The sequence below is a fragment of the Narcine bancroftii genome (assembly GCF_036971445.1).
Source record: "Narcine bancroftii isolate sNarBan1 chromosome 12 unlocalized genomic scaffold, sNarBan1.hap1 SUPER_12_unloc_2, whole genome shotgun sequence".
Lineage (NCBI taxonomy): Eukaryota > Metazoa > Chordata > Chondrichthyes > Torpediniformes > Narcinidae > Narcine > Narcine bancroftii.
In genome coordinates, this window is record NW_027211808.1 from 9,390,879 (window position 1) to 9,462,967 (window position 72,089).

Below are 72,089 nucleotides of genomic sequence, written 5' to 3' on the forward strand. Positions count from 1 at the left end.
GAATTTCAAAAATAGCCAAATTTGGATAAGACAGTAAAAATCTGAGTTGTTATAATTAAGAGAACAAGCTTAACCTTTCCAAACAATTCAGTCAGTTGTATTTTGTAGGGATATACACGTTAGATTACTGATAAATGAGTAAAATCTTAATTTATCATGGCAGGAATGAATTGAAAAAGAAAACATCAAAATGAACGTGAATTTCCTGAACAGACAAATTTTGTTAAAACGGGGATAATATCTATTTTTTTTTGGTTACAAAGTGGACTAACCGATGACTGATAATCCAGACAGTTTAATTGGGTAACAATACACAACTTAGACAAAGATATTTAGAATGCAAATTTATGTTATTGTTTTGCAATAAATGCAAAAATGAAACAGCAAAATAATGGCTCATAATCAAAATATAGAAATTAGGATGGTGATTATCTTTGCTGTCTTAAGCAATAGAGCAGGTTAATAATTTCATAACGATGCTACATGAAGTTTCCTAAAGTAAAACAATATTTAGATTAAGATATTCAGAACATAATTAGATTTTATAATTGTTGAAACTAATGCAAACAGGAAACAGCAGAGAAAAGGCAAATTTCCAAACTAGACTCATCTGGATTCTGGGGTCTATATTATCAGAATGTGTTAAATATTTACATGAATTGCACTCACCTGTAATTTGTAGGAGAAATCACATTAGGTTAAGATAAATTGTGTAAAACATGTATTTAACATTTATAACAGATGGATTGAAGAAACAGCAAAATATATACGAATTTCAGGATCAGAAACATTTGGTTAAGACTGTGATTAAATCTACATATTTGGTAATAAAATGTGTTAAATGGTTCCACATGATAAAAATAGCTATCTTCTATAATAGATGTACGCAAAATTATTGTGGACTGAGTAAAACCTAAAATCTTTATCGATATATTAGAGGAATGAGGAAACAGTAAAATAAAGGTGAATTTCAACAACAATAAAATCTGATGGGACAATTAAAATCTGTGGTGTCATAATGATTAGAACATGCTAATGTTTCCAAAGATGCAGAGAGATATATTTTGTAACGATAAACACATTAGATTAAGATACAGTAAATTCAACATGAATTCATCACATTTCATATAGATGGAATAAATGTGTATTCTATGAGAATACACACATTAGTCAAAGATATTCAGAATATAAATTAATTTTAATTACCTTTGGAAATTAATGCAAAAATAAAAAAAATAAAATAAATGTTAACTTTCAGACTAGCCACAAGTGGAAAAAAGAGTTCAACTCTGGTGTTTTAAGTTTCAGAATGGCTAAATTATTCCAATGTTCGAAATAGCGGGACTCTCTAGGAAAAGATAAATTAGATTAAGATAACCTATGTAAATCCTGAAATCATTATGTTTCTGATAGATGGAATAATGAAAGAACAAACTATATGTTAAATTCCGGATCATACATATTTGGTTAAGATATTGATTATATATACTTTATTGGTACGAGAAAAAAACATGCTAAAGAGATCTAAACGATTAATAGAGCTATCTTGTTAAAGAATACGCACATTGGATTATTTAACACTGAATAAAAATCGAAATCATCGGGGTTTAATAGAGGAATCAGGAAAATGCAAAAAAAAAGGCGAATTTCAAAAATAGCCAAATTTGGATAAGACAGTAATAATCTCTGGTGTTATATTTAAGAGAACATGCTTAACATTTCTAAACAATTCAGACAGTTGTATTTGTAGGGATATACACGTTAGATTACAAATAAATGACTAAAATCTTAATTTATCATGGCAGGAATGAATTGACAAAGAAAATCTTCAAAATGAACTTGAAGTTTCAGAACAGACAAATTTTGTAAAGATGGGGATAATATCTATTTTTTTTGGTTACAAAATAGACTAACCGATCACTGATAATCCAGAGAGTTTAATTGGGGAACAAAACACAACTTAGACAAAGATATTTAGAATGCAAATTTATGTTATTGTTTTGCAATATGCAAAAATGAAACAGCAAAATAATGGCTCATAATCAAAATATAGAAATTAGGATGGTGATTATCTTTGCTGTCTTAAGCAATAGAGCAGGTTAATAATTTCCTAACGATGCTACATGAAGTTTCCTAAAGTAAAACAATATTTAGATTAAGATATTCAGAACATAATTAGATTTTATCATTGTTGAAACTAATGCAAACAGGAAACAGCAGAGAAAATGCAAATTTCCAAACTAGACTCATATGGATCCTGGGGTCTAAAGTATCAGAATGAGCTAAACATTTACATGAATTGCACTCACCTGTTATTTGTAGGAGTATTCACATTAGATTAAGATACATTGTGTAAAACATGAATTTATCATTTATAACAGATGGATTGACGAAACAGCAAAATATATGCGAATTTCCGGAACAGAAACATTTAGTTAAGACTGTGATTAAATCTACATATTTGGTAATGAAATGTGCTAAATGGTTCCACATGATAAAAATAGCTATCTTCTATAATAGATGCACGCAAAATTATTGTGGACTGAGTAAAACCTAAAATCTTTATCGATATATTAGAGGAATGAGCAAACAGTAAAATAAAGGTGAATTTCAACAACAATAAAATTTGATGGGACAGTTATAATCTGTGGTGTCATAATTAATAGAACATGCTAATGTTTCCAATGATGCAGAGAGATATATTTTGTAACGATAAACACATTAGATTAAGATACAGTGAATACAACATGAATTCTTCACATTTCATATAGATGGAATAAATGTGTATTCTATGAGAATACAAACATTAGTCAAAGATATTAAGAATATAAATTAATTTTAATTACTTTTGGAAATTAATGCAAAAATAAAAATTTAAAATAAATGTTAATTTTCAGGCTAGCCACAAGTGGAAAATAGAGTTTAACTCTGGTGTTTTAAGTTTCAGAATGTGTTAAATTATTCCAATGTTCGAAATAAGCTGAACTCTCTAGGAAAATACAAATTAGATTAAGATAACCTATGTAAATCCTGAAATCATTATGTTTCCGATAAATGGAATAATGAAAGGACAAACTAAATGTGAAATTCCGGAACATACATATTTGGTTAAGATATTGATTATATCTACTTTATTTGTACGAGAAAATAGATGCTAAAGAGATCTAAACGATTAATAGAGCTATCTTGTTAAAGAATACGCACATTGGATTATTTAACACTGAATAAAAATCGAAATCATCGGGGTTTAATAGAGGAATCAGGAAAAAGCAAAAAAAAAAAAGGCGAATTTCAAAAATAGCCAAATTTGGATAAGACAGTAATAATCTGTTGTGTTATAATTAAGAGAACAAGCTTAACATTTCCAAACAATTCAGGCAGTTGTATTTTGTAGGGATATACACGTTAGATTACTAATAAATTAGTAAAATCTTAATTTATCATGGCAGGAATGAATTGAAAAAGAAAACATCAAAATGAACGTGAATTTCCTGAACAGACAAATTTTGTTAAGACAGCGAAATTATCTATTTTTTTTGTTTACAAAATGGACTAACCGATCACAGATAATCCAGACAGATTAATTGGGCAACAATACACATATTAGACAAAGATATTTAGAATGCAAATTTATGTTATTTTTTTGCAAAAAATGCCAAAATGAAACAGCAATATAATCGCTGATCACCAAAATATAGAAATTAGGATGGTGATTATCTCTGCTGTCTTAAGCAATAGAGCAGGTTAATCATTTCCTAACGACACTACATGAAGTTTCCTAAAGGAAAACAATATTTAGATTAAGATATTCAGAACATAATAACATTTTATTATTGTTGACACTAATGCAAACATGGAACAGCAGCGAAAATGCAAATTTCCAAACTAGACTCATCTGGATCCTGTGGTCCAAAGTATCAGAATGAGCTAAACATTTACATGAATTGCACTCACCTGTAATTTGTAGGAGAATTCACATTAGATTAAGATACATTGTGTAAAACATAAATTTATCATTTATAACAGATGGATTGACGAAACAGCAAAATATATGCGAATTTCCGGAACAGAAACATTTAGTTAAGACTGTGATTAAATCTACATATTTGGTAATAAAATGTGCTAAATGGTTCCACATGATAAAAATAGCTATCTTCTATAATAGATGCACGCAAAATTATTGTGGACTGAGTAAAACCAAAAATCATTATCGATGTATTAGAGGAATGAGGAAACAGTAAAATAAATGTGAATTTCAACAACAATAAAATTTGATGGGACAGTTATAATCTGTGGTGTCCTAATTAATAGAACATGCTAATGTTTCCAAAGATGCAGAGAGATATATTTTGTAACGATAAACACATTAGATTAACATAAAGTGAATACAACATGAATTCATCACATTTCATATAGATGGAATAAATGTGTATTCTATGAGAATACACACTTTAGTCAAAGATATTCAGAATATAAATTAATTTTAATTACTTTTGGAAATTAATGCAAAAAGAATAAAATAAAATACATGTTAATGTTCAGGCTAGCCACAAGAGGAAAAAAGTGTTTAACTCTGGTGTTTTAAGTTTAAGAACGGGCTAAATTATTCCACAGTTTGAAATAGCGGAACTCTCTATTAAAACACAACTTAGATTAAGATAACCTATGTAAATCCTGAAATCGTTATGTTTCCGTTAGCTGGAACAATGAAAGGACAAACTAAATGTGAAATTCCGGAACATACATATTTGGATAAGATATTGATTATATCTACTTTATTTGTACGAGAAAATACATGCTAAAGAGATATAAACGATTAATAGAGAAATCATGTTAATCAAAATGAACGTGAATTTCCTGAACAGACAAATTTTGTTAAGACAGCGAAATTATCTATTTTTTTTGTTTACAAAATGGACTAACCGATCACAGATAATCCAGACAGATTAATTGGGCAACAATACACATATTAGACAAAGATATTTAGAATGCAAATTTATGTTATTTTTTTGCAATAAATGCCAAAATGAAACAGCAATATAATCGCTGTTCACCAAAATATAGAAATTAGGATGATGATTATCTCTGCTGTCTTAAGCAATAGAGCAGGTTAATCATTTCCTAACGACACTACATGAAGTTTCCTAAAGGAAAACAATATTTAGATTAAGATATTCAGAACATAATTACATTTTATTATTGTTGACACTAATGCAAACAGGGAACAGCAGAGAAAATGCAAATTTCCAAACTAGACTCTTCTGGATCCTGTGGTCCAAAGTATCAGAATGAGCTAAATATTTTCATGAATTGCACTCACCTGTAATTTGTAGGAGAATTCACATTAGATTAAAATACATGGTGTAAAACATAAATTTACCATTTCTTATATATGGATTGAAGAAACAGCAAAATATATGCGAATTTCTGGAACAGAAACATTTGGTTAAGACTGTGATTAAATCTACATATTTGGTAATAAAATGTGCTAAATGGTTCCACATGATAAAAATAGCTATCTTCTATAATAGATGCACGAAAAATTATTGTGGACTGAGTAAAACCTAAAATCTTTATCGATATATTAGAGGAATGAGGAAACAGTAAAATAAAGGCGAATTTCAACAACAATAAAATTTGATGGGACAGTTATAATCTGTGGTGTCATAATTAATAGAACATGCTAATGTTTCCAAAGATGCAGAGAGATATATTTTGTAACGATAAACACATTAGATTAAGATACAGTGAATACAACATGAATTCATCACATTTCATATAGATGGAATAAATGTGTATTCTATGAGAATACACACATTAGTCAAAGATATTCAGAATATAAATTAATTTTAATTACTTTTGGAAATTAATGCAAAAATAAAAATTTAAAATAAATGTTAACTTTCAGAATAGCCACAAGTGGAAAAAAGAGTTTAACTCTGGTCTTTTAAGTTTCAGAACGGCTAAATTATTCCAATGTTCGAAATAGCGGAACTTTCTAGGAAAACACAAATTAGATTAGGATAAACTATGTAAATCCTGAAATCATTATGTTTCTGATAGATGGAATAATGAAAGAAAAAACTAAATGTGAAATTTCGGAACATACATATTTGGTTAAGATATTGATTATATCTACTTTATTTGTACGAGAAAATACATGCTATAGAGATATAAACGATTAATAGAGCTATCTTGTTAAAAATACGCACATTGGATTATTTAACACTGAATAAAAATCGAAATCATCGGGGTTTATTTTAGGAATCATGAAAAAGTAGAAAAAAAGGCGAATTTCAAAAATAGCCAAATTTGGATAAGACAGTAAAAATCTGAGTTGTTATAATTAAGAGAACAAGCTTAACATTTCCAAACAATTCAGTCAGTTGTATTTTGTAGGGATATACACGTTAGATTACTGATAAATGAGTAAAATCTTAATTTATCATGGCAGGAATGAATTGAAAAAGAAAACATCAAAATGAACGTGAATTTCCTGAACAGACAAATTTTGTTAAAACGGGGATAATATCTATTTTTTTTTGGTTACAAAGTGGACTAACTGATGACTGATAATCCAGACAGTTTAATTGGGTAACAATACACAACTTAGACAAAGATATTTAGAATGCAAATTTATGTTATTGTTTTGCAATAAATGCAAAAATGAAACAGCAAAATAATGGCTCATAATCAAAATATAGAAATTAGGATGGTGATTCTCTTTGCTGTCTTAAGCAATAGAGCAGGTTAATAATTTCATAACGATGCTACATGAAGTTTCCTAAAGTAAAACAATATTTAGATTAAGATATTCAGAACATAATTAGATTTTATCATTGTTGAAACTAATGCAAACAGGAAAGAGCAGAGAAAAGGCAAATTTCCAAACTAGACTCATCTGGATTCTGGGGTCTATATTATCAGAATGTGTTAAATATTTACATGAATTGCACTCACCTGTAATTTGTAGGAGAATTCACATTAGGTTAAGATACATTGTGTAAAACATGTATTTAACATTTATAACAGATGGATTGAAGAAACAGCAAAATATATGCGAATTTCCGGATCAGAAACATTTGGTTAAGACTGTGATTAAATCTACATATTTGGTAATAAAATGTGTTAAATGGTTCCACATGATAAAAATAGCTATCTTCTATAATAGATGCACGCAAAATTATTGTGGACTGAGTAAAACCTAAAATCTTTATCGATATATTAGAGGAATGAGGAAACAGTAAAATAAAGGTGAATTTCAACAACAATAAAATCTGATGGGACAATTAAAATCTGTGGTGTCATAATGAATAGAACATGCTAATGTTTCCAAAGATGCAGAGAGATATATTTTGTAACGATAAACACATTAGATTAAGATACAGTAAATTCAACATGAATTCATCACATTTCATATAGATGGAATAAATGTGTATTCTATGAGAATACACACATTAGTCAAAGATATTCAAAATATAAATTAATTTTAATTACCTTTGGAAATTAATGCAAAAATAAAAAATTAAAATAAATGTTAACTTTCAGACTAGCCACAAGTGGAAAAAAGAGTTTAACTCTGGTGTTTTAAGTTTCAGAATGGCTAAATTTTTCCAATGTTCGAAATAGCGGGACTCTCTAGGAAAAGATAAATTAGATTAAGATAACCTATGTAAATCCTGAAATCATTATGTTTCTGATAGATGGAATAATGAAAGAACAAACTATATGTGAAATTCCGGAACATACATATTTGGTTAAGATATTGATTATATATACTTTATTGGTACGAGAAAAAACATGCTAAAGAGATCTAAACGATTAATAGAGCTATCTTGTTAAAGAATACGCACATTGGATTATTTAACACTGAATAAAAATCGAAATCATCGGGGTTTAATAGAGGAATCAGGAAAATGCAAAAAAAAAAGGCGAATTTCAAAAATAGCCAAATTTGGATAAGACAGTAATAATCTCTGGTGTTATATTTAAGAGAACATGCTTAACATTTCTAAACAATTCAGACAGTTGTATTTGTAGGGATATACACGTTAGATTACAAATAAATGACTAAAATCTTAATTTATCATGGCAGGAATGAATTGACAAAGAAAATCTTCAAAATGAACGTGAAGTTTCAGAACAGACAAATTTTGTAAAGATGGGGATAATATCTATTTTTTTTGGTTACAAAATAGACTAACCGATCACTGATAATCCAGAGAGTTTAATTGGGGAACAAAACACAACTTAGACAAAGATATTTAGAATGAAAATTTATGTTATTGTTTTGCAATATGCAAAAATGAAACAGCAAAATAATGGCTCATAATCAAAATATAGAAATTAGGATGGTGATTATCTTTGCTGTCTTAAGCAATAGAGCAGGTTAATAATTTCCTAACGATGCTACATGAAGTTTCCTAAAGTAAAACAATATTTAGATTAAGATATTCAGAACATAATTAGATTTTATCATTGTTGAAACTAATGCAAACAGGAAACAGCAGAGAAAATGCAAATTTCCAAACTAGACTCATCTGGATCCTGGGGTCTAAAGTATCAGAATGAGCTAAACATTTACATGAATTGCACTCACCTGTAATTTGTAGGAGTATTCACATTAGATTAAGATACATTGTGTAAAACATGAATTTATCATTTATAACAGATGGATTGACGAAACAGCAAAATATATGCGAATTTCCGGAACAGAAACATTTAGTTAAGACTGTGATTAAATCTACATATTTGGTAATAAAATGTGCTAAATGGTTCCACATGATAAAAATAGCTATCTTCTATAATAGATGCACGCAAAATTATGGTGGACTGAGTAAAACCTAAAATCTTTATCGATATATTAGAGGAATGAGGAAACAGTAAAATAAAGGTGAATTTCAACAACAATAAAATTTGATGGGACAGTTATAATCTGTGGTGTCATAATTAATAGAACATGCTAATGTTTCCAAAGATGCAGAGAGATATATTTTGTAACGATAAACACATTAGATTAAGATACAGTGAATACAACATGAATTCTTCACATTTCATATAGATGGAATAAATGTGTATTCTATGAGAATACAAACATTAGTCAAAGATATTAAGAATATAAATTAATTTTAATTACTTTTGGAAATTAATGCAAAAATAAAAATTTAAAATAAATGTTAATTTTCAGGCTAGCCACAAGTGGAAAATAGAGTTTAACTCTGGTGTTTTAAGTTTCAGAATGTGTTAAATTATTCCAATGTTCGAAATAAGCTGAACTCTCTAGGAAAATACAAATTAGATTAAGATAACCTATGTAAATCCTGAAATCATTATGTTTCCGATAGATGGAATAATGAAAGGACAAACTAAATGTGAAATTCCGGAACATACATATTTGGTTAAGATATTGATTATATCTACTTTATTTGTACGAGAAAATAGATGCTAAAGAGATCTAAACGATTAATAGAGCTATCTTGTTAAAGAATACGCACATTGGATTATTTAACACTGAATAAAAATCGAAATCATCGGGGTTTAATAGAGGAATCAGGAAAAAGCAAAAAAAAAAAGGCGAATTTCAAAAATAGCCAAATTTGGATAAGACAGTAATAATCTGTTGTGTTATAATTAAGAGAACAAGCTTAACATTTCCAAACAATTCAGGCAGTTGTATTTTGTAGGGATATACACGTTAGATTACTAATAAATTAGTAAAATCTTAATTTATCATGGCAGGAATGAATTGAAAAAGAAAACATCAAAATGAACGTGAATTTCCTGAACAGACAAATTTTGTTAAGACAGCGAAATTATCTATTTTTTTTGTTTACAAAATGGACTAACCGATCACAGATAATCCAGACAGATTAATTGGGCAACAATACACATATTAGACAAAGATATTTAGAATGCAAATTTATGTTATTTTTTTGCAATAAATGCCAAAATGAAACAGCAATATAATCGCTGTTCACCAAAATATAGAAATTAGGATGATGATTATCTCTGCTGTCTTAAGCAATAGAGCAGGTTAATCATTTCCTAACGACACTACATGAAGTTTCCTAAAGGAAAACAATATTTAGATTAAGATATTCAGAACATAATTACATTTTATTATTGTTGACACTAATGCAAACAGGGAACAGCAGAGAAAATGCAAATTTCCAAACTAGACTCTTCTGGATCCTGTGGTCCAAAGTATCAGAATGAGCTAAATATTTTCATGAATTGCACTCACCTGTAATTTGTAGGAGAATTCACATTAGATTAAAATACATGGTGTAAAACATAAATTTACCATTTCTTATATATGGATTGAAGAAACAGCAAAATATATGCGAATTTCTGGAACAGAAACATTTGGTTAAGACTGTGATTAAATCTACATATTTGGTAATAAAATGTGCTAAATGGTTCCAGATGATAAAAATAGCTATCTTCTATAATAGATGCACGCAAAATTATTGTGGACAGAGTAAAACCTAAAATCTTTATCGATATATTAGAGGAATGAGGAAACAGTAAAATAAAGGCGAATTTCAACAACAATAAAATTTGATGGGACAGTTATAATCTGTGGTGTCATAATTAATAGAACATGCTAATGTTTCCAAAGATGCAGAGAGATATATTTTGTAACGATAAACACATTAGATTAAGATACAGTGAATACAACATGAATTCATCACATTTCATATAGATGGAATAAATGTGTATTCTATGAGAATACACACATTAGTCAAAGATATTCAGAATATAAATTAATTTTAATTACTTTTGGAAATTAATGCAAAAATAAAAATTTAAAATAAATGTTAACTTTCAGAATAGCCACAAGTGGAAAAAAGAGTTTAACTCTGGTCTTTTAAGTTTCAGAACGGCTAAATTATTCCAATGTTCGAAATAGCGGAACTTTCTAGGAAAACACAAATTAGATTAGGATAAACTATGTAAATCCTGAAATCATTATGTTTCTGATAGATGGAATAATGAAAGAAAAAACTAAATGTGAAATTTCGGAACATACATATTTGGTTAAGATATTGATTATATCTACTTTATTTGTACGAGAAAATACATGCTATAGAGATATAAACGATTAATAGAGCTATCTTGTTAAAAATACGCACATTGGATTATTTAACACTGAATAAAAATCGAAATCATCGGGGTTTATTTTAGGAATCATGAAAAAGTAGAAAAAAAGGCGAATTTCAAAAATAGCCAAATTTGGATAAGACAGTAAAAATCTGAGTTGTTATAATTAAGAGAACAAGCTTAACATTTCCAAACAATTCAGTCAGTTGTATTTTGTAGGGATATACACGTTAGATTACTGATAAATGAGTAAAATCTTAATTTATCATGGCAGGAATGAATTGAAAAAGAAAACATCAAAATGAACGTGAATTTCCTGAACAGACAAATTTTGTTAAAACGGGGATAATATCTATTTTTTTTTGGTTACAAAGTGGACTAACCGATGACTGATAATCCAGACAGTTTAATTGGGTAACAATACACAACTTAGACAAAGATATTTAGAATGCAAATTTATGTTATTGTTTTGCAATAAATGCAAAAATGAAACAGCAAAATAATGGCTCATAATCAAAATATAGAAATTAGGATGGTGATTCTCTTTGCTGTCTTAAGCAATAGAGCAGGTTAATAATTTCATAACGATGCTACATGAAGTTTCCTAAAGTAAAACAATATTTAGATTAAGATATTCAGAACATAATTAGATTTTATCATTGTTGAAACTAATGCAAACAGGAAAGAGCAGAGAAAAGGCAAATTTCCAAACTAGACTCATCTGGATTCTGGGGTCTATATTATCAGAATGTGTTAAATATTTACATGAATTGCACTCACCTGTAATTTGTAGGAGAATTCACATTAGGTTAAGATACATTGTGTAAAACATGTATTTAACATTTATAACAGATGGATTGAAGAAACAGCAAAATATATGCGAATTTCCGGATCAGAAACATTTGGTTAAGACTGTGATTAAATCTACATATTTGGTAATAAAATGTGTTAAATGGTTCCACATGATAAAAATAGCTATCTTCTATAATAGATGCACGCAAAATTATTGTGGACTGAGTAAAACCTAAAATCTTTATCGATATATTAGAGGAATGAGGAAACAGTAAAATAAAGGTGAATTTCAACAACAATAAAATCTGATGGGACAATTAAAATCTGTGGTGTCATAATGAATAGAACATGCTAATGTTTCCAAAGATGCAGAGAGATATATTTTGTAACGATAAACACATTAGATTAAGATACAGTAAATTCAACATGAATTCATCACATTTCATATAGATGGAATAAATGTGTATTCTATGAGAATACACACATTAGTCAAAGATATTCAAAATATAAATTAATTTTAATTACCTTTGGAAATTAATGCAAAAATAAAAAATTAAAATAAATGTTAACTTTCAGACTAGCCACAAGTGGAAAAAAGAGTTTAACTCTGGTGTTTTAAGTTTCAGAATGGCTAAATTTTTCCAATGTTCGAAATAGCGGGACTCTCTAGGAAAAGATAAATTAGATTAAGATAACCTATGTAAATCCTGAAATCATTATGTTTCTGATAGATGGAATAATGAAAGAACAAACTATATGTGAAATTCCGGAACATACATATTTGGTTAAGATATTGATTATATATACTTTATTGGTACGAGAAAAAACATGCTAAAGAGATCTAAACGATTAATAGAGCTATCTTGTTAAAGAATACGCACATTGGATTATTTAACACTGAATAAAAATCGAAATCATCGGGGTTTAATAGAGGAATCAGGAAAATGCAAAAAAAAAAGGCGAATTTCAAAAATAGCCAAATTTGGATAAGACAGTAATAATCTCTGGTGTTATATTTAAGAGAACATGCTTAACATTTCTAAACAATTCAGACAGTTGTATTTGTAGGGATATACACGTTAGATTACAAATAAATGACTAAAATCTTAATTTATCATGGCAGGAATGAATTGACAAAGAAAATCTTCAAAATGAACGTGAAGTTTCAGAACAGACAAATTTTGTAAAGATGGGGATAATATCTATTTTTTTTGGTTACAAAATAGACTAACCGATCACTGATAATCCAGAGAGTTTAATTGGGGAACAAAACACAACTTAGACAAAGATATTTAGAATGCAAATTTATGTTATTGTTTTGCAATATGCAAAAATGAAACAGCAAAATAATGGCTCATAATCAAAATATAGAAATTAGGATGGTGATTATCTTTGCTGTCTTAAGCAATAGAGCAGGTTAATAATTTCCTAACGATGCTACATGAAGTTTCCTAAAGTAAAACAATATTTAGATTAAGATATTCAGAACATAATTAGATTTTATCATTGTTGAAACTAATGCAAACAGGAAACAGCAGAGAAAATGCAAATTTCCAAACTAGACTCATCTGGATCCTGGGGTCTAAAGTATCAGAATGAGCTAAACATTTACATGAATTGCACTCACCTGTAATTTGTAGGAGTATTCACATTAGATTAAGATACATTGTGTAAAACATGAATTTATCATTTATAACAGATGGATTGACGAAACAGCAAAATATATGCGAATTTCCGGAACAGAAACATTTAGTTAAGACTGTGATTAAATCTACATATTTGGTAATAAAATGTGCTAAATGGTTCCACATGATAAAAATAGCTATCTTCTATAATAGATGCACGCAAAATTATTGTGGACTGAGTAAAACCTAAAATCTTTATCGATATATTAGAGGAATGAGGAAACAGTAAAATAAAGGTGAATTTCAACAACAATAAAATTTGATGGGACAGTTATAATCTGTGGTGTCATAATTAATAGAACATGCTAATGTTTCCAAAGATGCAGAGAGATATATTTTGTAACGATAAACACATTAGATTAAGATACAGTGAATACAACATGAATTCTTCACATTTCATATAGATGGAATAAATGTGTATTCTATGAGAATACAAACATTAGTCAAAGATATTAAGAATATAAATAAATTTTAATTACTTTTGGAAATTAATGCAAAAATAAAAATTTAAAATAAATGTTAATTTTCAGGCTAGCCACAAGTGGAAAATAGAGTTTAACTCTGGTGTTTTAAGTTTCAGAATGTGTTAAATTATTCCAATGTTCGAAATAAGCTGAACTCTCTAGGAAAATACAAATTAGATTAAGATAACCTATGTAAATCCTGAAATCATTATGTTTCCGATAGATGGAATAATGAAAGGACAAACTAAATGTGAAATTCCGGAACATACATATTTGGTTAAGATATTGATTATATCTACTTTATTTGTACGAGAAAATAGATGCTAAAGAGATCTAAACGATTAATAGAGCTATCTTGTTAAAGAATACGCACATTGGATTATTTAACACTGAATAAAAATCGAAATCATCGGGGTTTAATAGAGGAATCAGGAAAAAGCAAAAAAAAAAAGGCGAATTTCAAAAATAGCCAAATTTGGATAAGACAGTAATAATCTGTTGTGTTATAATTAAGAGAACAAGCTTAACATTTCCAAACAATTCAGGCAGTTGTATTTTGTAGGGATATACACGTTAGATTACTAATAAATTAGTAAAATCTTAATTTATCATGGCAGGAATGAATTGAAAAAGAAAACATCAAAATGAACGTGAATTTCCTGAACAGACAAATTTTGTTAAGACAGCGAAATTATCTATTTTTTTTGTTTACAAAATGGACTAACCGATCACAGATAATCCAGACAGATTAATTGGGCAACAATACACATATTAGACAAAGATATTTAGAATGCAAATTTATGTTATTTTTTTGCAATATATGCCAAAATGAAACAGCAATATAATCGCTGTTCACCAAAATATAGAAATTAGGATGATGATTATCTCTGCTGTCTTAAGCAATAGAGCAGGTTAATCATTTCCTAACGACACTACATGAAGTTTCCTAAAGGAAAACAATATTTAGATTAAGATATTCAGAACATAATTACATTTTATTATTGTTGACACTAATGCAAACAGGGAACAGCAGAGAAAATGCAAATTTCCAAACTAGACTCATCTGGATCCTGTGGTCCAAAGTATCAGAATGAGCTAAATATTTTCATGAATTGCACTCACCTGTAATTTGTAGGAGAATTCACATTAGATTAAAATACATGGTGTAAAACATAAATTTACCATTTCTTATATATGGATTGAAGAAACAGCAAAATATATGCGAATTTCTGGAACAGAAACATTTGGTTAAGACTGTGATTAAATCTACATATTTGGTAATAAAATGTGCTAAATGGTTCCAGATGATAAAAATAGCTATCTTCTATAATAGATGCACGCAAAATTATTGTGGACAGAGTAAAACCTAAAATCTTTATCGATATATTAGAGGAATGAGGAAACAGTAAAATAAAGGCGAATTTCAACAACAATAAAATTTGATGGGACAGTTATAATCTGTGGTGTCATAATTAATAGAACATGCTAATGTTTCCAAAGATGCAGAGAGATATATTTTGTAACGATAAACACATTAGATTAAGATAGAGTGAATACAACATGTATTCATCACATTTCATATAGATGGAATAAATGTGTATTCTATGAGAATACACACATTAGTCAAAGATATTCAGAATATAAATTAATTTTAATTACTTTTGGAAATTAATGCAAAAATAAAAATTTAAAATAAATGTTAACTTTCAGAATAGCCACAAGTGGAAAAAAGAGTTTAACTCTGGTCTTTTAAGTTTCAGAACGGCTAAATTATTCCAATGTTCGAAATAGCGGAACTTTCTAGGAAAACACAAATTAGATTAGGATAAACTATGTAAATCCTGAAATCATTATGTTTCTGATAGATGGAATAATGAAAGAAAAAACTAAATGTGAAATTTCGGAACATACATATTTGGTTAAGATATTGATTATATCTACTTTATTTGTACGAGAAAATACATGCTATAGAGATATAAACGATTAATAGAGCTATCTTGTTAAAAATACGCACATTGGATTATTTAACACTGAATAAAAATCGAAATCATCGGGGTTTATTTTAGGAATCATGAAAAAGTAGAAAAAAAGGCGAATTTCAAAAATAGCCAAATTTGGATAAGACAGTAAAAATCTGAGTTGTTATAATTAAGAGAACAAGCTTAACATTTCCAAACAATTCAGTCAGTTGTATTTTGTAGGGATATACACGTTAGATTACTGATAAATGAGTAAAATCTTAATTTATCATGGCAGGAATGAATTGAAAAAGAAAACATCAAAATGAACGTGAATTTCCTGAACAGACAAATTTTGTTAAAACGGGGATAATATCTATTTTTTTTTGGTTACAAAGTGGACTAACCGATGACTGATAATCCAGACAGTTTAATTGGGTAACAATACACAACTTAGACAAAGATATTTAGAATGCAAATTTATGTTATTGTTTTGCAATAAATGCAAAAATGAAACAGCAAAATAATGGCTCATAATCAAAATATAGAAATTAGGATGGTGATTATCTTTGCTGTCTTAAGCAATAGAGCAGGTTAATAATTTCATAACGATGCTACATGAAGTTTCCTAAAGTAAAACAATATTTAGATTAAGATATTCAGAACATAATTAGATTTTATCATTGTTGAAACTAATGCAAACAGGAAAGAGCAGAGAAAAGGCAAATTTCCAAACTAGACTCATCTGGATTCTGGGGTCTATATTATCAGAATGTGTTAAATATTTACATGAATTGCACTCACCTGTAATTTGTAGGAGAATTCACATTAGGTTAAGATACATTGTGTAAAACATGTATTTAACATTTATAACAGATGGATTGAAGAAACAGCAAAATATATGCGAATTTCCGGATCAGAAACATTTGGTTAAGACTGTGATTAAATCTACATATTTGGTAATAAAATGTGTTAAATGGTTCCACATGATAAAAATAGCTATCTTCTATAATAGATGCACGCAAAATTATTGTGGACTGAGTAAAACCTAAAATCTTTATCGATATATTAGAGGAATGAGGAAACAGTAAAATAAAGGTGAATTTCAACAACAATAAAATCTGATGGGACAATTAAAATCTGTGGTGTCATAATGAATAGAACATGCTAATGTTTCCAAAGATGCAGAGAGATATATTTTGTAACGATAAACACATTAGATTAAGATACAGTAAATTCAACATGAATTCATCACATTTCATATAGATGGAATAAATGTGTATTCTATGAGAATACACACATTAGTCAAAGATATTCAAAATATAAATTAATTTTAATTACCTTTGGAAATTAATGCAAAAATAAAAAATTAAAATAAATGTTAACTTTCAGACTAGCCACAAGTGGAAAAAAGAGTTTAACTCTGGTGTTTTAAGTTTCAGAATGGCTAAATTTTTCCAATGTTCGAAATAGCGGGACTCTCTAGGAAAAGATAAATTAGATTAAGATAACCTATGTAAATCCTGAAATCATTATGTTTCTGATAGATGGAATAATGAAAGAACAAACTATATGTGAAATTCCGGAACATACATATTTGGTTAAGATATTGATTATATATACTTTATTGGTACGAGAAAAAACATGCTAAAGAGATCTAAACGATTAATAGAGCTATCTTGTTAAAGAATACGCACATTGGATTATTTAACACTGAATAAAAATCGAAATCATCGGGGTTTAATAGAGGAATCAGGAAAATGCAAAAAAAAAAGGCGAATTTCAAAAATAGCCAAATTTGGATAAGACAGTAATAATCTCTGGTGTTATATTTAAGAGAACATGCTTAACATTTCTAAACAATTCAGACAGTTGTATTTGTAGGGATAAACACGTTAGATTACAAATAAATGACTAAAATCTTAATTTATCATGGCAGGAATGAATTGACAAAGAAAATCTTCAAAATGAACGTGAAGTTTCAGAACAGACAAATTTTGTAAAGATGGGGATAATATCTATTTTTTTTGGTTACAAAATAGACTAACCGATCACTGATAATCCAGAGAGTTTAATTGGGGAACAAAACACAACTTAGACAAAGATATTTAGAATGCAAATTTATGTTATTGTTTTGCAATATGCAAAAATGAAACAGCAAAATAATGGCTCATAATCAAAATATAGAAATTAGGATGGTGATTATCTTTGCTGTCTTAAGCAATAGAGCAGGTTAATAATTTCCTAACGATGCTACATGAAGTTTCCTAAAGTAAAACAATATTTAGATTAAGATATTCAGAACATAATTAGATTTTATCATTGTTGAAACTAATGCAAACAGGAAACAGCAGAGAAAATGCAAATTTCCAAACTAGACTCATCTGGATCCTGGGGTCTAAAGTATCAGAATGAGCTAAACATTTACATGAATTGCACTCACCTGTAATTTGTAGGAGTATTCACATTAGATTAAGATACATTGTGTAAAACATGAATTTATCATTTATAACAGATGGATTGACGAAACAGCAAAATATATGCGAATTTCCGGAACAGAAACATTTAGTTAAGACTGTGATTAAATCTACATATTTGGTAATAAAATGTGCTAAATGGTTCCACATGATAAAAATAGCTATCTTCTATAATAGATGCACGCAAAATTATTGTGGACTGAGTAAAACCTAAAATCTTTATCGATATATTAGAGGAATGAGGAAACAGTAAAATAAAGGTGAATTTCAACAACAATAAAATTTGATGGGACAGTTATAATCTGTGGTGTCATAATTAATAGAACATGCTAATGTTTCCAATGATGCAGAGAGATATATTTTGTAACGATAAACACATTAGATTAAGATACAGTGAATACAACATGAATTCTTCACATTTCATATAGATGGAATAAATGTGTATTCTATGAGAATACAAACATTAGTCAAAGATATTAAGAATATAAATTAATTTTAATTACTTTTGGAAATTAATGCAAAAATAAAAATTTAAAATAAATGTTAATTTTCAGGCTAGCCACAAGTGGAAAATAGAGTTTAACTCTGGTGTTTTAAGTTTCAGAATGTGTTAAATTATTCCAATGTTCGAAATAAGCTGAACTCTCTAGGAAAATACAAATTAGATTAAGATAACCTATGTAAATCCTGAAATCATTATGTTTCCGATAGATGGAATAATGAAAGGACAAACTAAATGTGAAATTCCGGAACATACATATTTGGTTAAGATATTGATTATATCTACTTTATTTGTACGAGAAAATAGATGCTAAAGAGATCTAAACGATTAATAGAGCTATCTTGTTAAAGAATACGCACATTGGATTATTTAACACTGAATAAAAATCGAAATCATCGGGGTTTAATAGAGGAATCAGGAAAAAGCAAAAAAAAAAGGCGAATTTCAAAAATAGCCAAATTTGGATAAGACAGTAATAATCTGTTGTGTTATAATTAAGAGAACAAGCTTAACATTTCCAAACAATTCAGGCAGTTGTATTTTGTAGGGATATACACGTTAGATTACTAATAAATTAGTAAAATCTTAATTTATCATGGCAGGAATGAATTGAAAAAGAAAACATCAAAATGAACGTGAATTTCCTGAACAGACAAATTTTGTTAAGACAGCGAAATTATCTATATTTTTTGTTTACAAAATGGACTAACCGATCACAGATAATCCAGACAGATTAATTGGGCAACAATACACATATTAGACAAAGATATTTAGAATGCAAATTTATGTTATTTTTTTGTAATAAATGCCAAAATGAAACAGCAATATAATCGCTGTTCACCAAAATATAGAAATTAGGATGATGATTATCTCTGCTGTCTTAAGCAATAGAGCAGGTTAATCATTTCCTAACGACACTACATGAAGTTTCCTAAAGGAAAACAATATTTAGATTAAGATATTCAGAACATAATTACATTTTATTATTGTTGACACTAATGCAAACAGGGAACAGCAGAGAAAATGCAAATTTCCAAACTAGACTCATCTGGATCCTGTGGTCCAAAGTATCAGAATGAGCTAAATATTTTCATGAATTGCACTCACCTGTAATTTGTAGGAGAATTCACATTAGATTAAAATACATGGTGTAAAACATAAATTTACCATTTCTTATATATGGATTGAAGAAACAGCAAAATATATGCGAATTTCTGGAACAGAAACATTTGGTTAAGACTGTGATTAAATCTACATATTTGGTAATAAAATGTGCTAAATGGTTCCAGATGATAAAAATAGCTATCTTCTATAATAGATGCACGAAAAATTATTGTGGACTGAGTAAAACCTAAAATCTTTATCGATATATTAGAGGAATGAGGAAACAGTAAAATAAAGGCGAATTTCAACAACAATAAAATTTGATGGGACAGTTATAATCTGTGGTGTCATAATTAATAGAACATGCTAATGTTTCCAAAGATGCAGAGAGATATATTTTGTAACGATAAACACATTAGATTAAGATACAGTGAATACAACATGAATTCATCACATTTCATATAGATGGAATAAATGTGTATTCTATGAGAATACACACATTAGTCAAAGATATTCAGAATATAAATTAATTTTAATTACTTTTGGAAATTAATGCAAAAATAAAAATTTAAAATAAATGTTAACTTTCAGAATAGCCACAAGTGGAAAAAAGAGTTTAACTCTGGTCTTTTAAGTTTCAGAACGGCTAAATTATTCCAATGTTCGAAATAGCGGAACTTTCTAGGAAAACACAAATTAGATTAGGATAAACTATGTAAATCCTGAAATCATTATGTTTCTGATAGATGGAATAATGAAAGAAAAAACTAAATGTGAAATTTCGGAACATACATATTTGGTTAAGATATTGATTATATCTACTTTATTTGTACGAGAAAATACATGCTATAGAGATATAAACGATTAATAGAGCTATCTTGTTAAAAATACGCACATTGGATTATTTAACACTGAATAAAAATCGAAATCATCGGGGTTTATTTTAGGAATCATGAAAAAGTAGAAAAAAAGGCGAATTTCAAAAATAGCCAAATTTGGATAAGACAGTAAAAATCTGAGTTGTTATAATTAAGAGAACAAGCTTAACATTTCCAAACAATTCAGTCAGTTGTATTTTGTAGGGATATACACGTTAGATTACTGATAAATGAGTAAAATCTTAATTTATCATGGCAGGAATGAATTGAAAAAGAAAACATCAAAATGAACGTGAATTTCCTGAACAGACAAATTTTGTTAAAACGGGGATAATATCTATTTTTTTTTGGTTACAAAGTGGACTAACCGATGACTGATAATCCAGACAGTTTAATTGGGTAACAATACACAACTTAGACAAAGATATTTAGAATGCAAATTTATGTTATTGTTTTGCAATAAATGCAAAAATGAAACAGCAAAATAATGGCTCATAATCAAAATATAGAAATTAGGATGGTGATTCTCTTTGCTGTCTTAAGCAATAGAGCAGGTTAATAATTTCATAACGATGCTACATGAAGTTTCCTAAAGTAAAACAATATTTAGATTAAGATATTCAGAACATAATTAGATTTTATCATTGTTGAAACTAATGCAAACAGGAAAGAGCAGAGAAAAGGCAAATTTCCAAACTAGACTCATCTGGATTCTGGGGTCTATATTATCAGAATGTGTTAAATATTTACATGAATTGCACTCACCTGTAATTTGTAGGAGAATTCACATTAGGTTAAGATACATTGTGTAAAACATGTATTTAACATTTATAACAGATGGATTGAAGAAACAGCAAAATATATGCGAATTTCCGGATCAGAAACATTTGGTTAAGACTGTGATTAAATCTACATATTTGGTAATAAAATGTGTTAAATGGTTCCACATGATAAAAATAGCTATCTTTTATAATAAATGCACGCAAAATTATTGTGGACTGAGTAAAACCTAAAATCTTTATCGATATATTAGAGGAATGAGGAAACAGTAAAATAAAGGTGAATTTCAACAACAATAAAATCTGATGGGACAATTAAAATCTGTGGTGTCATAATGAATAGAACATGCTAATGTTTCCAAAGATGCAGAGAGATATATTTTGTAACGATAAACACATTAGATTAAGATACAGTAAATTCAACATGAATTCATCACATTTCATATAGATGGAATAAATGTGTATTCTATGAGAATACACACATTAGTCAAAGATATTCAAAATATAAATTAATTTTAATTACCTTTGGAAATTAATGCAAAAATAAAAAATTAAAATAAATGTTAACTTTCAGACTAGCCACAAGTGGAAAAAAGAGTTTAACTCTGGTGTTTTAAGTTTCAGAATGGCTAAATTATTCCAATGTTCGAAATAGCGGGACTCTCTAGGAAAAGATAAATTAGATTAAGATAACCTATGTAAATCCTGAAATCATTATGTTTCTGATAGATGGAATAATGAAAGAACAAACTATATGTGAAATTCCGGAACATACATATTTGGTTAAGATATTGATTATATATACTTTATTGGTACGAGAAAAAACATGCTAAAGAGATCTAAACGATTAATAGAGCTATCTTGTTAAAGAATACGCACATTGGATTATTTAACACTGAATAAACATCGAAATCATCGGGGTTTAATAGAGGAATCAGCAAAATGCAAAAAAAAAGGCGAATTTCAAAAATAGCCAAATTTGGATAAGACAGTAATAATCTCTGGTGTTATATTTAAGAGAACATGCTTAACATTTCTAAACAATTCAGACAGTTGTATTTGTAGGGATATACACGTTAGATTACAAATAAATGACTAAAATCTTAATTTATCATGGCAGGAATGAATTGACAAAGAAAATCTTCAAAATGAACGTGAAGTTTCAGAACAGACAAATTTTGTAAAGATGGGGATAATATCTATTTTTTTTGGTTACAAAATAGACTAACCGATCACTGATAATCCAGAGAGTTTAATTGGGGAACAAAACACAACTTAGATAAAGATATTTAGAATGCAAATTTATGTTATTGTTTTGCAAAATGCAAAAATGAAACAGCAAAATAATGGCTCATAATCAAAATATAGAAATTAGGATGGTGATTATCTTTGCTGTCTTAAGCAATAGAGCAGGTTAATAATTTCCTAACGATGCTACATGAAGTTTCCTAAAGTAAAACAATATTTAGATTAAGATATTCAGAACATAATTAGATTTTATCATTGTTGAAACTAATGCAAACAGGAAACAGCAGAAAAAATGCAAATTTCCAAACTAGACTCATCTGGATCCTGGGGTCTAAAGTATCAGAATGAGCTAAACATTTACATGAATTGCACTCACCTGTAATTTGTAGGAGTATTCACATTAGATTAAGATACATTGTGTAAAACATGAATTTATCATTTATAACAGATGGATTGACGAAACAGCAAAATATATGCGAATTTCCGGAACAGAAACATTTAGTTAAGACTGTGATTAAATCTACATATTTGGTAATAAAATGTGCTAAATGGTTCCACATGATAAAAATAGCTATCTTCTATAATAGATGCACGCAAAATTATTGTGGACTGAGTAAAACCTAAAATCTTTATCGATATATTAGAGGAATGAGGAAACAGTAAAATAAAGGTGAATTTCAACAACAATAAAATTTGATGGGACAGTTATAATCTGTGGTGTCATAATTAATAGAACATGCTAATGTTTCCAATGATGCAGAGAGATATATTTTGTAACGATAAACACATTAGATTAAGATACAGTGAATACAACATGAATTCCTCACATTTCATATAGATGGAATAAATGTGTATTCTATGAGAATACAAACATTAGTCAAAGATATTAAGAATATAAATTAATTTTAATTACTTTTGGAAATTAATGCAAAAATAAAAATTTAAAATAAATGTTAATTTTCAGGCTAGCCACAAGTGGAAAATAGAGTTTAACTCTGGTGTTTTAAGTTTCAGAATGTGTTAAATTATTCCAATGTTCGAAATAAGCTGAACTCTCTAGGAAAATACAAATTAGATTAAGATAACCTATGTAAATCCTGAAATCATTATGTTTCCGATAGATGGAATAATGAAAGGACAAACTAAATGTGAAATTCCGGAACATACATATTTGGTTAAGATATTGATTATATCTACTTTATTTGTACGAGAAAATAGATACTAAAGAGATCTAAACGATTAATAGAGCTATCTTGTTAAAGAATACGCACATTGGATTATTTAACACTGAATAAAAATCGAAATCATCGGGGTTTAATAGAGGAATCAGGAAAAAGCAAAAAAAAAAAGGCGAATTTCAAAAATAGCCAAATTTGGATAAGACAGTAATAATCTGTTGTGTTATAATTAAGAGAACAAGCTTAACATTTCCAAACAATTCAGGCAGTTGTATTTTGTAGGGATATACACGTTAGTTTACTAATAAATTAGTAAAATCTTAATTTATCATGGCAGGAATGAATTGAAAAAGAAAACATCAAAATGAACGTGAATTTCCTGAACAGACAAATTTTGTTAAGACAGCGAAATTATCTATTTTTTTTGTTTACAAAATGGACTAACCGATCACAGATAATCCAGACAGATTAATTGGGCAACAATACACATATTAGACAAAGATATTTAGAATGCAAATTTATGTTATTTTTTTGCAATAAATGCCAAAATGAAACAGCAATATAATCGCTGATCACCAAAATATAGAAATTAGGATGATGATTATCTTTGCTGTCTTAAGCAATAGAGCAGGTTAATCTTTTCCTAACGACACTACATGAAGTTTCCTAAAGGAAAACAATATTTAGATTAAGATATTCAGAACATAATTACATTTTATTATTGTTGACACTAATGCAAACAGGGAACAGCAGAGAAAATGTAAATTTCCAAACTAGACTCATCTGGATCCTGTGGTCCAAAGTATCAGAATGAGCTAAATATTTTCATGAATTGCACTCACCTGTAATTTGTAGGAGAATTCACATTAGATTAAAATACATGGTGTAAAACATAAATTTACCATTTCTTATATATGGATTGAAGAAACAGCAAAATATATGCGAATTCCTGGAACAGAAACATTTGGTTAAGACTGTGATTAAATCTACATATTTGGTAATAAAATGTGCTAAATGGTTCCACATGATAAAAATAGCTATCTTCTATAATAGATGCACGAAAAATTATTGTGGACTGAGTAAAACCTAAAATCTTTATCGATATATTAGAGGAATGAGGAAACAGTAAAATTAAGGCGAATTTCAACAACAATAAAATTTGATGGGACAGTTATAATCTGTGGTGTCATAATTAATAGAACATGCTAATGTTTCCAAAGATGCAGAGAGATATATTTTGTAACGATAAACACATTAGATTAAGATACAGTGAATACAACATGAATTCATCACATTTCATATAGATGGAATAAATGTGTATTCTATGAGAATACACACATTAGTCAAAGATATTCAGAATATAAATTAATTTTAATTACTTTTGGAAATTAATGCAAAAATAAAAATTTAAAATAAATGTTAACTTTCAGAATAGCCACAAGTGGAAAAAAGAGTTTAACTCTGGTGTTTTAAGTTTCAGAACGGCTAAATTATTCCAATGTTCGAAATAGCGGAACTTTCTAGGAAAACACAAATTAGATTAGGATAAACTATGTAAATCCTGAAATCATTATGTTTCTGATAGATGGAATAATGAAAGAAAAAACTAAATGTGAAATTTCGGAACATACATATTTGGTTAAGATATTGATTATATCTACTTTATTTGTACGAGAAAATACATGCTAAAGAGATATAAACGATTAATAGAGCTATCTTGTTAAAAATACGCACATTGGATTATTTAACACTGAATAAAAATCGAAATCATCGGGGTTTATTTTAGGAATCATGAAAAAGTAGAAAAAAAGGCCAATTTCAAAAATAGCCAAATTTGGATAAGACAGTAAAAATCTGAGTTGTTATAATTAAGAGAACAAGCTTAACCTTTCCAAACAATTCAGTCAGTTGTATTTTGTAGGGATATACACGTTAGATTACTGATAAATGAGTAAAATCTTAATTTATCATGGCAGGAATGAATTGAAAAAGAAAACATCAAAATGAACGTGAATTTCCTGAACAGACAAATTTTGTTAAAACGGGGATAATATCTATTTCTTTTTGGTTACAAAGTGGACTAACCGATGACTGATAATCCAGACAGTTTAATTGGGTAACAATACACAACTTAGACAAAGATATTTAGAATGCAAATTTATGTTATTGTTTTGCAATAAATGCAAAAATGAAACAGCAAAATAATGGCTCATAATCAAAATATAGAAATTAGGATGGTGATTCTCTTTGCTGTCTTAAGCAATAGAGCAGGTTAATAATTTCATAACGATGCTACATGAAGTTTCCTAAAGTAAAACATTATTTAGATTAAGATATTCAGAACATAATTAGATTTTATCATTGTTGAAACTAATGCAAACAGGAAAGAGCAGAGAAAAGGCAAAATTTCCAAACTAGACTCATCTGGATTCTGGGGTCTATATTATCAGAATGTGTTAAATATTTACATGAATTGCACTCACCTGTAATTTGTAGGAGAATTCACATTAGGTTAAGATACATTGTGTAAAACATGTATTTAACATTTATAACAGATGGATTGAAGAAACAGCAAAATATATGCGAATTTCCGGATCAGAAACATTTGGTTAAGACTGTGATTAAATCTACATATTTGGTAATAAAATGTGTTAAATGGTTCCACATGATAAAAATAGCTATCTTCTATAATAGATGCACGCAAAATTATTGTGGACTGAGTAAAACCTAAAATCTTTATCGATATATTAGAGGAATGAGGAAACAGTAAAATAAAGGTGAATTTCAACAACAATAAAATCTGATGGGACAATTAAAATCTGTGGTGTCATAATGAATAGAACATGCTAATGTTTCCAAAGATGCAGAGAGATATATTTTGTAACGATAAACACATTAGATTAAGATACAGTAAATTCAACATGAATTCATCACATTTCATATAGATGGAATAAATGTGTATTCTATGAGAATACACACATTAGTCAAAGATATTCAAAATATAAATTAATTTTAATTACCTTTGGAAATTAATGCAAAAATAAAAAATTAAAATAAATGTTAACTTTCAGACTAGCCACAAGTGGAAAAAAGAGTTTAACTCTGGTGTTTTAAGTTTCAGAATGGCTAAATTATTCCAATGTTCGAAATAGCGGGACTCTCTAGGAAAAGATAAATTAGATTAAGATAACCTATGTAAATCCTGAAATCATTATGTTTCTGATAGATGGAATAATGAAAGAACAAACTATATGTGAAATTCCGGAACATACATATTTGGTTAAGATATTGATTATATATACTTTATTGGTACGAGAAAAAACATGCTAAAGAGATCTAAACGATTAATAGAGCTATCTTGTTAAAGAATACGCACATTGGATTATTTAACACTGAATAAACATCGAAATCATCGGGGTTTAATAGAGGAATCAGGAAAATGCAAAAAAAAAGGCGAATTTCAAAAATAGCCAAATTTGGATAAGACAGTAATAATCTCTGGTGTTATATTTAAGAGAACATGCTTAACATTTCTAAACAATTCAGACAGTTGTATTTGTAGGGATATACACGTTAGATTACAAATAAATGACTAAAATCTTAATTTATCATGGCAGGAATGAATTGACAAAGAAAATCTTCAAAATGAACGTGAAGTTTCAGAACAGACAAATTTTGTAAAGATGGGGATAATATCTATTTTTTTTGGTTACAAAATAGACTAACCGATCACTGATAATCCAGAGAGTTTAATTGGGGAACAAAACACAACTTAGATAAAGATATTTAGAATGCAAATTTATGTTATTGTTTTGCAAAATGCAAAAATGAAACAGCAAAATAATGGCTCATAATCAAAATATAGAAATTAGGATGGTGATTATCTTTGCTGTCTTAAGCAATAGAGCAGGTTAATAATTTCCTAACGATGCTACATGAAGTTTCCTAAAGTAAAACAATATTTAGATTAAGATATTCAGAACATAATTAGATTTTATCATTGTTGAAACTAATGCAAACAGGAAACAGCAGAAAAAATGCAAATTTCCAAACTAGACTCATCTGGATCCTGGGGTCTAAAGTATCAGAATGAGCTAAACATTTACATGAATTGCACTCACCTGTAATTTGTAGGAGTATTCACATTAGATTAAGATACATTGTGTAAAACATGAATTTATCATTTATAACAGATGGATTGACGAAACAGCAAAATATATGCGAATTTCAGGAACAGAAACATTTAGTTAAGACTGTGATTAAATCTACATATTTGGTAATAAAATGTGCTAAATGGTTCCACATGATAAAAATAGCTATCTTCTATAATAGATGCACGCAAAATTATTGTGGACTGAGTAAAACCTAAAATCTTTATCGATATATTAGAGGAATGAGGAAACAGTAAAATAAAGGTGAATTTCAACAACAATAAAATTTGATGGGACAGTTATAATCTGTGGTGTCATAATTAATAGAACATGCTAATGTTTCCAAAGATGCAGAGAGATATATTTTGTAACGATAAACACATTAGATTAAGATACAGTGAATACAACATGAATTCCTCACATTTCATATAGATGGAATAAATGTGTATTCTATGAGAATACAAACATTAGTCAAAGATATTAAGAATATAAATTAATTTTAATTACTTTTGGAAATTAATGCAAAAATAAAAATTTAAAATAAATGTTAATTTTCAGGCTAGCCACAAGTGGAAAATAGAGTTTAACTCTGGTGTTTTAAGTTTCAGAATGTGTTAAATTATTCCAATGTTCGAAATAAGCTGAACTCTCTAGGAAAATACAAATTAGATTAAGATAACCTATGTAAATCCTGAAATCATTATGTTTCCGATAGATGGAATAATGAAAGGACAAACTAAATGTGAAATTCCGGAACATACATATTTGGTTAAGATATTGATTATATCTACTTTATTTGTACGAGAAAATAGATGCTAAAGAGATCTAAACGATTAATAGAGCTATCTTGTTAAAGAATACGCACATTGGATTATTTAACACTGAATAAAAATCGAAATCATCGGGGTTTAATAGAGGAATCAGGAAAAAGCAAAAAAAAAAAGGCGAATTTCAAAAATAGCCAAATTTGGATAAGACAGTAATAATCTGTTGTGTTATAATTAAGAGAACAAGCTTAACATTTCCAAACAATTCAGGCAGTTGTATTTTGTAGGGATATACACGTTAGTTTACTAATAAATTAGTAAAATCTTAATTTATCATGGCAGGAATGAATTGAAAAAGAAAACATCAAAATGAACGTGAATTTCCTGAACAGACAAATTTTGTTAAGACAGCGAAATTATCTATTTTTTTTGTTTACAAAATGGACTAACCGATCACAGATAATCCAGACAGATTAATTGGGCAACAATACACATATTAGACAAAGATATTTAGAATGCAAATTTATGTTATTTTTTTGCAATAAATGCCAAAATGAAACAGCAATATAATCGCTGATCACCAAAATATAGAAATTAGGATGATGATTATCTCTGCTGTCTTAAGCAATAGAGCAGGTTAATCATTTCCTAACGACACTACATGAAGTTTCCTAAAGGAAAACAATATTTAGATTAAGATATTCAGAACATAATTACATTTTATTATTGTTGACACTAATGCAAACAGGGAACAGCAGAGAAAATGTAAATTTCCAAACTAGACTCATCTGGATCCTGTGGTCCAAAGTATCAGAATGAGCTAAATATTTTCATGAATTGCACTCACCTGTAATTTGTAGGAGAATTCACATTAGATTAAAATACATGGTGTAAAACATAAATTTACCATTTCTTATATATGGATTGAAGAAACAGCAAAATATATGCGAATTCCTGGAACAGAAACATTTGGTTAAGACTGTGATTAAATCTACATATTTGGTAATAAAATGTGCTAAATGGTTCCACATGATAAAAATAGCTATCTTCTATAATAGATGCACGAAAAATTATTGTGGACTGAGTAAAACCTAAAATCTTTATCGATATATTAGAGGAATGAGGAAACAGTAAAATTAAGGCGAATTTCAACAACAATAAAATTTGATGGGACAGTTATAATCTGTGGTGTCATAATTAATAGAACATGCTAATGTTTCCAAAGATGCAGAGAGATATATTTTGTAACGATAAACACATTAGATTAAGATACAGTGAATACAACATGAATTCATCACATTTCATATAGATGGAATAAATGTGTATTCTATGAGAATACACACATTAGTCAAAGATATTCAGAATATAAATTAATTTTAATTACTTTTGGAAATTAATGCAAAAATAAAAATTTAAAATAAATGTTAACTTTCAGAATAGCCACAAGTGGAAAAAAGAGTTTAACTCTGGTGTTTTAAGTTTCAGAACGGCTAAATTATTCCAATGTTCGAAATAGCGGAACTTTCTAGGAAAACACAAATTAGATTAGGATAAACTATGTAAATCCTGAAATCATTATGTTTCTGATAGATGGAATAATGAAAGAAAAAACTAAATGTGAAATTTCGGAACATACATATTTGGTTAAGATATTGATTATATCTACTTTATTTGTACGAGAAAATACATGCTAAAGAGATATAAACGATTAATAGAGCTATCTTGTTAAAAATACGCACATTGGATTATTTAACACTGAATAAAAATCGAAATCATCGGGGTTTATTTTAGGAATCATGAAAAAGTAGAAAAAAAGGCGAATTTCAAAAATAGCCAAATTTGGATAAGACAGTAAAAATCTGAGTTGTTATAATTAAGAGAACAAGCTTAACCTTTCCAAACAATTCAGTCAGTTGTATTTTGTAGGGATATACACGTTAGATTACTGATAAATGAGTAAAATCTTAATTTATCATGGCAGGAATGAATTGAAAAAGAAAACATCAAAATGAACGTGAATTTCCTGAACAGACAAATTTTGTTAAAACGGGGATAATATCTATTTCTTTTTGGTTACAAAGTGGACTAACCGATGACTGATAATCCAGACAGTTTAATTGGGTAACAATACACAACTTAGACAAAGATATTTAGAATGCAAATTTATGTTATTGTTTTGCAATAAATGCAAAAATGAAACAGCAAAATAATGGCTCATAATCAAAATATAGAAATTAGGATGGTGATTCTCTTTGCTGTCTTAAGCAATAGAGCAGGTTAATAATTTCATAACGATGCTACATGAAGTTTCCTAAAGTAAAACAATATTTAGATTGATATTCAGAACATAATTAGATTTTATCATTGTTGAAACTAATGCAAACAGGAAAGAGCAGAGAAAAGGCAAATTTCCAAACTAGACTCATCTGGATTCTGGGGTCTATATTATCAGAATGTGTTAAATATTTACATGAATTGCACTCACCTGTAATTTGTAGGAGAATTCACATTAGGTTAAGATACATTGTGTAAAACATGTATTTAACATTTATAACAGATGGATTGAAGAAACAGCAAAATATATGCGAATTTCCGGATCAGAAACATTTGGTTAAGACTGTGATTAAATCTACATATTTGGTAATAAAATGTGTTAAATGGTTCCACATGATAAAAATAGCTATCTTCTATAATAGATGCACGCAAAATTATTGTGGACTGAGTAAAACCTAAAATCTTTATCGATATATTAGAGGAATGAGGAAACAGTAAAATAAAGGTGAATTTCAACAACAATAAAATCTGATGGGACAATTAAAATCTGTGGTGTCATAATGAATAGAACATGCTAATGTTTCCAAAGATGCAGAGAGATATATTTTGTAACGATAAACACATTAGATTAAGATACAGTAAATTCAACATGAATTCATCACATTTCATATAGATGGAATAAATGTGTATTCTATGAGAATACACACATTAGTCAAAGATATTCAAAATATAAATTAATTTTAATTACCTTTGGAAATTAATGCAAAAATAAAAAATTAAAATAAATGTTAACTTTCAGACTAGCCACAAGTGGAAAAAAGAGTTTAACTCTGGTGTTTTAAGTTTCAGAATGGCTAAATTATTCCAATGTTCGAAATAGTGGGACTCTCTAGGAAAAGATAAATTAGATTAAGATAACCTATGTAAATCCTGAATTCATTATGTTTCTGATAGATGGAATAATGAAAGAACAAACTATATGTGAAATTCCGGAACATACATATTTGGTTAAGATATTGATTATATATACTTTATTGGTACGAGAAAAAACATGCTAAAGAGATCTAAACGATTAATAGAGCTATCTTGTTAAAGAATACGCACATTGGATTATTTAACACTGAATAAAAATCGAAATCATCGGGGTTTAATAGAGGAATCAGGAAAATGCAAAAAAAAAGGCGAATTTCAAAAATAGCCAAATTTGGATAAGACAGTAATAATCTCTGGTGTTATATTTAAGAGAACATGCTTAACATTTCTAAACAATTCAGACAGTTGTATTTGTAGGGATATACACGTTAGATTACAAATAAATGACTAAAATCTTAATTTATCATGGCAGGAATGAATTGACAAAGAAATTCTTCAAAATGAACGTGAAGTTTCAGAACAGACAAATTTTGTAAAGATGGGGATAATATCTATATTTTTTGGTTACAAAATAGACTAACCGATCACTGATAATCCAGAGAGTTTAATTGGGGAACAAAACACAACTTAGACAAAGATATTTAGAATGCAAATTTATGTTATTGTTTTGCAATATGCAAAAATGAAACAGCAAAATAATGGCTCATAATCAAAATATAGAAATTAGGATGGTGATTATCTTTGCTGTCTTAAGCAATAGAGCAGGTTAATAATTTCCTAACGATGCTACATGAAGTTTCCTAAAGTAAAACAATATTTAGATTAAGATATTCAGAACATAATTAGATTTTATCATTGTTGAAACTAATGCAAACAGGAAACAGCAGAGAAAATGCAAATTTCCAAACTAGACTCATCTGGATCCTGGGGTCTAAAGTATCAGAATGAGCTAAACATTTACATGAATTGCACTCACCTGTAATTTGTAGGAGTATTCACATTAGATTAAGATACATTGTGTAAAACATGAATTTATCATTTATAACAGATGGATTGACGAAACAGCAAAATATATGCGAATTTCCGGAACAGAAACATTTAGTTAAGACTGTGATTAAATCTACATATTTGGTAATAAAATGTGCTAAATGGTTCCACATGATAAAAATAGCTATCTTCTATAATAGATGCACGCAAAATTATTGTGGACTGAGTAAAACCTAAAATCTTTATCGATATATTAGAGGAATGAGGAAACAGTAAAATAAAGGTGAATTTCAACAACAATAAAATTTGATGGGACAGTTATAATCTGTGGTGTCATAATTAATAGAACATGCTAATGTTTCCAATGATGCAGAGAGATATATTTTGTAACGATAAACACATTAGATTAAGATACAGTGAATACAACATGAATTCTTCACATTTCATATAGATGGAATAAATGTGTATTCTATGAGAATACAAACATTAGTCAAAGATATTAAGAATATAAATTAATTTTAATTACTTTTGGAAATTAATGCAAAAATAAAAATTTAAAATAAATGTTAATTTTCAGGCTAGCCACAAGTGGAAAATAGAGTTTAACTCTGGTGTTTAAGTTTCAGAATGTGTTAAATTATTCCAATGTTCGAAATAAGCTGAACTCTCTAGGAAAATACAAATTAGATTAAGATAACCTATGTAAATCCTGAAATCATTATGTTTCCGATAGATGGAATAATGAAAGGACAAACTAAATGTGAAATTCCGGAACATACATATTTGGTTAAGATATTGATTATATCTACTTTATTTGTACGAGAAAATAGATGCTAAAGAGATCTAAACGATTAATAGAGCTATCTTGTTAAAGAATACGCACATTGGATTATTTAACACTGAATAAAAATCGAAATCATCGGGGTTTAATAGAGGAATCAGGAAAAAGCAAAAAAAAAAAGGCGAATTTCAAAAATAGCCAAATTTGGATAAGACAGTAATAATCTGTTGTGTTATAATTAAGAGAACAAGCTTAACATTTCCAAACAATTCAGGCAGTTGTATTTTGTAGGGATATACACGTTAGATTACTAATAAATTAGTAAAATCTTAATTTATCATGGCAGGAATGAATTGAAAAAGAAAACATCAAAATGAACGTGAATTTCCTGAACAGACAAATTTTGTTAAGACAGCGAAATTATCTATTTTTTTTGTTTACAAAATGGACTAACCGATCACAGATAATCCAGACAGATTAATTGGGCAACAATACACATATTAGACAAAGATATTTAGAATGCAAATTTATGTTATTTTTTTGCAATAAATGCCAAAATGAAACAGCAATATAATCGCTGATCACCAAAATATAGAAATTAGGATGGTGATTATCTCTGCTGTCTTAAGCAATAGAGCAGGTTAATCATTTCCTAACGACACTACATGAAGTTTCCTAAAGGAAAACAATATTTAGATTAAGATATTCAGAACATAATTACATTTTATTATTGTTGACACTAATGCAAACAGGGAACAGCAGAGAAAATGCAAATTTCCAAACTAGACTCATCTGGATCCTGTGGTCCAAAGTATCAGAATGAGCTAAATATTTTCATGAATTGCACTCACCTGTAATTTGTAGGAGAATTCACATTAGATTAAAATACATGGTGTAAAGCATAAATTTACCATTTCTTATTTATGGATTGAAGAAACAGCAAAATATATGCGAATTTCTGGAACAGAAACATTTGGTTAAGACTGTGATTAAATCTACATATTTGGTAATAAAATGTGCTAAATGGTTCCACATGATAAAAATAGCTATCTTCTATAATAGATGCACGAAAAAATTATTCTGGACTGAATAAAACCTAAAATCTTTATCGATATATTAGAGGAATGAGGAAACAGTAAAATAAAGGCGAATTTCAACAACAATAAAATTTGATGGGACAGTTATAATCTGTGGTGTCATAATTAATAGAACATGCTAATGTTTCCAAAGATGCAGAGAGATATATTTTGTAACGATAAACACATTAGATTAAGATACAGTGAATACAACATGAATTCATCACATTTCATATAGATGGAATAAATGTGTATTCTATGAGAATACACACATTAGTCAAAGATATTCAGAATATAAATTAATTTTAATTACTTTTGGAAATTAATGCAAAGAGAAAAATTTAAAATAAATGATAATTTTCAGACTAGCCACAAGTGGAAAAAAGAGATTAACTCTGGTGTTTTAATTTTAAGAACGGGCTAAATTATTCCAATTTGCGAAATAGTGGAACTCTCTAGGAAAACACAAATTAGATTAAGATAACCTATGTAAATCCTGAAATCATTATGTGTCTGATAGATGGAATAATGAAAGAACAAACTAAATGTGAAATTCCGGAACATACATATTTTGTTAAGATATTGATTATATATACATTTTTTGTACGAGAATATACATGCTAAAGAGATCTAAACGATTAATAGAGCTATCTTGTTAAAGAATACGCACATTGGATTATTTAACACTGAATAAAAATCGAAATCATAGGGGTTTAATAGAGGATCAGGAAAAAGCAAAAAAAAAAGGCGAATTTCAAAAATAGCCAAATTTGGATAAGAGAGTAATAATTTGTGGTGTTATAACTAAGAGAACGAGCTTAACATTTCCAAACAATTCAGACAGTTGTACTTTGTAGGGATATACACGTTAGATTACTAATAAATGAGTAAAATCTTAATTTATCATGGCAGGAATGAATTGAAAAAGAAAACATCAAAATGAACATGAATTTCCTGAACAGACAAATTTTGTTAAAACGGGGATAATATCTATTTTTTTTTGGTTACAAAGTGGACTAAACGATTACTGATAATCCACACAGTTTAATTGGGTAACAATACACAACTTAGACAAAGATATTTAGATTGCAAATTTATGTTATTGTTTTGCAATAAATGCAAAAATGAAACAGCAAAATAATGGCTCATAATCAAAATATAGAAATTAGGATGGTGATTATCTTTGCTGTCTTAAGCAATAGAGCAGGTTAATAATTTCATAACGATGCTACATGAAGTTTCCTAAAGTAAAACAATATTTAGATTAAGATATTCAGAACATAATTAGATTTTATCATTGTTGAAACTAATGCAAACAGGAAACAGCAGAGAAAATGCAAATTTCCAAACTAGACTCATCTGGATTCTGGGGTCTATATTATCAGAATGTGCTAAACATTTACATGAATTGCACTCACCTGTAATTTGTAGGAGAATCCACATTAGATTAAGATACATTTTGTAAAACATAAATTTATCATTTATAACAGATGGATTGACGAAACAGCAAAATATATGCGAATTTCCGGAACAGAAACATTTAGTTAAGACTGTGATTAAATCTACATATTTGGTAAAAAAATGTGCTAAATGGTTCCACATGATAAAAATAGCTATCTTCTATAATAGATGCACGCAAAATTATTGTGGACTGAGTAAAACCAAAAATCATTATCGATGTATTAGAGGAATGAGGAAACAGTAAAATAAAGGTGAATTTCAACAACAATAAAATTTGATGGGAGAGTTATAATCTGTGGTGTCCTAATTAATAGAACATGCTAATGTTTCCAAAGATGCAGAGAGATATATTTTGTAACGATAAACACATTAGATTAACATAAAGTGAATACAACATGAATTCATCACATTTCATATAGATGGAAATAAATGTGTATTCTATGAGAATACACACTTTATTCAAAGATATTCAGAATATAAATTAATTTTAATTACTTTCTGAAATTAATGCAAAAAGAATAAAATAAAATAAATGTTAATGTTCAGGCTAGCCACAAGAGGAAAAAAGAGTTTAACTCTGGTGTTTTAAGTTTAAGAACGGGCTAAATTATTCCAATGTTTGAAATAGCGGAACTCTCTAGGAAAACACAACTTAGATTAAGATAACCTATGTAAATCCTGAAATCGTTATGTTTCCGTTAGATGGAACAATGAAAGGACAAACTAAATGTGAAATTCTGGAACATACATATTTGGATAAGATATTGATTATATCTACTTTATTTGTACGAGAAAATACATGCTAAAGAGATATAAACGATTAATAGAGCTATCTTGTTAAAAAATACGCTCATTGGATTATTTAACACTGAATAACAATCGAAATCATAGGGTTTAATTTAGGAATCATGAAAAAGCAAAAAAAAAGGCGATTTTCAAAAATAGCCAAATTTGGATAAGACAGTAATTATCTGTGGTTATTATAATTAAGAGAACAAGCTTAACATTTCCAAACAATTCAGACAGTTTTATTTTGTAGGGATATACACGTTAGATTACTAATAAATGAGTAAAATTTTAATTTATCATGGCAGGAATGAATTGAAAAAGAAAACATCAAAATGAACGTGAATTTCCTGAACAGACAAATTTTGTTAAAACGGGGATAATATCTATTTTTTTTTGGTTACAAAGTGGACTAACCGATCACCGATAATCCAGACAGTTTAATTGGGTAACAATACACATCTTAGACAAAGATATTTAGAATGCAAATTTATGTTATTGTTTTGCAATAAATGCAAAAATGAAACAGCAAAATAATGGCTCATAATCAAAATATAGAAATTAGGATGGTGATTATCTTTGCTGTCTTAAGCAATAGAGCAGGTTAATAATTTCATAACGATGCTACATGAAGTTTCCTAAAGTAAAACAATATTTAGATTAAGATATTCAGAACATAATTAGATTTTATCATTGTTGAAACTAATGCAAACAGGAAACAGCAGAGAAAAGGCAAATTTCCAAACTAGACTCATCTGGATTCTGGGGTCTATATTATCAGAATGTGCTAAATATTTACATGAATTGCACTCACCTGTAATTTGTAGGAGAATTCAAATTAGATTAAGATACATTGTGTAAAACATGAATTTATCATTTATAACAGATGGATTGACGAAACAACAAAATATATGCGAATTTCCGGAACAGAAACATTTAGTTAAGACTGTGATTAAATCTACATATTTGGTAATAAAATGTGCTAAATGGTTCCACATGATAAAAATAGCTATCTTCTATAATGGATGCACGCAAAATTATTGTGGACTGAGTAAAATCTAAAATCTTTATCGATATATTAGAGGAATGAGGAAACAGTAAAATAAAGGTGAATTTCAACAACAATAAAATTTGATGGGACAGTTATAATCTGTGGTGTCATAATTAATAGAACATGCTAATGTTACCAATGATGCAGAGAGATATATTTTGTAACGATAAACACATTAGATTAAGATACAGTGAATACAACATGAATTCTTCACATTTCATATAGATGGAATAAATGTGTATTCTATGAGAATACAAACATTAGTCAAAGATATTCAGAATATAAATTAATTTTAATTACTTTTGGAAATTAATGCAGAAAGAAAAATTTAAAATAAATGTTAATTTTCAGGCTAGCCACAAGTGGAAAATAGAGTTCAACTCTGGTGTTTTAAGTTTCAGAATGTGTTAAATTATTCCAATGTTCGAAATAAGCTGAACTCTCTAGGAAAATACAAATTAGATTAAGATAACCTATGTAAATCCTGAAATCGTTATGTTTCCGTTAGTTGGAACAATGAAAGGACAAACTAAATGTGAAATTCCGGAACATACATATTTGGATAAGATATTGATTATATCTACTTAATTTGTACGAGAAAATACATGCTAAAGAGATATAAACGATTAATAGAACTATCTTGTTAAAAATACGCTCATTTGATTATTTAACACTGAATAAAAATCGAAATCATAGGGTTTAATTTAGGAATCATGAAAAAGCACAAAAAAAGGCGAATTTCAAAGATAGCCAAATTTGGATAAGACAGTAATAATCTGTGGTGTTATAATTAAGAGAACATGCTTAACATTTCCAAACAATTCAGACAGTTGTATTTTGTAGGGATATACACGTTAGATTACTGATAAATGAGTAAAATCTTAATTTATCATGGCAGGAATGAATTGAAAAAGAAATCATCAAAATGAACGTGAATTTCCTGAACAGACAAATTTTGTTAAAACGGGGATAATATCTATTTTTCTTTTTGGTTACAAAGTGGACTAACCGATCACCGATAATCCAGACAGTTTAATTGGGTAACAATACACAATTTAGACAAAGATATTTAGAATGCAAATTTATGTTATTGTTTTGCAATAAATGCAAAAATGAAACAGCAAAATAATGGCTCATAATCAAAATATAGAAATTAGGATGGTGATTATCTTTGCTGTCTTAAGCAATAGAGCAGGTTAATAATTTCATAACGATGCTACATGAAGTTTCCTAAAGTAAAACAATATTTAGATTAAGATATTCAGAACATAATTAGATTTTATCATTGTTGAAACTAATGCAAACAGGAAACAGCAGAGAAAAGGCAAATTTCCAAACTAGACTCATCTGGATTCTGGGGTCTATATTATCAGAATGTGCTAAATATTTAAATGAATTGCACTCACCTGTAATTTGTAGGAGAATTCACATTAGATTAAGATACATTGTGTAAAACATGTATTTAACATTTATAACAGATGGATTGAAGAAACAGCAAAATATATACGAACTTCCGGATCAGAAACATTTGGTTAAGACTGTGATTAAATCTACATATTTGGTAATAAAATGTGCTAAATGGTTCCACATGATAAAAATAGCTATCTTCTATAATAGATGCACGAAAAATTATTGTGGACTGAGTAAAACCTCAAATCTTTATCGATATATTAGAGGAATGAGGAAACAGTAAAATAAAGGTGAATTTCAACAACAATAAAATCTGATGGGACAATTAAAATCTGTGGTGTCATAATTAATAGAACATGCTAATGTTTCCAAAGATGCAGAGAGAAATATTTTGTATCGATAAACACATTAGATTAAGATACAGTGAATTCAACATGAATTCATCACATTTCATATAGATGGAATAAATGTGTATTCTATGAGAATACACACATTAGTCAAAGATATTCAGAATATAAATTAATTTTAATTACTTTTGGAAATTAATGCAAAAATAAAAATTTAAAATAAATGTTAACTTTCAGACTAGCCACAAGTGGAAAAAAGAGTTTAACTCTGGTGTTTTAAGTTTCAGAACGGCTAAATTATTCCAATGTTCGAAATAGCGGAACTCTCTAGGAAAACACAAATTATATTAGGATAACCTATGTAAATCCAGAAATCATTATGTTTCTGATAGATGGAATAATGAAAGAACAAACTAAATGTGAAATTCCGAAACATACATATTTGGATAAGATATTGATTATATATACTTTATTTGTACGAGAAAATAAATGCTAAAGAGATGTAAATGATTAATAGAGCTATCTTGTTAAAAAATACGCACCTTGGATTATTTAACACTGAATAAAAATCGAAATCATCGGGGTTTAATACAGGAATCAGGAAAAAGCAAAAAAAAAAGGAGAATTTCAAAAATAGCCAAATTTGGATAAGACAGTAATAATCTCTGGTGTTATATTTAAGAGAACATGCGTGCATCTTGGCGCCTCACAGTTTGGTGGGCAGCAACCTCCTTTGAACAAGACCGCAGAGCCCACCTCACGAACAAAAGGCAAAGGAGGAAAAACCCAACACCCAACCCCAACCAACGAATTTTCCCTTGCAACCGCTGCAATCGTGTCTGCCTGTCCCGCATCGGACTTGTCAGCCACAAACGAGCCTGCAGCTTACGTGGACTTTTTACCCCCTCCATAAAACTTCGTCCGCGAAGCCAAGCCAAAGATATTTAAGAGAACAAGCTTAACATTTCCAAACAATTCAGAGAGATGTATTTTGTAGGGATATACATGTTAGATTACAAATAAATGACTAAAATCTTAATTTATCATGGCAGGAATGAATTGAAAAAGAAAACATCAAAATGAACGTGAATTTCCTGAACAGACAAATTATGTTAAGACGGGGATAATATCTATTTTTTTTTTGTTACAAAATGGACTAACTGATCACTGATAATCCAGACAGTTTAATTGGGTAACAATGCACTACTTAGACAAAGATATTTAGAATGCAAATTTATGTTATTTTTTTGCAATATGCAAAAATGAAACAGCAAAATAATGGCTCATAATCATAATATAGAAATTAGGATGGTGATTATCTTTGCTGTCTTAAGCAATAGAGCAGGTTAATAATTTCATAACGATGCTACATGAAGTTTCCTAAAGTAAAACAATATTTAGATTAAGATATTCAGAACATAATTAGATTTTATCATTGTTGAAACTAATGCAAACAGGAAACAGCAGAGAAAATGCAAATTTCCAAACTAGACTCATCTGGATTCTGGGGTCTATATTATCAGAATGTGCTAAACATTTACATGAATTGCACTCACCTGTAATTTGTAGGAGAATTCCCATTAGATTAAGATACATGGTGGAAAACATAAATTTATCATTTCTTACAGATGGATTGAAGAAACAGCAAAACATATACGAATTTCTGGAACAGAAACATTTGGATAAGACTGTGATTAAATCTACATATTTGGTAATAAAATGTGCTAAATGGTTCCACATGATAAAAATAGCTATCTTCTATAATAGATGCACGCAAAATTATTGTGGACTGAGTAAAACCTAAAATCTTTATCGATATATTAGAGGAATGAGGAAACAGTAAAATAAAGGTGAATTTCAACAACAATAAAATTTGATGGGACAGTTATAATCTGTGGTGTCATAATTAATAGAACATGCTAATGTTTCCAAAGATGCAGAGAGATATATATAAAAACATTAGATTAAGATACAGTGAAAAAAACATGAATTCTTCACATTTCATATAGATGGAATAAATGTGTATTTTATGAGAATACACACATTAGTCAAAGATATTCAGAATATAAATTAATTTTAATTACTTTTGGAAATTAATGCAAAAAAAAAAATAAAATAAATGTTAACTTTCAGACTAGCCACAAGTGGAAAAAAGAGTTTAACTCTGGTGTTTTAAGTTTCAGAATGGCTAAATTATTCCAATGTTCGAAATAGCGGGACTCTCTAGGAAAAGATAAATTAGATTAAGATAACCTATGTAAATCCTGAAATCATTATGTTTCTGATAGATGGAATAATGAAAGAACAAACTATATGTGAAATTCCGGAACATACATATTTGGTGAAGATATTGATTATATATACTTTATTTGTACGAGAAAATACATGCTAAAGAGATCTAAACGATTAATAGAGCTATCTTGTTAAAGAATACGCACATTGGATTATTTAACACTAAATAAAAATCGAAATCATCGGGGTTTAATAGAGGAATCAGGAAAATGCAAAAAAAAAGGCGAATTTCAAAAATAGACAAATTTGGATAAGACAGTAATAATCTCTGGTGTTATATTTAAGAGAACATGCTTAACATTTCTAAACAATTCAGACAGTTGTATTTGTAGGGATATACACGTTAGATTACAAATAAATGACTAAAATCTTAATTTATCATGGCAGGAATGAATTGACAAAGAAAATCTTCAAAATGAACGTGAAGTTTCAGAACAGACAAATTTTGTAAAGATGGGGATAATATCTATTTTTTTTTGGTTACAAAATAGACTAACCGATCACTGATAATCCAGAGAGTTTAATTGGGGAACAAAACACAACTTAGACAAAGATATTTAGAATGCAAATTTATGTTATTGTTTTGCAATATGCAAAAATGAAACAGCAAAATAATGGCTCATAATCAAAATATAGAAATTAGGATGGTGATTATCTTTGCTGTCTTAAGCAATAGAGCAGGTTAATAATTTCCTAACGATGCTACTTGAAGTTTTCTAAAGTAAAACAATATTTAGATTAAGATATTCAGAACATAATTAGATTTTATCATTGTTGAAACTAATGCAAACAGGAAACAGCAGAGAAAATGCAAATTTCCAAACTAGACTCATCTGGATCCTGGGGTCTAAAGTATCAGAATGAGCTAAACATTTACATGAATTGCACTCACTGTAATTTGTAGGAGTATTCACAATAGATTAAGATACATTGTGTAAAACATGAATTTATCATTTATAACAGATGGATTGACGAAACAGCAAAATATATGCGAATTTCCGGAACAGAAACATTTAGTTAAGACTGTGATTAAATCTACATATTTGGTAATAAAATGTGCTAAATGGTTCCACATGATAAAAATAGCTATCTTCTATAATAGATGCACGCAAAATTATTGTGGACTGAGTAAAACCTAAAATCTTTATCGATATATTAGAGGAATGAGGAAACAGTAAAATAAAGGTGAATTTCAACAACAATAAAATTTGATGGGACAGTTATAATCTGTGGTGTCATAATTAATAGAACATGCTAATGTTTCCAATGATGGAGAGAGATATATTTTGTAACGATAAACACATTAGATTAAGATACAGTGAATACAACATTAATTCTTCACATTTCATATAGATGGAATATATGTGTATTCTATGAGAATACAAACATTAGTCAAAGATATTCAGAATATAAATTAATTTTAATTACTTTTGGAAATTAATGCAAAAATAAAAATTTAAAATAAATGTTAATTTTCAGGCTAGCCACAAGTGGAAAATAGAGTTTAACTCTGGTGTTTTAAGTTTCAGAATGTGTTAAATTATTCCAATGTTCGAAATAAGCTGAACTCTCTAGGAAAATACAAATTAGATTAAGATAACCTATGTAAATCCTGAAATCATTATGTTTCCGATAGATGGAATAATGAAAGGACAAACTAAATGTGAAATTCCGGAACATACATATTTGGATAAGATATTGATTATATCTACTTTATTTGTACGAGAAAATACATGCTAAAGAGATATAAACGATTAATAGAGAAATCATGTTAAAAATACGCTCATTGGATTATTTAACACTGAATAAAAATCGAAATCATAGGGTTTAATTTAGGAATCATGAAAAAGCACAAAAAAAGGCGAATTTCAAAAATAGCCAAATTTGGATAAGACAGTAATAATCTGTGGTGTTATAATTAAGAGAACAAGCTTAACATTTCCAAACAATTCACACAGTTGTATTTTGTAGGGATATACAGGTTAGATTACTAATAAATGAGTAAAATCTTAATTTATCATGGCAGGAATGAATTGAAAAAGAAAACATCAAAATGAACGTGAATTTCCTGAACAGACAAATTTTGTTAAAACGGGGATAATATCTATTTTTTTTGGTTACAAAGTGGACTAACCGATCACCGATAATCCAGACAGTGTAATTGGGTAACAATACACAACTTAGACAAAGATATTTAGAATGCAAATTTATGTTATTGTTTTGCAATAAATGCAAAAATGAAACAGCAAAATAATGGCTCATAATCAAAATATAGAAAGTAGGATGGTGATTATCTTTGCTGTCTTAAGTAATAGAGCAGGTTAATAATTTCTTAACGATGCTACATGAAGTTTCCTAAAGTAAAACAATATTTAGATTAAGATATTCAGAACATAATTAGATTTTATCATTGTTGAAACTAATGCAAACAGGAAACAGCAGAGAAAAGGCAAATTTCCAAACTAGACTCATCTGGATTCTGGGGTCTATATTATCAGAATGTGCTAAATATTTACATGAATTGCAATCACCTGTAATTTGTAGGAGAATTCACATTAGATTAAGATACATTGTGTAAAACATGTATTTAACATTTATAACAGATGGATTGAAGAAACAGCAAAATATATACGAATTTCCGGATCAGAAACATTTGGTTAAGACTGTGATTAAATCTACATATTTGGTAATAAAATGTGTTAAATGGTTCCACATGATAAAAATAGCTATCTTCTATAATAGATGCACTCAAAATTATTGTGGACTGAGTAAAACCTAAAATCTTTATCGATATATTAGAGGAATGAGGAAACAGTAAAATAAAGGTGAATTTCAACAACAATAAAATCTGATGGGACAATTAAAATCTGTGGTGTCATAATGAATAGAACATGCTAATGTTTCCAAAGATGCAGAGAGATATATTTTGTAACGATAAACACATTAGATTAAGATACAGTAAATTCAACATGAATTCATCACATTTCATATAGATGGAATAAATGTGTATTCTATGAGAATACACACATTAGTCAAAGATATTCAGAATATAAATTAATTTTAATTACTTTTGGAAATTAATGCAAAAATAAAAATTTAAAATAAATGTTAACTTTCAGAATAGCCACAAGTGGAAAAAAGAGTTTAACTCTGGTCTTTTAAGTTTCAGAACGGCTAAATTATTCCAATGTTCGAAATAGCGGAACTCTCTAGGAAAACACAAATTAGATTAGGATAAACTATGTAAATCCTGAAATCATTATGTTTCTGATAGATGGAATAATGAAAGAAAAAACTAAATGTGAAATTCCGGAACATACATATTTGGTTAAGATATTGATTATATCTACTTATTTGTACGAAAAAATACATGCTAAAGAGATATAAACGATTAATAGAGCTATCTTGTTAAAAATACGCACATTGGATTATTTAACACTGAATAAAAATCGAAATCATCGGGGTTTATTTTAGGAATCATGAAAAAGTAGAAAAAAAGGCGAATTTCAAAAATAGCCAAATTTGGATAAGACAGTAAAAATCTGTGGTGTTATAATTAAGAAAACAAGCTTAACCTTTCCAAACAATTCAGACAGTTGTATTTTGTAGGGATATACACGTTAGATTACTGATAAATGAGTAAAATCTTAATTTATCATGGCAGGAATGAATTTAAAAAGAAAACATCAAAATGAACGTGAATTTCCTGAACAGACAAATTTTGTTAAAACGGGGATAATATCTATATTTTTTTGGTTACAAAGTGGACTAACCGATGACTGATAATCCAGACAGTTTAATTGGGTAACAATACACAACTTAGACAAAGATATTTAGAATGCAAATTTATGTTATTGTTTTGCAATATGCAAAAATGAAACAGCAAAATAATGGCTCATAATCAAAATATAGAAATTAGGATGGTGATTATCTTTGCTGTCTTAAGCAATAGAGCAGGTTAATAATTTCCTAACGATGCTACTTGAGGTTTTCTAAAGTAAAACAATATATAGATTAAGATATTCAGAACATAATTAGATTTTATCATTGTTGAAACTAATGCAAACAGGAAACAGCAGTGAAAATGCAAATTTCCAAACTAGACTCATCTGGATTCTGGGGTCTAAAGTATCAGAATGAGCTAAACATTTACATGAATTGCACTCACCTGTAATTTGTAGGAGTATTCACATTAGATTAAGATACATTGTGTAAAACATGAATTTATCATTTATAACAGATGGATTTACGAAACAGCAAAATATATGCGAATTTCTGGAACAGAAACATTTAGTTAAGACTGTGATTAAATCTACATATTTGGTAATAAAATGTGCTAAATGGTTCCACATGATAAAAATAGCTATCTTCTATAATAGATGCACGCAAAATTATTGTGGACTGAGTAAAACCTAAAATCTTTATCGATATATTAGAGGAATGAGGAAACAGTAAAATAAAGGTGAATTTCAACATCAATAAACTTTGATGGGACAGTTATAATCTGTGGTGTCATAATTAATAGAACATGCTAATGTTTCCAATGATGCAGAGAAATATATTTTGTAACGATAAACACATTAGATTAAGATACAGTGAATACAACATGAATTCTTCACATTTCATATAGATGGAATAAATGTGTATTCTATGAGAATACAAACATTAGTCAAAGATATTCAGAATATAAATTAATTTTAATTACATTTGGAAATTAATGCAGAAAGAAAAAATTAAAATAAATGTTAATTTTCAGGCTAGCCTCAAATGGAAAAAAGAGTTTAACTCTGGTGTTTTAAGTTTCAGAATGTGTTAAATTATTCCAATGTTCGAAATAGCTGAACTCTCTAGGAAAATACAAATTAGATTAAGATAACCTATGTAAATCCTGAAATCATTATGTTTCCGATAGATGGAATAATGAAAGAACAAACTAAATGTGAAATTCCGGAACATACATATTTTGTTAAGATATTGATTATATATACATTATTTGTACGAGAATATACATGCTAAAGAGATCTAAACGATTAATAGAGGTATCTTGTTAAAGAATACGCACATAGGATTATTTAACACTGAATAAAAATCGAAATCATAGGGGTTTAATAGAGGATCAGGAAAAAGCAAAAAAAAAAAAGGCGAATTTCAAAAATAGCCAAATTTGGATAAGACAGTAATAATTTGTGGTGTTATAAGGCTAGAGCTGGATGAGGTTCCCACCCTGGATGAGACATATAAGGCAATCGAACAACTGAAAAGTGGCAAAGCAGCAGGTATGGATGGAATCCCCCCAGAAGTCTGGAAGGCTGGCGGCAAAACTCTGCATGCCAAACTGCATGAGTTTTTCAAGCTTTGTTGGGACCAAGGTAAACTGCCTCAGGATCTTCGTGATGCCACCATCATCACCCTCTACAAAAACAAAGGCGAGAAATCAGACTGCTCAAACTACAGGGGAATCACGTTGCTCTCCATTGCAGGCAAAATCTTCGCTAGGATTCTACTAAATAGAATAATACCTAGTGTCGCTGAGAATATTCTCCCAGAATCACAGTGCGGCTTTCGCACAAACAGAGGAACCACTGACATGGTCTTTGCCCTCAGACAGCTCCAAGAAAAGTGCAGAGAACAAAACAAAGGACTCTACATCACCTTTGTTGACCTCACCAAAGCCTTCGACACCGTGAGCAGGAAAGGGCTTTGGCAAATACTAGAGCGCATCGGATGTCCCCCAAAGTTCCTCAACATGATTATCCAACTGCACGAAAACCAACAAGGTCGGGTCAGATACAGCAATGAGCTCTCTGAACCCTTCTCCATTAACAATGGCGTGAAGCAAGGCTGTGTTCTCGCACCAACCCTCTTTTCAATCTTCTTCAGCATGATGCTGAACCAAGCCATGAAAGACCCGAACAATGAAGACGCTGTTTACATCCGGTACCGCACGGATGGCAGTCTCTTCAATCTGAGGCGCCTGCAAGCTCACACCAAGACACAAGAGAAACTTGTCCGTGAACTACTCTTTGCAGATGATGCCGCTTTAGTTGCCCATTCAGAGCCAGCTCTTCAGCGCTTGACGTCCTGCTTTGCGGAAACTGCCAAAATGTTTGGCCTGGAAGTCAGCCTGAAGAAAACTGAGGTCCTCCATCAGCCAGCTCCCCACCATGACTACCAGCCCCCCCACATCTCCATCGGGCACACAAAACTCAAAACGGTCAACCAGTTTACCTATCTCGGCTGCACCATTTCATCAGATGCAAGGATCGACAATGAGATAGACAACAGACTCGCCAAGGCAAATAGCGCCTTTGGAAGACTACACAAAAGAGTCTGGAAAAACAACCAACTGAAAAACATCACAAAGATAAGCGTATACAGAGCCGTTGTCAAACACACACTCCTGTTCGGCTCCGAATCATGGGTCCTCTACCGGCACCACCTACGGCTCCTAGAACGCTTCCACCAGCGTTGTCTCCGCTCCATCCTCAACATCCATTGGAGCGCTCACACCCCTAACGTCGAGGTACTCGAGATGGCAGAGGTCGACAGCATCGAGTCCACGCTGCTGAAGATCCAGCTGCGCTGGATGGGTCACGTCTCCAGAATGGAGGACCATCGCCTTCCCAAGATCGTATTATATGGCGAGCTCTCCACTGGCCACCGTGACAGAGGTGCACCAAAGAAAAGGTACAAGGACTGCCTAAAGAAATCTCTTGGTGCCTGCCACATTGACCACCGCCAGTGGGCTGATAACGCCTCAAACCGTGCATCTTGGCGCCTCACAGTTTTGCGGGCAGCAGCCTCCTTTGAAGAAGACCGCAGAGCCCACCTCACTGACAAAAGGCAAAGGAGGAAAAACCCAACACCCAACCCCAACCAACCAATTTTCCCTTGCAACCGCTGCAATCGTGTCTGCCTGTCCCGCATCGGACTGGTCAGCCACAAACGAGCCTGCAGCTGACGTGGACTTTTTACCCCCTCCATAAATCTTCGTCCGCGAAGCCAAGCCAAAGAAAGAAAGAATAATTAAGAGAACAAGCTTAACATTTCCAAACAATTCAGACAGTTGTACTTTGTAGGGATATACACGTTAGATTACTAATAAATGAGTAAAATCTTAATTTATCATGGCAGGAATGAATTGAAAAAGAAAACATCAAAATGAACGTGAATTTCCTGAACAGACAAATTTTGTTAAAACGGGGCTAATATCTATTTTTTTTTGGTTACAAAGTGGACTAACCGATGACTGATAATCCATACAGTTTAATTGGGTAACAATACACAACTTAGACAAAGATATTTAGAATGCAAATTTATGTTATTGTTTTGCAATAAATGCAAAAATGAAACAGCAAAATAATGGCTCATAATCAAAATATAGAAATTAGGATGGTGATTATCTTTGCTGTCTTAAGCAATAGAGCAGGTTAATAATTTCATAACGATGCTACATGAAGTTTCCTAAAGTAAAACAATATTTAGATTAAGATATTCAGAACATAATTAGATTCTATCATTGTTGAAACTAATGCAAACAGGAAACAGCAGAGAAAATGCAAATTTCCAAACTAGACTCATCTGGATTCTGGGGTCTAAAGTATCAGAATGAGCTAAACATTTACATGAATTGCACTCACCTGTAATTTGTAGGAGTATTCACATTAGATTAAGATACATTGTGTAAAACATGAATTTATCATTTATAACAGATGGATTTACGAAACAGCAAAATATATGCGAATTTCCGGAACAGAAACATTTAGTTAAGACTATGATTAAATCTACATATTTGGTAATAAAATGTGCTAAATGGTTCCACATGATAAAAATAGCTATCTTCTATAATAGATGCACGCAAAATTATTGTGGACTGAGTAAAACCTAAAATCTTTATCGATATATTAGAGGAATGAGGAAACAGTAAAATAAAGGTGAATTTCAACAACAATAAAATTTGATGGGACAGTTATAATCTGTGGTGTTATAATTAATAGAACATGCTAATGTTTCCAAAGATGCAGAGAGATATATTTTGTAACGATAAACACATTAGATTAAGATACAGTGAATTAAACATGAATTCATCACATTTCATATAGATGGAATAAATGTGTATTCTATGAGAATACACACATTAGTCAAAGATATTCAGAATATAAATTAATTTTAATTACTTTTGGAAATTAATGCAAAAAGAAAAATTTAAAACAAATGTTAACTTTTAGACTAGCCACAAGTGGAAAAAAGAGTTTAACTCTGGTGTTTTAAGTTTCAGAACGGCTAAATTATTCCAATGTTCGAAATAGCGGAACTCTCTAGGAAAACACAAATTAGATTAGGATAACCTATGTAAATCCAGAAATCATTATGTTTCTTATAGATGGAATAATGAAAGAACAAACTAAATGTGAAATTCCGAAACATACATATTTGGATAAGATATTGATTATATATACTTTATTTGTACGAGAAAATAAATGCTAAAGAGATCTAAATGATTAATAGAGCTATCTTGTTAAAAAATATGCACATTGGATTATTTAACACTGAATAAAAATCGAAATCATCGGGGTTTAATAGAGGAATCAGGAAAAAGCAAAAAAAAAAAAGGCGAATTTTAAAAACAGCCAAATTTGGATAAGACAGTAATAATCTCTGGTGTTATATTTAAGAGAACAAGCTTAACATTTCCAAACAATTCAGACAGTTGTATTTTGTAGGGATATACACGTTAGATTACTAATAAATGAGTAAAATCTTAATTTATCATGGCAGGAATGAATTGAAAAAGAAAACATAAAAATGAACGTGAATTTCCTGAACAGACAAATTTTGTTAAAACGGCGATAATATCTATTTTTTTTTGGTTACAAAGTGGACTAACCGATCACCGATAATCCAGACAGTTTAATTGGGTAACAATACACAACTTAGACAAAGATATTTAGAATGCAAATTTATGTTATTGTTTTGCAATAAATGCAAAAATGAAACAGCAAAATAATGGCTCATAATCAAAATATAGAAATTAGGATGGTGATTATCTTTGCTGTCTTAAGCAATAGAGCAGGTTAATAATTTCATAACGATGCTACATGAAGTTTCCTAAAGTAAAACAATATTTAGATTAAGATATTTAGAACATAATTAGATTTTATCATTGTTGAAACTAATGCAAACAGGAAACAGCAGAGAAAAGGCAAATTTCCAAACTAGACTCATCTGGATTCTGGGGTCTATATTATCAGAATGTGCTAAATATTTACATGAATTGCACTCACCTGTAATTTGTAGGAGAATTCACATTAGGTTAAGATACATTGTGTAAAACATGTATTTAACATTTATAACAGATGGATTGAAGAAACAGCAAAATATATACGAATTTCCGGATCAGAAACATTTGGTTAAGACTGTGATTAAATCTACATATTTGGTAATAAAATGTGTTAAATGGTTCCACATGATAAAAATAGCTATCTTCTATAATAGATGCACGCAAAATTATTGTGGACTGAGTAAAACCTAAAATCTTTATCGATATATTAGAGGAATGAGGAAACAGTAAAATAAAGGTGAATTTCAACAACAATAAAATCTGATGGGACAATTAAAATCTGTGGTGTCATAATGAATAGAACATGCTAATGTTTCCAAAGATGCAGAGAGATATATTTTGTAACGATAAACACATTAGATTAAGATACAGTAAATTCAACATGAATTCATCACATTTCATATAGATGGAATAAATGTGTATTCTATGAGAATACACACATTAGTCAAAGATATTCAGAATATAAATTAATTTTAATTACTTTTGGAAATTAATGCAAAAATAAAAATTTAAAATAAATGTTAACTTTCAGAATAGCCACAAGTGGAATAAAGAGTTTAACTCTGGTCTTTTAAGTTTCAGAACGGCTAAATTATTCCAATGTTCGAAATAGCGGAACTTTCTAGGAAAACACAAATTAGATTAGGATAAACTATGTAAATCCTGAAATCATTATGTTTCTGATAGATGGAATAATGAAAGAAAAAACTAAATGTGAAATTCCGGAACATACATATTTGGTTAAGATATTGATTATATCTACTTTATTTGTACGAGAAAATACATGCTAAAGAGATATAAACGATTAATAGAGCTATCTTGTTAAAAATACGCACATTGGATTATTTAACACTGAATAAAAATCGAAATCATCGGGGTTTATTTTAGGAATCATGAAAAAGTAGAAAAAAAGGCGAATTTCAAAAATAGCCAAATTTGGATAAGACAGTAAAAATCTGAGTTGTTATAATTAAGAGAACAAGCTTAACCTTTCCAAACAATTCAGTCAGTTGTATTTTGTAGGGATATACACGTTAGATTACTGATAAATGAGTAAAATCTTAATTTATCATGGCAGGAATGAATTGAAAAAGAAAACATCAAAATGAACGTGAATTTCCTGAACAGACAAATTTTGTTAAAACGGGGATAATATCTATTTTTTTTTGGTTACAAAGTGGACTAACCGATGACTGATAATCCAGACAGTTTAATTGGGTAACAATACACAACTTAGACAAAGATATTTAGAATGCAAATTTATGTTATTGTTTTGCAATAAATGCAAAAATGAAATAGCAAAATAATGGCTCATAATCAAAATATAGAAATTAGGATGGTGATTATCTTTGCTGTCTTAAGCAATAGAGCAGGTTAATAATTTCATAACGATGCTACATGAAGTTTCCTAAAGTAAAACAATATTTAGATTAAGATATTCAGAACATAATTAGATTTTATCATTGTTGAAACTAATGCAAACAGGAAACAGCAGAGAAAATGCAAATTTCCAAATTAGACTCATCTGGATTCTGGGGTCTATATTATCAGAATGTGCTAAACATTTACATGAATTGCACTCACCTGTAATTTGTAGGAGAATTCACATTAGATTAAGATACATTGTGTAAAACATAAATTTATCATTTATAACAGATGGATTGACGAAACAGCAAAATATATGCGAATTTCCGGAACAGAAACATTTAGTTAAGACTGTGATGAAATCTACATATTTGGTAATAAAATGTGCTAAATGGTTCCACATGATAAAAATAGCTATCTTCTATAATAGATGCACGCAAAATTATTGTGGACTGAGTAAAACCAAAAATCATTATCGATGTATTAGAGGAATGAGGAAACAGTAAAATAAATGTGAATTTCAACAACAATAAAATTTGATGGGACAGTTATAATCTGTGGTGTCCTAATTAATAGAACATGCTAATGTTTCCAAAGATGCAGAGAGATATATTTTGTAACGATAAACACATTAGATTAACATAAAGTGAATACAACATGAATTCATCACATTTCATATAGATGGAATAAATGTGTATTCTATGAGAATACACACTTTAGTCAAAGATATTCAGAATATAATTTAATTTTAATTACTTTTGGAAATTAATGCAAAAAGAATAAAATAAAATAACTGTTAATGTTCAGGCTAGCCACAAGAGGAAAAAAGAGTTTAACTCTGGTGTTTTAAGTTTAAGAACGGGCTAAATTATTCCACAGTTTGAAATAGCGGAACTCTCTATTAAAACACAACTTAGATTAAGATAACCTATGTAAATCCTGAAATCGTTATGTTTCCGTTAGCTGGAACAATGAGAGGACAAACTAAATGTGAAATTCCGGAACATACATATTTGGATAAGATATTGATTATATCTACTTTATTTGTACGAGAAAATACATGCTAAAGAGATATAAACGATTAATAGAGAAATCATGTTAAAAATACGCTCATTGGATTATTTAACACTGAATAAAAATCGAAATCATAGGGTTTAATTTAGGAATCATGAAAAAGCACAAAAAAAGGCGAATTTCAAAAATAGCCAAATTTGGATAAGACAGTAATAATCTGTGGTGTTATAATTAAGAGAACAAGCTTAACATTTCCAAACAATTCAGACAGTTGTATTTTGTAGGGATATACAGGTTAGATTACTAATAAATGAGTAAAATCTTAATTTATCATGGCAGGAATGAATTGAAAAAGAAAACATCAAAATGAACGTGAATTTCCTGAACAGACAAATTTTGTTAAAATGGGGATAATATCTATTTTTTTTGGTTACAAAGTGGACTAACCGATCACCGATAATCCAGACAGTGTAATTGGGTAACAATACACAACTTAGACAAAGATATTTAGAATGCAAATTTATGTTATTGTTTTGCAATAAATGCAAAAATGAAACAGCAAAATAATGGCTCATAATCAAAATATAGAAATTAGGATGGTGATTATCTTTGCTGTCTTAAGCAATAGAGCAGGTTAATAATTTCATAACGATGCTACATGAAGTTTCCTAAAGTAAAACAATATTTAGATTAAGATATTCAGAACATAATTAGATTTTATCATTGTTGAAACTAATGCAAACAGGAAACAGCAGAGAAAAGGCAAATTTCCAAACTAGACTCATCTGGATTCTGGGGTCTATATTATCAGAATGTGCTAAATATTTACATGAATTGCACTCACCTGTAATTTGTAGGAGAATTCACATTAGGTTAAGATACATTGTGTAAAACATGTATTTAACATTTATAACAGATGGATTGAAGAAACAGCAAAATATATACGAATTTCCGGATCAGAAACATTTGGTTAAGACTGTGATTAAATCTACATATTTGGTAATAAAATGTGTTAAATGGTTCCACATGATAAAAATAGCTATCTTCTATAATAGATGCACGCAAAATTATTGTGGACTGAGTAAAACCTAAAATCTTTATCGATATATTAGAGGAATGAGGAAACAGTAAAATAAAGGTGAATTTCAACAACAATAAAATCTGATGGGACAATTAAAATCTGTGGTGTCATAATGAATAGAACATGCTAATGTTTCCAAAGATGCAGAGAGATATATTTTGTAACGATAAACACATTAGATTAAGATACAGTAAATTCAACATGAATTCATCACATTTCATATAGATGGAATAAATGTGTATTCTATGAGAATACACACATTAGTCAAAGATATTCAGAATATAAATTAATTTTAATTACTTTTGGAAATTAATGCAAAAATAAAAATTTAAAATAAATGTTAACTTTCAGAATAGCCACAAGTGGAAAAAAGAGTTTAACTCTGGTCTTTTAAGTTTCAGAACGGCTAAATTATTCCAATGTTCGAAATAGCGGAACTTTCTAGGAAAACACAAATTAGATTAGGATAAACTATGTAAATCCTGAAATCATTATGTTTCTGATAGATGGAATAATGAAAGAAAAAACTAAATGTGAAATTCCGGAACATACATATTTGGTTAAGATATTGATTATATCTACTTTATTTGTATGAGAAAATACATGCTAAAGAGATATAAACGATTAATAGAGCTATCTTGTTAAAAATACGCACATTGGATTATTTAACACTGAATAAAAATCGCAATCATCGGGGTTTATTTTAGGAATCATGAAAAAGTAGAAAAAAAGACGAATTTCAAAAATAGCCAAATTTGGATAAGACAGTAAAAATCTGAGTTGTTATAATTAAGAGAACAAGCTTAACCTTTCCAAACAATTCAGTCAGTTGTATTTTGTAGGGATATACACGTTAGATTACTGATAAATGAGTAAAATCTTAATTTATCATGGCAGGAATGAATTGAAAAAGAAAACATCAAAATGAACGTCAATTTCCTGAACAGACAAATTTTGTTAAAACGGGGATAATATCTATTTTTTTTTGGTTACAAAGTGGACTAACCGATGACTGATAATCCAGACAGTTTAATTGGGTAACAATACACAACTTAGACAAAGATATTTAGAATGCAAATTTATGTTATTGTTTTGCAATAAATGCAAAAATGAAATAGCAAAATAATGGCTCATAATCAAAATATAGAAATTAGGATGGTGATTATCTTTGCTGTCTTAAGCAATAGAGCAGGTTAATAATTTCATAACGATGCTACATGAAGTTTCCTAAAGTAAAACAATATTTAGATTAAGATATTCAGAACATAATTAGATTTTATCATTGTTGAAACTAATGCAAACAGGAAACAGCAGAGAAAATGCAAATTTCCAAATTAGACTCATCTGGATTCTGGGGTCTATATTATCAGAATGTGCTAAACATTTACATGAATTGCACTCACCTGTAATTTGTAGGAGAATTCACATTAGATTAAGATACATTGTGTAAAACATAAATTTATCATTTATAACAGATGGATTGACGAAACAGCAAAATATATGCGAATTTCCGGAACAGAAACATTTAGTTAAGACTGTGATTAAATCTACATATTTGGTAATAAAATGTGCTAAATGGTTCCACATGATAAAAATAGCTATCTTCTATAATAGATGCACGCAAAATTATTGTGGACTGAGTAAAACCTAAAATCTTTATCGATATATTAGAGGAATGAGGAAACAGTAAAATAAAGGTGAATTTCAACAACAATAAAATTTGATGGGACAGTTATAATCTGTGGTGTTATAATTAATAGAACATGCTAATGTTTCCAAAGATGCAGAGAGATATATTTTGTAACGATAAACACATTAGATTAAGATACAGTGAATTCAACATGAATTCATCACATTTCATATAGATGGAATAAATGTGTATTCTATGAGAATACACACATTAGTCAAAGATATTCAGAATATAAATTAATTTTAAATACTTTTGGAAATTAATGCAAAAAGAAAAATTTAAAACAAATGTTAACTTTTAGACTAGCCACAAGTGGAAAAAAGAGTTTAACTCTGGTGTTTTAAGTTTCAGAACGGCTAAATTATTCCAATGTTCGAAATAGCGGAACTCTCTAGGAAAACACAAATTAGATTAGGATAACCTATGTAAATCCAGAAATCATTATGTTTCTTATAGATGGAATAATGAAAGAACAAACTAAATGTGAAATTCCGAAACATACATATTTGGATAAGATATTGATTATATATACTTTATTTGTACGAGAAAATAAATGCTAAAGAGATCTAAATGATTAATAGAGCTATCTTGTTAAAAAATATGCACATTGGATTATTTAACACTGAATAAAAATCGAAATCATCGGGGTTTAATAGAGGAATCAGGAAAAAGCAAAAAAAAAAAGGCGAATTTTAAAAACAGCCAAATTTGGATAAGACAGTAATAATCTCTGGTGTTATATTTAAGAGAACAAGCTTAACATTTCCAAACAATTCAGACAGTTGTATTTTGTAGGGATATACACGTTAGATTACTAATAAATGAGTAAAATCTTAATTTATCATGGCAGGAATGAATTGAAAAAGAAAACATAAAAATGAACGTGAATTTCCTGAACAGACAAATTTTGTTAAAACGGCGATAATATCTATTTTTTTTTGGTTACAAAGTGGACTAACCGATCACCGATAATCCAGACAGTTTAATTGGGTAACAATACACAACTTAGACAAAGATATTTAGAATGCAAATTTATGTTATTGTTTTGCAATAAATGCAAAAATGAAACAGCAAAATAATGGCTCATAATCAAAATATAGAAATTAGGATGGTGATTATCTTTGCTGTCTTAAGCAATAGAGCAGGTTAATAATTTCATAACGATGCTACATGAAGTTTCCTAAAGTAAAACAATATTTAGATTAAGATATTCAGAACATAATTAGATTTTATCATTGTTGAAACTAATGCAAACAGGAAACAGCAGAGAAAAGGCAAATTTCCAAACTAGACTCATCTGGATTCTGGGGTCTATATTATCAGAATGTGCTAAATATTTACATGAATTGCACTCACCTGTAATTTGTAGGAGAATTCACATTAGGTTAAGATACATTGTGTAAAACATGTATTTAACATTTATAACAGATGGATTGAAGAAACAGCAAAATATATACGAATTTCCGGATCAGAAACATTTGGTTAAGACTGTGATTAAATCTACATATTTGGTAATAAAATGTGTTAAATGGTTCCACATGATAAAAATAGCTATCTTCTATAATAGATGCACGCAAAATTATTGTGGACTGAGTAAAACCTAAAATCTTTATCGATATATTAGAGGAATGAGGAAACAGTAAAATAAAGGTGAATTTCTACAACAATAAAATCTGATGGGACAATTAAAATCTGTGGTGTCATAATGAATAGAACATGCTAATGTTTCCAAAGATGCAGAGAGATATATTTTGTAACGATAAACACATTAGATTAAGATACAGTAAATTCAACATGAATTCATCACATTTCATATAGATGGAATAAATGTGTATTCTATGAGAATACACACATTAGTCAAAGATATTCAGAATATAAATTAATTTTAATTACTTTTGGAAATTAATGCAAAAATAAAAATTTAAAATAAATGTTAACTTTCAGAATAGCCACAAGTGGAATAAAGAGTTTAACTCTGGTCTTTTAAGTTTCAGAACGGCTAAATTATTCCAATGTTCGAAATAGCGGAACTTTCTAGGAAAACACAAATTAGATTAGGATAAACTATGTAAATCCTGAAATCATTATGTTTCTGATAGATGGAATAATGAAAGAAAAAACTAAATGTGAAATTCCGGAACATACATATTTGGTTAAGATATTGATTATATCTACTTTATTTGTACGAGAAAATACATGCTAAAGAGATATAAACGATTAATAGAGCTATCTTGTTAAAAATACGCACATTGGATTATTTAACACTGAATAAAAATCGAAATCATCGGGGTTTATTTTAGGAATCATGAAAAAGTAGAAAAAAAGGCGAATTTCAAAAATAGCCAAATTTGGATAAGACAGTAAAAATCTGAGTTGTTATAATTAAGAGAACAAGCTTAACCTTTCCAAACAATTCAGTCAGTTGTATTTTGTAGGGATATACACGTTAGATTACTGATAAATGAGTAAAATCTTAATTTATCATGGCAGGAATGAATTGAAAAAGAAAACATCAAAATGAACGTGAATTTCCTGAACAGACAAATTTTGTTAAAACGGGGATAATATCTATTTTTTTTTGGTTACAAAGTGGACTAACCGATGACTGATAATCCAGACAGTTTAATTGGGTAACAATACACAACTTAGACAAAGATATTTAGAATGCAAATTTATGTTATTGTTTTGCAATAAATGCAAAAATGAAATAGCAAAATAATGGCTCATAATCAAAATATAGAAATTAGGATGGTGATTATCTTTGCTGTCTTAAGCAATAGAGCAGGTTAATAATTTCATAACGATGCTACATGAAGTTTCCTAAAGTAAAACAATATTTAGATTAAGATATTCAGAACATAATTAGATTTTATCATTGTTGAAACTAATGCAAACAGGAAACAGCAGAGAAAATGCAAATTTCCAAATTAGACTCATCTGGATTCTGGGGTCTATATTATCAGAATGTGCTAAACATTTACATGAATTGCACTCACCTGTAATTTGTAGGAGAATTCACATTAGATTAAGATACATTGTGTAAAACATAAATTTATCATTTATAACAGATGGATTGACGAAACAGCAAAATATATGCGAATTTCCGGAACAGAAACATTTAGTTAAGACTGTGATGAAATCTACATATTTGGTAATAAAATGTGCTAAATGGTTCCACATGATAAAAATAGCTATCTTCTATAATAGATGCACGCAAAATTATTGTGGACTGAGTAAAACCAAAAATCATTATCGATGTATTAGAGGAATGAGGAAACAGTAAAATAAATGTGAATTTCAACAACAATAAAATTTGATGGGACAGTTATAATCTGTGGTGTCCTAATTAATAGAACATGCTAATGTTTCCAAAGATGCAGAGAGATATATTTTGTAACGATAAACACATTCGATTAACATAAAGTGAATACAACATGAATTCTTCACATTTCATATAGATGGAATAAATGTGTATTCTATGAGAATACACACTTTAGTCAAAGATATTCAGAATATAAATTAATTTTAATTACTTTTGGAAATTAATGCAAAAAGAATAAAATAAAATAACTGTTAATGTTCAGGCTAGCCACAAGAGGAAAAAAGAGTTTAACTCTGGTGTTTTAAGTTTAAGAACGGGCTAAATTATTCCACAGTTTGAAATAGCGGAACTCTCTATTAAAACACAACTTAGATTAAGATAACCTATGTAAATCCTGAAATCGTTATGTTTCCGTTAGCTGGAACAATGAGAGGACAAACTAAATGTGAAATTCCGGAACATACATATTTGGATAAGATATTGATTATATCTACTTTATTTGTACGAGAAAATACATGCTAAAGAGATATAAACGATTAATAGAGAAATCATGTTAAAAATACGCTCATTGGATTATTTAACACTGAATAAAAATCGAAATCATAGGGTTTAAATTAGGAATCATGAAAAAGCACACAAAAAGGCGAATTTCAAAAATAGCCAAATTTGGATAAGACAGTAATAATCTGTGGTGTTATAATTAAGAGAACAAGCTTAACATTTCCAAACAATTCAGACAGTTGTATTTTGTAGGGATATACAGGTTAGATTACTAATAAATGAGTAAAATCTTAATTTATCATGGCAGGAATGAATTGAAAAAGAAAACATCAAAATGAACGTGAATTTCCTGAACAGACAAATTTTGTTAAAACGGGGATAATATCTATTTTTTTTTTGGTTACAAAGTGGACTAACCGATCACCGATAATCCAGACAGTGTAATTGGGTAACAATACACAACTTAGACAAAGATATTTAGAATGCAAATTTATGTTATTGTTTTGCAATAAATGCAAAAATGAAACAGCAAAATAATGGCATAATCAAAATATAGAAATTAGGATGGTGATTATCTTTGCTGTCTTAAGCAATAGAGCAGGTTAATAATTTCATAACGATGCTACATGAAGTTTCCTAAAGTAAAACAATATTTAGATTAAGATATTCAGAACATAATTAGATTTTATCATTGTTGAAACTAATGCAAACATGAAACAGCAGAGAAAAGGCAAATTTCCAAACTAGACTCATCTGGATTCTGGGGTCTATATTATCAGAATGTGCTAAATATTTACATGAATTGCACTCACCTGTAATTTGTAGGAGAATTCACATTAGGTTAAGATACATTGTGTAAAACATGTATTTAACATTTATAACAGATGGATTGAAGAAACAGCAAAATATATACGAATTTCCGGATCAGAAACATTTGGTTAAGACTGTGATTAAATCTACATATTTGGTAATAAAATGTGTTAAATGGTTCCACATGATAAAAATAGCTATCTTCTATAATAGATGCACGCAAAATTATTGTGGACTGAGTAAAACCTAAAATCTTTATCGATATATTAGAGGAATGAGGAAACAGTAAAATAAAGGTGAATTTCAACAACAATAAAATCTGATGGGACAATTAAAATCTGTGGTGTCATAATGAATAGAACATGCTAATGTTTCCAAAGATGCAGAGAGATATATTTTGTAACGATAAACACATTAGATTAAGATACAGTAAATTCAACATGAATTCATCACATTTCATATAGATGGAATAAATGTGTATTCTATGAGAATACACACATTAGTCAAAGATATTCAGAATATAAATTAATTTTAATTACTTTTGGAAATTAATGCAAAAATAAAAATTTAAAATAAATGTTAACTTTCAGAATAGCCACAAGTGGAAAAAAGAGTTTAACTCTGGTCTTTTAAGTTTCAGAACGGCTAAATTATTCCAATGTTCGAAATAGCGGAACTTTCTAGGAAAACACAAATTAGATTAGGATAAACTATGTAAATCCTGAAATCATTATGTTTCTGATAGATGGAATAATGAAAGAAAAAACTAAATGTGAAATTCCGGAACATACATATTTGGTTAAGATATTGATTATATCTACTTTATTTGTACGAGAAAATACATGCTAAAGAGATATAAACGATTAATAGAGCTATCTTGTTAAAAATACGCACATTGGATTATTTAACACTGAATAAAAATCGAAATCATCGGGGTTTATTTTAGGAATCATGAAAAAGTAGAAAAAAAGGCGAATTTCAAAAATAGCCAAATTTGGATAAGACAGTAAAAATCTGAGTTGTTATAATTAAGAGAACAAGCTTAACCTTTCCAAACAATTCAGTCAGTTGTATTTTGTAGGGATATACACGTTAGATTACTGATAAATGAGTAAAATCTTAATTTATCATGGCAGGAATGAATTGAAAAAGAAAACATCAAAATGAACGTGAATTTCCTGAACAGACAAATTTTGTTAAAACGGGGATAATATCTATTTTTTTTTGGTTACAAAGTGGACTAACCGATGACTGATAATCCAGACAGTTTAATTGGGTAACAATACACAACTTAGACAAAGATATTTAGAATGCAAATTTATGTTATTGTTTTGCAATAAATGCAAAAATGAAATAGCAAAATAATGGCTCATAATCAAAATATAGAAATTAGGATGGTGATTATCTTTGCTGTCTTAAGCAATAGAGCAGGTTAATAATTTCATAACGATGCTACATGAAGTTTCCTAAAGTAAAACAATATTTAGATTAAGATATTCAGAACATAATTAGATTTTATCATTGTTGAAACTAATGCAAACAGGAAACAGCAGAGAAAATGCAAATTTCCAAATTAGACTCATCTGGATTCTGGGGTCTATATTATCAGAATGTGCTAAACATTTACATGAATTGCACTCACCTGTAATTTGTAGGAGAATTCACATTAGATTAAGATACATTGTGTAAAACATAAATTTATCATTTATAACAGATGGATTGACGAAACAGCAAAATATATGCGAATTTCCGGAACAGAAACATTTAGTTAAGACTGTGATTAAATCTACATATTTGGTAATAAAATGTGCTAAATGGTTCCACATGATAAAAATAGCTATCTTCTATAATAGATGCACGCAAAATTATTGTGGACTGAGTAAAACCAAAAATCATTATCGATGTATTAGAGGAATGAGGAAACAGTAAAATAAATGTGAATTTCAACAACAATAAAATTTGATGGGACAGTTATAATCTGTGGTGTCCTAATTAATAGAACATGCTAATGTTTCCAAAGATGCAGAGAGATATATTTTGTAACGATAAACACATTAGATTAACATAAAGTGAATACAACATGAATTCATCACATTTCATATAGATGGAATAAATGTGTATTCTATGAGAATACACACTTTAGTCAAAGATATTCAGAATATAAATTAATTTTAATTACTTTTGGAAATTAATGCAAAAAGAATAAAATAAAATACATATTAATGTTCAGGCTAGCCACAAGAGGAAAAAAGAGTTTAACTCTGGTGTTTTAAGTTTAAGAACGGGCTAAATTATTCCACAGTTTGAAATAGCGGAACTCTCTATTAAAACACAACTTAGATTAAGATAACCTCTGTAAATCCTGAAATCGTTATGTTTCCGTTAGCTGGAACAATGAGAGGACAAACTAAATGTGAAATTCCGGAACATACATATTTGGATAAGATATTGATTATATCTACTTTATTTGTACGAGAAAATACATGCTAAAGAGATATAAACGATTAATAGAGAAATCATGTTAAAAATACGCTCATTGGATTATTTAACACTGAATAAAAATCGAAATCATAGGGTTTAATATAGGAATCATGAAAAAGCACAAAAAAGGCGAATTTCAAAAATAGCCAAATTTGGATAAGACAGTAATAATCTGTGGTGTTATAATTAAGAGAACAAGCTTAACATTTCCAAACAATTCAGACAGTTGTATTTTGTAGGGATATACAGGTTAGATTACTAATAAATGAGTAAAATCTTAATTTATCATGGCAGGAATGAATTGAAAAAGAAAACATCAAAATGAACGTGAATTTCCTGAACAGACAAATTTTGTTAAAATGGGGATAATATCTATATTTTTTTGGTTACAAAGTGGACTAACCGATCACCGATAATCCAGACAGTGTAATTGGGTAACAATACACAACTTAGAAAAAGATATATAGAATGCAAATTTATGTTATTGTTTTGCAATAAATGCAAAAATGAAACAGCAAAATAATGGCTCATAATCAAAATATAGAAATTAGGATGGTGATTATCTTTGCTGTCTTAAGCAATAGAGCAGGTTAATAATTTCATAACGATGCTACATGAAGTTTCCTAAAGTAAAACAATATTTAGATTAAGATATTCAGAACATAATTAGATTTTATCATTGTTGAAACTAATGCAAACAGGAAACAGCAGAGAAAAGGCAAATTTCCAAACTAGACTCATCTGGATTCTGGGGTCTATATTATCAGAATGTGCTAAATATTTACATGAATTGCACTCACCTGTAATTTGTAGGAGAATTCACATTAGGTTAAGATACATTGTGTAAAACATGTATTTAACATTTATAACAGATGGATTGAAGAAACAGCAAAATATATACGAATTTCCGGATCAGAAACATTTGGTTAAGACTGTGATTAAATCTACATATTTGGTAATAAAATGTGTTAAATGGTTCCACATGATAAAAATAGCTATCTTCTATAATAGATGCACGCAAAATTATTGTGGACTGAGTAAAACCTAAAATCTTTATCGATATATTAGAGGAATGAGGAAACAGTAAAATAAAGGTGAATTTCAACAACAATAAAATCTGATGGGACAATTAAAATCTGTGGTGTCATAATGAATAGAACATGCTAATGTTTCCAAAGATGCAGAGAGATATATTTTGTAACGATAAACACATTAGATTAAGATACAGTAAATTCAACATGAATTCATCACATTTCATATAGATGGAATAAATGTGTATTCTATGAGAATACACACATTAGTCAAAGATATTCAGAATATAAATTAATTTTAATTACTTTTGGAAATTAATGCAAAAATAAAAATTTAAAATAAATGGTAACTTTCAGAATAGCCACAAGTGGAAAAAAGAGTTTAACTCTGGTCTTTTAAGTTTCAGAACGGCTAAATTATTCCAATGTTCGAAATAGCGGAACTTTCTAGGAAAACACAAATTAGATTAGGATAAACTATGTAAATCCTGAAATCATTATGTTTCTGATAGATGGAATAATGAAAGAAAAAACTAAATGTGAAATTCCGGAACATACATATTTGGTTAAGATATTGATTATATCTACTTTATTTGTACGAGAAAATACATGCTAAAGAGATATAAACGATTAATAGAGCTATCTTGTTAAAAATACGCACATTGGATTATTTAACACTGAATAAAAATCGAAATCATCGGGGTTTATTTTAGGAATCATGAAAAAGTAGAAAAAAAGGCGAATTTCAAAAATAGCCAAATTTGGATAAGACAGTAAAAATCTGAGTTGTTATAATTAAGAGAACAAGCTTAACCTTTCCAAACAATTCAGTCAGTTGTATTTTGTAGGGATATACACGTTAGATTACTGATAAATGAGTAAAATCTTAATTTATCATGGCAGGAATGAATTGAAAAAGAAAACATCAAAATGAACGTGAATTTCCTGAACAGACAAATTTTGTTAAAACGGGGATAATATCTATTTTTTTTTGGTTACAAAGTGGACTAACCGATGACTGATAATCCAGACAGTTTAATTGGGTAACAATACACAACTTAGACAAAGATATTTAGAATGCAAATTTATGTTATTGTTTTGCAATAAATGCAAAAATGAAATAGCAAAATAATGGCTCATAATCAAAATATAGAAATTAGGATGGTGATTATCTTTGCTGTCTTAAGCAATAGAGCAGGTTAATAATTTCATAACGATGCTACATGAAGTTTCCTAAAGTAAAACAATATTTAGATTAAGATATTCAGAACATAATTAGATTTTATCATTGTTGAAACTAATGCAAACAGGAAACAGCAGAGAAAATGCAAATTTCCAAATTAGACTCATCTGGATTCTGGGGTCTATAGTATCAGAATGTGCTAAACATTTACATGAATTGCACTCACCTGTAATTTGTAGGAGAATTCACATTAGATTAAGATACATTGTGTAAAACATAAATTTATCATTTATAACAGATGGATTGACGAAACAGCAAAATATATGCGAATTTCCGGAACAGAAACATTTAGTTAAGACTGTGATTAAATCTACATATTTGGTAATAAAATGTGCTAAATGGTTCCACATGATAAAAATAGCTATCTTCTATAATAGATGCACGCAAAATTATTGTGGACTGAGTAAAACCAAAAATCATTATCGATGTATTAGAGGAATGAGGAAACAGTAAAATAAATGTGAATTTCAACAACAATAAAATTTGATGGGACAGTTATAATCTGTGGTGTCCTAATTAATAGAACATGCTAATGTTTCCAAAGATGCAGAGAGATATATTTTGTAACGATAAACACATTAGATTAACATAAAGTGAATACAACATGAATTCATCACATTTCATATAGATGGAATAAATGTGTATTCTATGAGAATACACACTTTAGTCAAAGATATTCAGAATATAAATTAATTTTAATTACTTTTGGAAATTAATGCAAAAAGAATAAAATAAAATACATATTAATGTTCAGGCTAGCCACAAGAGGAAAAAAGAGTTTAACTCTGGTGTTTTAAGTTTAAGAACGGGCTAAATTATTCCACAGTTTGAAATAGCGGAACTCTCTATTAAAACACAACTTAGATTAAGATAACCTCTGTAAATCCTGAAATCGTTATGTTTCCGTTAGCTGGAACAATGAGAGGACAAACTAAATGTGAAATTCCGGAACATACATATTTGGATAAGATATTGATTATATCTACTTTATTTGTACGAGAAAATACATGCTAAAGAGATATAAACGATTAATAGAGAAATCATGTTAAAAATACGCTCATTGGATTATTTAACACTGAATAAAAATCGAAATCATAGGGTTTAATATAGGAATCATGAAAAAGCACAAAAAAAGGCGAATTTCAAAAATAGCCAAATTTGGATAAGACAGTAATAATCTGTGGTGTTATAATTAAGAGAACAAGCTTAACATTTCCAAACAATTCAGACAGTTGTATTTTGTAGGGATATACAGGTTAGATTACTAATAAATGAGTAAAATCTTAATTTATCATGGCAGGAATGAATTGAAAAAGAAAACATCAAAATGAACGTGAATTTCCTGAACAGACAAATTTTGTTAAAACGGGGATAATATCTATTTTTTTTTGGTTACAAAGTGGACTAACCGATCACCGATAATCCAGACAGTGTAATTGGGTAACAATACACAACTTAGACAAAGATATATAGAATGCAAATTTATGTTATTGTTTTGCAATAAATGCAAAAATGAAACAGCAAAATAATGGCTCATAATCAAAATATAGAAATTAGGATGGTGATTATCTTTGCTGTCTTAAGCAATAGAGCAGGTTAATAATTTCATAACGATGCTACATGAAGTTTCCTAAAGTAAAACAATATTTAGATTAAGATATTCAGAACATAATTAGATTTTATCATTGTTGAAACTAATGCAAACAGGAAACAGCAGAGAAAAGGCAAATTTCCAAACTAGACTCATCTGGATTCTGGGGTCTATATTATCAGAATGTGCTAAATATTTACATGAATTGCACTCACCTGTAATTTGTAGGAGAATTCACATTAGGTTAAGATACATTGTGTAAAACATGTATTTAACATTTATAACAGATGGATTGAAGAAACAGCAAAATATATACGAATTTCCGGATCAGAAACATTTGGTTAAGACTGTGATTAAATCTACATATTTGGTAATAAAATGTGTTAAATGGTTCCACATGATAAAAATAGCTATCTTCTATAATAGATGCACGCAAAATTATTGTGGACTGAGTAAAACCTAAAATCTTTATCGATATATTAGAGGAATGAGGAAACAGTAAAATAAAGGTGAATTTCAACAACAATAAAATCTGATGGGACAATTAAAATCTGTGGTGTCATAATGAATAGAACATGCTAATGTTTCCAAAGATGCAGAGAGATATATTTTGTAACGATAAACACATTAGATTAAGATACAGTAAATTCAACATGAATTCATCACATTTCATATAGATGGAATAAATGTGTATTCTATGAGAATACACACATTAGTCAAAGATATTCAGAATATAAATTAATTTTAATTACTTTTGGAAATTAATGCAAAAATAAAAATTTAAAATAAATGGTAACTTTCAGAATAGCCACAAGTGGAAAAAAGAGTTTAACTCTGGTCTTTTAAGTTTCAGAACGGCTAAATTATTCCAATGTTCGAAATAGCGGAACTTTCTAGGAAAACACAAATTAGATTAGGATAAACTATGTAAATCCTGAAATCATTATGTTTCTGATAGATGGAATAATGAAAGAAAAAACTAAATGTGAAATTCCGGAACATACATATTTGGTTAAGATATTGATTATATCTACTTTATTTGTACGAGAAAATACATGCTAAAGAGATATAAACGATTAATAGAGCTATCTTGTTAAAAATACGCACATTGGATTATTTAACACTGAATAAAAATCGAAATCATCGGGGTTTATTTTAGGAATCATGAAAAAGTAGAAAAAAAGGCGAATTTCAAAAATAGCCAAATTTGGATAAGACAGTAAAAATCTGAGTTGTTATAATTAAGAGAACAAGCTTAACCTTTCCAAACAATTCAGTCAGTTGTATTTTGTAGGGATATACACGTTAGATTACTGATAAATGAGTAAAATCTTAATTTATCATGGCAGGAATGAATTGAAAAAGAAAACATCAAAATGAACGTGAATTTCCTGAACAGACAAATTTTGTTAAAACGGGGATAATATCTATTTTTTTTTGGTTACAAAGTGGACTAACCGATGACTGATAATCCAGACAGTTTAATTGGGTAACAATACACAACTTAGACAAAGATATTTAGAATGCAAATTTATGTTATTGTTTTGCAATAAATGCAAAAATGAAATAGCAAAATAATGGCTCATAATCAAAATATAGAAATTAGGATGGTGATTATCTTTGCTGTCTTAAGCAATAGAGCAGGTTAATAATTTCATAACGATGCTACATGAAGTTTCCTAAAGTAAAACAATATTTAGATTAAGATATTCAGAACATAATTAGATTTTATCATTGTTGAAACTAATGCAAACAGGAAACAGCAGAGAAAATGCAAATTTCCAAATTAGACTCATCTGGATTCTGGGGTCTATATTATCAGAATGTGCTAAACATTTACATGAATTGCACTCACCTGTAATTTGTAGGAGAATTCACATTAGATTAAGATACATTGTGTAAAACATAAATTTATCATTTATAACAGATGGATTGACGAAACAGCAAAATATATGCGAATTTCCAGAACAGAAACATTTAGTTAAGACTGTGATTAAATCTACATATTTGGTAATAAAATGTGCTAAATGGTTCCACATGATAAAAATAGCTATCTTCTATAATAGATGCACGCAAAATTATTGTGGACTGAGTAAAACCAAAAATCATTATCGATGTATTAGAGGAATGAGGAAACAGTAAAATAAATGTGAATTTCAACAACAATAAAATTTGATGGGACAGTTATAATCTGTGGTGTCCTAATTAATAGAACATGCTAATGTTTCCAAAGATGCAGAGAGATATATTTTGTAACGATAAACACATTAGATTAACATAAAGTGAATACAACATGAATTCATCACATTTCATATAGATGGAATAAATGTGTATTCTATGAGAATACACACTTTAGTCAAAGATATTCAGAATATAAATTAATTTTAATTACTTTTGGAAATTAATGCAAAAAGAATAAAATAAAATACATATTAATGTTCAGGCTAGCCACAAGAGGAAAAAAGAGTTTAACTCTGGTGTTTTAAGTTTAAGAACGGGCTAAATTATTCCACAGTTTGAAATAGCGGAACTCTCTATTAAAACACAACTTAGATTAAGATAACCTCTGTAAATCCTGAAATCGTTATGTTTCCGTTAGCTGGAACAATGAGAGGACAAACTAAATGTGAAATTCCGGAACATACATATTTGGATAAGATATTGATTATATCTACTTTATTTGTACGAGAAAATACATGCTAAAGAGATATAAACGATTAATAGAGAAATCATGTTAAAAATACGCTCATTGGATTATTTAACACTGAATAAAAATCGAAATCATAGGGTTTAATATAGGAATCATGAAAAAGCACAAAAAAAGGCGAATTTCAAAAATAGCCAAATTTGGATAAGACAGTAATAATCTGTGGTGTTATAATTAAGAGAACAAGCTTAACATTTCCAAACAATTCAGACAGTTGTATTTTGTAGGGATATACAGGTTAGATTACTAATAAATGAGTAAAATCTTAATTTATCATGGCAGGAATGAATTGAAAAAGAAAACATCAAAATGAACGTGAATTTCCTGAACAGACAAATTTTGTTAAAACGGGGATAATATCTATTTTTTTTTGGTTACAAAGTGGACTAACCGATCACCGATAATCCAGACAGTGTAATTGGGTAACAATACACAACTTAGACAAAGATATATAGAATGCAAATTTATGTTATTGTTTTGCAATAAATGCAAAAATGAAACAGCAAAATAATGGCTCATAATCAAAATATAGAAATTAGGATGGTGATTATCTTTGCTGTCTTAAGCAATAGAGCAGGTTAATAATTTCATAACGATGCTACATGAAGTTTCCTAAAGTAAAACAATATTTAGATTAAGATATTCAGAACATAATTAGATTTTATCATTGTTGAAACTAATGCAAACAGGAAACAGCAGAGAAAAGGCAAATTTCCAAACTAGACTCATCTGGATTCTGGCGTCTATATTATCAGAATGTGCTAAATATTTACATGAATTGCACTCACCTGTAATTTGTAGGAGAATTCACATTAGGTTAAGATACATTGTGTAAAACATGTATTTAACATTTATAACAGATGGATTGAAGAAACAGCAAAATATATACGAATTTCCGGATCAGAAACATTTGGTTAAGACTGTGATTAAATCTACATATTTGGTAATAAAATGTGTTAAATGGTTCCACATGATAAAAATAGCTATCTTCTATAATAGATGCACGCAAAATTATTGTGGACTGAGTAAAACCTAAAATCTTTATCGATATATTAGAGGAATGAGGAAACAGTAAAATAAAGGTGAATTTCAACAACAATAAAATCTGATGGGACAATTAAAATCTGTGGTGTCATAATGAATAGAACATGCTAATGTTTCCAAAGATGCAGAGAGATATATTTTGTAACGATAAACACATTAGATTAAGATACAGTAAATTCAACATGAATTCATCACATTTCATATAGATGGAATAAATGTGTATTCTATGAGAATACACACATTAGTCAAAGATATTCAGAATATAAATTAATTTTAATTACTTTTGGAAATTAATGCAAAAATAAAAATTTAAAATAAATGTTAACTTTCAGAATAGCCACAAGTGGAAAAAAGAGTTTAACTCTGGTCTTTTAAGTTTCAGAACGGCTAAATTATTCCAATGTTCGAAATAGCGGAACTTTCTAGGAAAACACAAATTAGATTA